At 39.2% G+C, this 56094-nt stretch overlaps 3 protein-coding genes across 3 annotated transcripts; all 3 read left to right on the top strand.

Moving 5' to 3' along the window:
- Positions 1–3722: 3722 nt before the first annotated feature.
- Positions 3723–5579, top strand: LOC143614833 (uncharacterized). The gene is made up of 2 exons (XM_077088152.1): positions 3723–4495; positions 4631–5579. Exons 1-2 carry the CDS (start codon positions 3723–3725, stop codon positions 5577–5579), a joined length of 1722 nt encoding a protein of 573 aa, XP_076944267.1.
- Positions 5580–13416: 7837 nt separating this feature from the next.
- Positions 13417–29763, top strand: LOC143614836 (uncharacterized). Its single transcript, XM_077088156.1, has 5 exons — positions 13417–13607; positions 13685–13766; positions 14429–14495; positions 14590–14751; positions 28810–29763. The coding sequence occupies exons 1-5, from the start codon at positions 13466–13468 to the stop codon at positions 29044–29046; spliced, it is 690 nt and encodes a 229-aa protein (XP_076944271.1). The 5' UTR covers positions 13417–13465; the 3' UTR covers positions 29047–29763.
- Positions 29764–30837: 1074 nt separating this feature from the next.
- Positions 30838–33325, top strand: LOC143614831 (uncharacterized). The gene is made up of 6 exons (XM_077088151.1): positions 30838–31101; positions 31428–31509; positions 32023–32089; positions 32189–32371; positions 32980–33040; positions 33111–33325. Exons 1-6 carry the CDS (start codon positions 30888–30890, stop codon positions 33323–33325), a joined length of 822 nt encoding a protein of 273 aa, XP_076944266.1. The 5' UTR covers positions 30838–30887.
- The last annotated feature ends 22769 nt before the right edge of the window (positions 33326–56094 follow it).

Here is a 56094-nt window from a genome sequence, read left to right as displayed (position 1 = left end):
ATAACTACTATCGAGCCGGGGGTCTCACCGGAAGCAGCCTCTCTATCCCTATGGGGTAGAGGTAAGGCTGCCTACATCTTACCCTCCTCAGACCCTACCATAGCTTTGCTATTGGTGGGATATACTGAGTACGATGATGATGATGATGATGATGATGATGATGATGATGATGAAAGATTCAAACTTTAAGGGTAACCGGGTTAAGTTTCGAGCCGGGGACGGTTAAGGAAAGTTATACGGGTTGTTACCGAACTATAGTGAGGTGTAAAGATAGAGAACGAGTAAATAGCGAAGTAACAAGCTAAACTCGTAACCCACGGGCTGCCCGAAGACCATCAGCTCCTCGTTTACACCGTAACTCGCATACAATAATGTAGAGGTAGGGTATTAAACCCACCATTTAACAAGTATAAATACCCAAACCAAGCGCAACCAAGGCGCTGGGTGGAACAAATGGCGAGAGTAAGCGCCACGCGCCAGACAAATAAATGGCGCTAAAGTAGTTCCTTAAAATAATATACATTCCTTGACGCTTAGGGAATGGTACCGCAAAGGTCTCACAAGCATGGGACAAAAATGTACAATCTACATGGGAATAAACACCCAACCAATGGGGACCGTACAACACACGAAGGATGGTACAAAATAGTACGAAACGTCCTTGTCAAAAGGCCATGATGCCCACCAACTTCCACCAACCTCTACAATCACACGAATGAAGAATATTATTGATGGAAAGATATGATAACGTGGTTGACCATCCTCTCTCTCTCCTCCGGCTATAAATACCAGGTGATCTCCAAATGGTAAAGGATATACACTCTCCCATATTTACTAAATATATTCCATACGATCAAATACTGATTCTCACGCCGGAGGGTGGTTACGAGAGAATACTCCCCATTCCTCGTAACGAGCTCACGGTGTTCTGTTTTGCAGGATATACTCATCTGCGCCAGGAAGGTTTATAACCCATCGTGGGAATACCTATCTTAATCCCTCGGACTAACGTGTTAGACCTTGAGGGGTGGATTCGTGTTTCTTCATTGGCGCCATCCGTGCATATAGCTAGAAGAGTTACTAAACAATCACTCCGTTCTTGACTCAGATGAGTGGCAAGACCACACCAAAAGAGGTTGGCCAAAACTCAAAGGCCAACCAAGAAGGTAACGTAGAACCCTTGGACATCACCGGTACTGGTGAAGGTTTCGTTATTACGTCCACCATTCACCCTACCGTCACAGACAAGGAAAAAACCAAAACACGTCCCAAGACAACCATGCCGCCAGACATCATGGCATGGTTGGAGGCAGAACAACAAAAACTAAAGGACAAACTCCAAGAAAAAATGGCGTCCGTTGTGCAACCTAGAGCACTGTTCGATACAACCTGTAGTAGCAACGAAGAAGAAGAATATGAAGAACGTTCAACGCCAATTCATACAAAGACGCCGACCAACAAGTCACTGCTTGGTCAACAAAATAGCAAGGCGGGTGAAAAGTCACATCGGTTGCGTCTTGAAAAAGACTCACGCTTGGACGATCCAGACTACGAAGAAAGTTGGAAAGGTCCAGACACTAAAAAACTGGTGAAATATCATCCAGATGCGGCGAAAGATTTTTCCAAACCATACCGACCAACAACATCGGCTGGAAAATCAAAGTTTGGGACAAGAATCGCTGAGGCGGCGTTGCCAGAAAATCCAAAAATACCGCCAACAGTCGGACAATATGATGACATCTCAGATCCAGATGATCATTTGCAAACCTTCACGGCCGCTGGACTAGTGTCAGGGTGGACCATGCCACTATGGTGTCACATTTTTACACTGACGCTAGTCGGGGCCGCCAGAGCATGGTACGAAAGGCTACCAGATGGGCAGATTGCAAGTTGGGAAGACTTAGCCAAGAAATTCACCCAGCAATTCAGCCAACAGCGACGTCACATCAGCGACCCGGCAGACATTCTAAATATCGTCAGGAAAGATAATGAAACGTTGAAAGATTTCATTACCAGATTTAACCAAGAAGGTTTGAACACAGGCGTCGTGAGTGAAGAATTGCTGCGGGCAGCCTTCCGCCAAAATGTAAAGTGTGACGACCTCATTCGGAACCTTACGGGCAGAGATGGAATGCCACAGCGATGGGATGATGTCATGACCGTGACCAAAAGGTACGCGCGAATGGAAAAAAGTCTGGGGAAAGAATTGGCGAAGAACGACGCTAGAAATGATATCAACAGAGCCCTCAAGGGCAAGAGAATATCCTCCGTGTGGTCAAGACTGAATAATGAAAAGGAACCCGCGACATATGAACCTTTCAAAGCCAAACAGAAGGGTCAGACGAATGCATCCAGGTGGACCCCACTGACAAAAAGCGCAACACACATCATGTATACAGAAGGGATCCAACTAAAGAAACCGACACCGATCAAGCAGGGTCCGAAACACAGACATGAAAAGCTATTGTGATTATCATGAACAACATGGACACACAACAAATCAGTGTTCTAATCTAAAAGATGCCATTGAGGAATATGTCAAAAATGGAAAGTTGGATCACCTTGCAAAAAGCATCAAAGGAAAATACAGGCGCCCACCTCCAAGAGATGGCGGAAGGCCAGAAAAGAAAATCAAAGACCTTCACGCCAACATGATTTCAGGCAGCACACATCCCAAGAAGCGGAGGCAAACATAATATGCGGCCTGGAAAGAAGAACAAGTCATCTTCCCAAAAGTAAAAGGAGGTCCGAACAAAAAAGCGCCTCTAGTAATCACAGCTGTGTTCGGTAACTACCGAACACCGCGTTTTTTTATTGATGCGGGGGCAACGTCCAACATCATGTATCGTCAATGTTTTGACCTACTGGAAGATAAAGATAGAAAGCAGCTAACGCCAGTAAACGCTCCAATCGCGGGCTTCAATCAAAGTATCGAACACCCGCTGGGAAAGCTGACATTCCAGGTGGAACTGAGTGACGGAGTTCATTCACGAACGGAAGACGTAGACTTCCTAGTGATGGAAACACCTCACTCACAGTATGACATAATTTTGGGAAGAGAAGCAATTGGAGATTTCAAAGCTAGTCCCTCAACAGCCCATGGGATATTGGGAGTACCAACTCCAACGGGGATAGCAATGATGTACGCTAACAAAGAATGCAATATGGTGGAAAGGAAGACACCGCCCCAAAAGATACTAAAGACCAAAAAAAGTCGGGAAGTGGAAAAATGGGTGCTCAATAAAAAGTTCCCCGAGCAAAGCATAACCATTGGACCGACCATCTCCGAAGAAACACGGGCAGCACTCAAGAGACTGTTAATCAAAATTATTGATGTCTTCGCCTGGACTCTAGCAGACATGACAGGAGTCCCGCGAAACAAGGCGGAACATGAATTAAAAGTTAATCCAGCCTTTGTCCCAGTAGTGCAGAAAAAGAGGAGAATGGGGCCAGATCAAGCGAAAGCCTACGATGAACAAGTCTAGCATCTGGTAAAGGCGGGCATAATCCGTGAAATTCAATACCAAACATGGGTAGCCAACCCAGTGATGGTACCTAAAGCAAACGGTCAATGGCGCATGTGCATCGAATTTAAAGATCTCAACAAAGCGTGCCCAAAAGACTGTTATCCGCTGCCAGAAATCGATCTTAAAGTAGACGCGCTGGTACCCTTTCAGTTCAAATGTTTTTTAGACGCATACCAAGGGTACCACCAAATCCACATGGCGGTAAAAGACCAAGACAAGACGACGTTCAGAACAAACAGCGGAACGTATTGTTATAAAATGATGCCATTTGGCCTTAAGAACGACAGATCTACTTACCAGCGGTTGATGAATAAAGAATTTAAGCCTCAAATCGGAAAAAAATTGGAAGTCTACATGGATGATTTGGTTATTAAAAGCAAGACGGAGGCAACCATGTTAAATGATATCGAAGAGACCTTCAAAACCTTAAAGTCAATTAGCATGAAGCTCAACCCAGGAAAATGTTCTTTCGGCATGGAAGAAGGGAAATTCTTGGGGGTAATCGTAACGAATGGTGGCTTCAAAGCCAACCCAGAAAAACTGGAAGCCGTGCGAAACATGCCTTCGCCAAAATCTGTCAAGAAAGTACAAACACTGAACGGCAGATTAGTCGCGCTGAACAGATTTTTGTCTAGTCATGCTGAAAGATCGTTTCCATTCGTCTCAACCTTGAGAAACTGCAAGAAGTCTCAGTTCCGATGGACGGAAGAAGCAGAAACAGCGTTCCAAGAAATCAAGTCGCTCCTGGCAGAACTACCAACGCTAACAGCCCCTAAAGCTGGAGAACCGTTAGTAGTATACTTAGCAGCATCAGAAAGAACAATCAGCGCAGTCTTGATGGTGGAAAGAAATGGCATTCAAACGCCCATTTATTACATAAGCCGCACCTTAGCAGACGCGGAAACAAGATACTCCTCCTTGGAAAAGCTGGTCTTATCCCCGGTTCAGACGGCGCGACGTTTGAGAAGGTATTTTCAAGGTCATCCAATACATGTTCTCACCAACTTTCGCTTACAAAATGTACTGAGGAAACCAGAATTCTCTGGGAGGCTTGCAAAATGGGCGATAGAATTGGGATAACATGCCATCGAATATAAACCAAGGCCAGCGATCAAAGGCCAGGTTTTGGCTGATTTCATTGCGGAAATTCCTCAAGAAAAAGAGGAAGAGTGCAAAAGAGAGATCGAACCCCCTGTTGATCAAAGAAAAGATGAAGTCTGGAAGTTGTTCACAGACGGAGCTTCTAATGATGAGGGTGCAGGCGCGGACCTAAGAATAACCAACCCGGAGGGACAACATTTCACGTACGCGATTCGCCTAGAATTCAAAAGTACGAACATTGAGGCGGAATACGAGGCGTTGTTGGCAGGGTTAAGAATCGTGAAAAAATTAGGAGCCCAACACCTAGAAGCGCATGTAGATTCAATGCTGGTGGCAAACCAGATTGAAGGATCCTACGATGCGAAAGTCGACAAGATGGCGTCGTACTTAGCACAAGTCAAAATGATAATGTCGACCTTTATCACATGTAAGGTAAAGCAAATCAGACGAAGCGAGAACAGGCAGGCAGATGCCTTAAGCAAATTGGCATCGGTTGGGTTCGAACACCTTGCAAAAGACGTTCGCATAGAAGTTCTGAAAACACCTTCAACAATGAACAGAGAAGTTTTTGTGTGTTCAGTGGCTGAAACAAGTTGGATGACGCCAATCATCCATTACCTCAAGAGGGGTATTTTGCCAGAAAAGAAAGCGGTGGCTCGAACGACCCGCCACAAAGCCCTGAATTACACAATCCAAGATGGCATCCTGTACAGGCGATCGTACTTAGGACAACTTCTCAGATGCGTGGATCCGCAAGACGCAAATTATCTGTTGAGGGAAATTCATGTAGGAATATGTGGTGTACATGCGGGTCCAAGAATGGTGGTCGCCAAAGTAATGAATGCGGGATACTATTGGCTGGGCATGCATGTAGATGCCGAAAAAGAACTAAGGAAATGTAGCGCCTGTCAACGTCATGCACCAAATATCCTGCGCCCGAAAACGCCATGATCCCTGTAACAGCCTCTTGGACATTCCAGAAATGGTCAATTGACATAACGGGACCATCCCCGGAAGCGCCAGGGCGGGTGAAGTTTCTTATTGTGGCAATCGATTACTTCACAAAATGGGTTGAAGCAAAGCCGGTAGGAACAATCAACGCAGCCAACGTTAAAAAGTTTATATGGGAGTTCATCATCTGTCGTTTCAGACTACCTATGAATCTGGTAAGCGATAACGGAACACAATTTGTGGATCAACACATCCAACGATGGCTAAAAGAGCTCAATATTACGCAAACGTTTACTTCCGTCGCACACCCACAAGGAAATGGTGAAGTAGAACGCGCCAACAAAACTATTGTAGGCGGAATCAAGAAAAGGTTGGCAAACCACAAGTCAGGATGGGTTGATCAATTACCCCATGTCCTATGGGCCATACGAACCCAAAGAAATACAAGCAACGCAGAAACGCCGTTCAGCCTAACATATGGTATTGAGGCAATGATTCCAGCCGAAATCGGCGTTCCATCACCAAGGGTAACAATGCAAAAAGACAATGAAGCGGAAATGCGCCTAGAACCAATGCTCCTGGAAGAGCGTCGAGAGTTGGCCGCAATTTGAGAGCAAAACTACAAACGCCAACTGCAGAAATACTTCGATGCAAAAGTCAAAGTTTGCGAGTTCAATGCTGGAGATTACGTCCTCCGCGGCAACGAGGCATCAAGAGCGCATGCGCAAGGCAAGTTAGCGCCTTCCTGGGAAGGCCCTTATCAAGTTAAGGAAGTATTAGGAAAGGGTGCCTATAGCCTGATGCAAGTCGATGGCTCGCCAATTCCCAGAACATGGAATGCAGCGCAACTGTGAAGATGTTATATGTAAATCGATTCCAAAGTTGTAAACACAGGCCAATGGTCAAACAAGTTTAAATGGAAATGATACTCCGCACTTTCACAAAACATAAATTTCATTGAATTTATAAACAAATAATTACAAGCGGGTACCAACACCCGCAGAACAAAAAAAAAGTTACAACTATACAAAGATAGCCTAGTCAACATCGTTGACGCTGTTTCCAGACAGATCAACAGCAGCCGAGCTATCTCCAGGGTCACCACCAGATGTGGCGGACGGACCAGCCAACTAAGGCTCCAGCAGCTCCCTTAACAGCTGCACGCCATTTTCTTCCTTAGAATACCCAGCAACCGCCGAAAGAATGGGAAACGTAAGAGCATCATATTCCGCCTCAGCAGCGGCATACTCCGCTTCCACATCAATAGCTTGAAGAATATAGGCTTCAGGAGGGAGATTATCACGCAGATGCGTCACGGCATCCTGAAAGCCGATCTTATGACCAAGTTGCCGAGAAGCAGTAACAAGAGTGCCAACGCACCGTGTCAAGTCATCATCGGTGATGATGCGCTGGGCAACCTACATAATTAAGACGTCAATAAAACGCAAGTCAAAGTATAAAAACATTTACAACATACCTTGCATATGTCGTGCTTCAACAACCAGTCGCAGTCGGCAGCGGCAGCGGAACACTCAGTAGATAAAGCTTTAATGGTCTCCTCATTAGAGACCAATGTGTCAGCCAGCTTGCCCGCATCCTCCTTCCGTGAAGCAGCTTCCGCCTCTAACTCTTCAATACGCTTGCGAAAAGCAGCGTTTTCACTATCGAGTCTGGCGGAAGCCTCCTTGGAAGCAAGAGCGCGACTGCGTGCATCCACAAGATCAGCGTTAGACTTCTTGCAGGTAGTCTCAAACTCCTTATAGCGAACAAATCGCTCGCGGACAGATTCTGCCAAATCTGCCTCAACTTTCGCCAATTTCGCTTCAACATCGTTCAGAGCTTGGCGTTGCTCCAACGATTCCTTACCCGCCTTCCAGGCGGCATCCTCGGCGTCCTTTACTAACTGCTCAATCTCTCTAGTCCTAGCACTTGCATCAATCTTCTCCTCAGGAAGAGCGCGGTTCTCGCGCAGCAATTCACCGAAGGTAGATAAAGCTTGGACTTGGTGAAAAGCAGCATCGGAATACAAACTTTGCCGAGGTTGGATTTTGCGAGCAATTCGCTCGCCAGGAGGAACATATTCCAAAAACTCTGTACAAGTGGCCAGGTGTTCAAAATTGGCGCCGCAAGTAACCTTCCATTGAGGACGAAAAGCTTGATTCGCCTCCACAGAATCGCGGGGATCAATATCTACATTCAACAACCCGCCACTACTACCGCCGCAGAATTCAAAAATTCTACCTTGGACTGTCGCACCAAGAGTGAAAGGCGGCGGCACGACCTCATCACCATTAAGAATGTTTTCTGGTGAGGACTGCCTTAACTTTATGAGGTCAGCAAAAGAAATACCCCCCGAGTCAAGACCAACCTTAGGCGATTCGTCCACAATCGCCTTCATCGGTCCAGCAGACGACGTTGGCTGGGACACGATCGGAATAGAAGATTCCGTCGATGAGTGTACAGTCGTCACAATGGTTTCGGCCTTAGACGGGCCAACAATTCCCACCATCATTGGAAAACTCAGCATCTGTACAAAAGGTATCGCCTCCGAAAAGCCGCCAACACTTGCCATCATCGGCAAACTAGTGAACACTGTCGCCAGGGAAGATGCAGCGACATAAGCAGAAGTCGATGAAGAAATCGCCAAAGTACCTGAGACACAAGTTAAAGACAAATTAAAGGGGAGCCACATAGAAATAATTTTAAAATCAGTTGTAAAACTCATACCTGGCAACTTCACAAGACTGCTTCCCTTCACAAAACTGCTAAACCGAGGCTTTTTGAAGAGGCGGTGTACCTCTCCATCATCTTCATTAATCACAGGGGTGGGTCTCGTATGGTGTGGAACAGTGAACGCCCACCCACTACAGAAGAAGAAGATGATGAACTGGTAGATACGAACTTCGTATCCACAACAGTTCCAAGAGCTGCGGCTGCAGAAGACACAAGATCTGTCACCACCAAAATTGGAGTAGCAACAGACTGACTTGTGTCCAAGACAGACACAGCAGTCACAGGCTGCAGGACTGAATGCAAAGAGAAGCCAACAGAAACCTGTGCGGAGGTGGTTGCGGAAGACACCACAACATCACTTGAACCGAGTGCTTAAAGCAATGATGCAGGCGACAATACCGGATTCCCAAATGGGACCGCGGAGATGAGCACGGCATCGTCGTCATCATCCACGACATCCTCCGCGGCGGTATCTATCGGAGACGCAACCATCTCCCCACCACTGCGTTGGGTGTTCCTACTACTGCACTTAGGAACACGCACAACGTTAAGTCGTCTACCTGAAAACCAAGGGGGAAAGTTAGCAAAAGAAGTAAATAACGAACTATGTTCAATAAGCGGCATAAAAAAGCTTACCACCCTGATGGGTAACAAAGTTAGGAGGCGGCAGCGGTCGCGGAGCAAGTGATTTTCCCATAGGAAGAGGAAACACAAAGTTCCGGGCGGTCCTGGTAAGGATCGGTTCCTCGCGAGGACCTAAATCCCTCTGCCTCAACAATTTCACGCCTTCTTCCACGGGCTGCAAAAGGAGCAGGCGGTCGTCCACCTCTGAGAAAAGAAATAAGGGTTATTATTATATATAAATACTCAAAAGAAGAAAAGAAAGACGATACTAACCCTGACCGCCATTATAAATGACCGACACCTTATGGGCATCCTCCCAGATGCGACTCATCCCAAACAACACCAGCGCGTGTTCAGAATAGTGACGGAGCGGAGAAAGGCTGGCTTGTAACGTGGTGAACCAGTCCGAACCGGAATAAGGAGCCACGTTAGGCTCAGCAAGATCCTTTGCATCCGAAAAATGCATAGAGTGAGGCACCACGCGCGCAGAAACGTAGAAGAACAAACTCTTCCACTCGTGCAAACTCTGGGGTGCATCCAAAGCAATCGCTTTGGCACTCCCGCGAGTAAATAGGTTATACCACCCCTGGGAGAAACGCCACCGATAAAATGTTGTTCTTCTTGGCCTTAGATGATTGAGAAGATTCAGCCATAAAGGAGAAAGGATTCAACAAAAGAAGGAAGAGAAAAATATGCAGAAAAAGGTGGAAAAGTGATTTCAAAATGGAGTAATCCCGCCTTTTATACTAGTCGAAATTATTAACGGGGAGGGGTGCAAAAAGGATAAGACGACACGCGGCCCAATAATAAACTGCCACGGTAATAAAACGCCAGTAGAAATGTGTTACAGCTGGGCGCGTCACCGGGATTCTCGCCCACTCGCCTGACACAGGCGAAAAAGCTGAACTGCAGAGCAACCGTCGCCAAACTGTCACATCCAACTGTCGTTTCACTGACTCGCATTTAATTCACCCCTCCACGCCAAATACACGTCATCAACACATGAGAAAATAACAAGTGTTGATAAAAAATATGGCTCCGCCAAGGGATGATTTTCAAAAATCACCCGCCAAAATATGGCTCCGCCAAGAGATGATTTTCAAAAATCACCCGCCAAAATATGGCTCCGCTAAGGGATGATTTTCAAAAATCACCCACAAAAATAAGGCTCCGCCAAGGGATGATTTTCAAAAATCACCCGCCAAAATAAGGCTCCGACAAGGGATGATTTTCAGAAACCACCCGCCAAAATATGGCTCCGCCAACGGATGATTTTCTAAAATCACCTGCCAAAATATGGCTCCGCCAAGGGATGATTTTCAAAAATCATCCGCCAAAATATGGCTCCGCCAACGGATGATTTTCTAAAATCACCTGCCAAAATATGGCTCCGCCAAGAAATGATTCTCAAAAATCACCCACAAAAATAAGGCTCCGTCAAGGGATGATTTTCAAAAATCACCCACCAAATTATGGCTCCGCTAAGGGATGATTTCCTAAAATTACCCACCAAAACGCGAAACCATGGCATTCAGAATATCGACTGATGCTTGTTAAGTACCTGCTTGTCGGGAAGAATGGTTTTCATTATCCAAATACCCAAACAGACAACATTGATATAAAACGAGCGGAACACAAACGGTTGAAAAAATACAATAGAAGACAAAAGCCCATTATAAGTCCACAGCTCCCCTTTTTGGAGAAGGACATCTATAGACTATGGGGACTTGTAGAGGTAGGGTATTAAACCCACCATTTAACAAGTATAAATACCCAAACCAAGCGCAACCAAGGCGTTGGGAGGAACAAATGGCGAGAGTAACCGCCACGCGCCAGACAAATAAATGGCGCTAAAGTAGTTCCTTAAAATAATATGCATTCCCTGACGCCTAGGGAATGGTACCGCAAAGGTCTCACAAACATGGGACAAAAAGGTACAATCTACATGGGAATAAACACCCAACCAATGGGGACCGTACAACACACGAAGGATGGTAAAAAATAGTACGAAACGTCCTTGTCAAAAGGCCACGATGCCCACCAACTTCCACCAACCTCCACAATCACACGAAAGGAGAATATTATTGATGGAAAGATATGATAACGTGGTTGACCATCCTCTCTCTCTCCTCCGGCTATAAATACCAGGTGATCTCCAAATAGTAAAGGATATACCCTTTCCCATATTTACTAAATATATTCCATACGATCAAATACTGATTCTCACGCCGGAGGGTGGCTACAAAAAAATACCCCCCATTCCTCGTAACGAGCTCATCGTGTTCTGTTTTGCAGGATATACTCATCTGCGCCAGGAAGGTTTATAACCCATCGTGGGAAATACCTATCTTAATCCCTCGGACTAACGTGTTAGACCTTGAGGGGTGGATTCGTGTTTCTTCAAATAAATATATACAAACTCGCATACATTGTATGCGAGTTCAGCAACAATTGGATGAACAATGGAAGTCGCATACAAGCTGAACTCGTTTACTTTATGTCCAATCGCATACAATTACACATATCTCATACAAATACTTAGTGTATATAAACATACACATGCTCGCATACACTGAACTTAAACCAGCAGCTCGCATACAAACCTGAAAATCGATTACAGTTGAACTCGCTTATAATCTAAACATCGCTTACATTGATATCACATACATTGTGATTTGATTACATGGGTGACTGATTATAAGGGAGACTCGATCACACTCCTTAGCCGATTACACCATAGTACCAATACCAAATCGATTACAGTGAGCCGATCATCCTATATCGCTTACATGCAAGATCGATTACATCAAACCTAGGTCGGTTACAATAGAACTCGCTTACAATTGCTTCAAATCGATTACATTGGACCATCGATTACAGTTAACCTGATCACCCTACTTTGCTTACATTGAGCTTCGATTACAATGGAACCAGATTCTACCTTGGATCTGTTTATTGGACTCGTATAGTCGTATAGATACACACATGACTCGCATACAATACTTGATGGTATTGGGCTTGACAGAATTTGGCCAGAAGGAGTACAAGGTGGGTTGGATCAGTTGGGCTGGGAAGTGGAGTGCAAGATGAATCATCGGGCTTTACAAGATGGGCTTGGGAAGTGAGCTGGGTAATATAAATTAGGTTATAATAAACGGACTAGCCGACCAATGAAAACAAATATATGATGATTGAAACAAATATAATAATCAAAGAGTGTGAACGTTAAACATAAGAAATGCAAGGAACTAAATAACGACTTTCGTTAAATGATGTAACCCCGATGGATCCGTTTAACTAAACAAGCGAGCCTAACCTAACAAATACGTTAGCTAGCTAAATTACCAACTTAACTAGTTACACGGTTACTTAACATATATATATGATCAACAGTTAGCCGTGCACAACTACGGAAAGGGATAACAATTAACGGAGAAAGAAATAGGATCCAGGTGAGTTTCTAGCCCCCATTTCTTGTTATATTTTTGGGGTTGTGTGCATACTCGATGTGACAGTTAATACTCTTACCTTAAATGGTAAGTGTCTGCCATGTATGATATATGTGATAGATACGAATGATTGCTTGTCGGTACGCGAACGATCTTCGAATATTGCACATACTGTCAGGTATAAATAAAGATATGAATAATGTATGTAATGTAAGGATGATGTATGAACGTTATGAAAGAAAGCTTATCGGTACGTGAACGATCTTCGGATATTGCACGTGTCGACAAAGGAAATGATCTCTAAGTGATTATATGCGTGTGAATGTTATGGCGTGACTTGCTTATTATGTAAATGTTAAACTGATATGTAAATGTTAAACTGATAGGAAGTGTGTTATAGACACGTAGATGAAAGTGTGATAGAAGTGGTAAGGGGTCTATCAAGGGTGTTAGTGGCGTAACGATAGTGCGTGATAGGGTAAGCCTATACGTGCCTCCATTATTAAAGTGGCATAATGAGATAACGTGGGAGGACAAGCCTCTACGTACTCCCGCAAACAAGTGGCTAAGACGTAAGTGACAGGTAAGTGATTAAGTGGTAAGGTAAGCAGTATAGATAGTTGACTATGTGTCTTCGGACACGTATATAATTGCATGTAATGGTTGTATGTAAGTTGCTTGATTAACTAGAACTCACTCAGCGTAGCTGACTTTTAGTATACACACAGGTTATTGTGTTTAATGAGCTAGCATGAGGAGGACACATGACATGGATTGAAAGACTGACATCTGAAGATAGAAGAGAAATGATGTTTTGATTATGATGTTGTATTTTATGTTTTAAAGAAAAGATCGAATGTTTTTGTATCGAATGATTAACGTTGACGTTTTCGCGAAAGTTTTAATAAATTCTGATTTGTAGACTCGTGTTTATGAGTAAATCTAACATCCAATGTAGGGCACCGCGATCGGGGCCTTACAATCAATGATGAAGAAGATGGTTGTTGTTTCTGATAAAGATAACACTGATCGTGTTAGCCAAGATGATAAAAAGAAATAGGAATCGGTTTAAGTGTATCCATGGATAACCTTAATCTTGGTCCTAAAAAGAAACTTCTTGTGCTTCCTATCGGTGGGTTTCTCGTTAACCGAGCTCATCGTCATAGGCCAAACGCCATTCTTATAATCCGCCATCCGGATTTCATAACTGGGAATTTTAACAGTGAGTGAACAATATTATATATTATTCACTTTTTAATTTTGTTTAGTAACGTGATTATATGTTATGTGTATGTACAGTTTACAAGAGGCCGTTTTGTCGAGAGTTTTTGAAGTTTTGTTTTGAGAGTTTTGAAGTGGGAATTTGGTCATCTGCTATGGAGTTGGTATCACAAATTATTTAAAATGTTCTTTTATTCACCCGTTATTTTGTTAGTCTTTGTTAGTTTTAAGTTAACTTAAGAAATAAACAAACGGATGCTTGATATAACGGATTTTTGTGTTGTTTATTTATTAATAAATATACATTTTTTTAAAACTGCTAACTCTCATAATCTTTATCGATATGTTTCTAAATCTAGGACCATGTTTCAATGTTTTTATAAGGCTATAACTTTAGATTGATATGTATTTGTTTCTGTCTGTTGAAAGATAATGTGAACAAAGATTAATGAAAAGATATATATTAGTGAAAGAAGTATCTTACCTTAAAGAACCTATTAACTAAAAGAAAATGAAAACATATATGAAAATAATTGATTGATTATACTTTTCTCAGTTTTCTTGTAACCTTGTGGTTTTCTCCTTGACTCTCTTCAAAAGATATACATGAACGAATAATTCATAGAACACAAATGATTAAACGATTTTTTTTGGTTCTTTTATAAATAAATAACATAAAATATTGTTCATATTTATATTATTTAACAAATAAAAATAAATGATCTTTCCTGTCAAAAGGTGCATGAACGATTTGTTGGATCTTTGGTTCGTTTACTCGTTATAATTTTTATATATTATTTAATTTACGTCTTTTTCTTTCAGGCAAAACATAGATGAAGTTCTGACCAATTTAGTGGGAGAACTCAAAAACAAGCTTTTGTTTACTTGGGCAACTTTGACAAGTTTTCTAGTTTATTAGTCTACCATCACTACCACTATCACGACCACAAGGGTAACTTTGATGTTTTAACGACACTTGTTAGGATCAAGGCCAATGCACGGAGACGGGTTTCATGTGTCCGGACAACAAAAAGAAGCCGCTATTCTTGAAAGAACTCAGGCATATATGGAAGAAAAAGTATATATCTGGTGCATGGCGTGATGGAAATTACTCCGCGTGTAACACGTTGTTGATCTCTGATCATGTGACGGCCCTTCTGAATATGAAGAAACACGGATCTACTCCCCACTAATGGGTCCTAGATCCAGTAAGTCAACAGGGTAGGATACGATTAACTGCCTATACGATATGAACACAATTCCCCAAAGTCTAATGACGTGAACCTGCAAAACAAACACCGTGAGCTCGTTACGGGAAGGACAAGAGGGGGGTTTTCCCGTAACCACCATCCGGCGTGAGAATAAGTAAAGTTCTGACGAGAGTAAAGTACTTTAGTAAATTGAAAGAGTCCAGTGGAAGTGAATGAATACCTCATGATGATTGAGAGGGTATTTATAGCCGAAGGGTGTGTAGAAGTGATTGGGCCAGCTGTCTCTTTAGAAGATGCTCTCATAACCGTCTGGACACGTGCCTTCATATGATAGGTTCAGACTATACGTTGCATGTGCATGTATAACAACCCGGACACGTGTCTCTTTATCATTGGTTAACGGAGCAATATTGGCCATGTGCATGGTTATGGCAACCTTGCCAGGTGTCACTGGCTGATTGGCCGAAGGATCACGTAATGCCCAAGAAAGCATCTTGGAAAATCTTCTAGAAGGTAATTGGTTATTGACAGATGGCCCGGGACATTACCTCGTGGTCATTTACGCGGAAGGATGTTCCTTCTTGCAGATGACTTTTGAGGGTGCCAGAATGCTTCCGCATGTGCCATGAGGGTGTTTCTTCCTCAGATGATCTATGCGGATGGTTCATATGCCCTGCGGGTGACTTGTGACATGCTTTTGGTTGACCCGCGGGTGTTACTTAAGGGTATTTGGGTCTTTTTAGTACCCTACCTCTTTAAGTCCCCCCAGTCCAGTGTTTCTTCCGTGTGAAGTATTTTATGCAAGTGAAATTCTGGACTTAATGTGGATTTGGGGATTTTTGACTTTGCAAGTTGGTGAGAAATATCTTTTGTTGCTGTGGATAATCATGAAAAAGGACAAGTTGACCACTCGCACGCGCGTGTGCAGGTGACAGGACGTTTTTAACGGCTGTTACTGTACCCGACTGTACAACTTTTTCCCTTTTTCGAATTGTCCGCGTGACGTGGCGATCCGTTACTGGACGGTTTTTTCTCTTTCTACTGTTAGCATCCCATCGCATTAATTGCGGTGGGTATAAATAGAGGGAGTTAACTTCTTTTTGAAGTTTTATCGTCTTTGAATTCTAAATACGAACTTGCTTTCTTTCTTCAATCTATCATTTAATCTTTGTTGAAATAACCTGATATTTTACCAAGTGTTTGTAATGGCGTCTGCTCAATCTGAGATTGATGAGATAGAAGTCCACTGGGACCAAGAGGAATACCATAAACTTATTACGACTTATGGCATTCTACCGGAATGGGGACCGGAGTTCCCTTCTGCCGGCTCTATAGCCAGCTTTCCAGCTCCTGGGAAGATGGCTCTATACGTCGACTATTTTGACGGTGGGAACTTTCACCTTCCAATCACAAAGTTCTTTATGCGGTTGGTTATGGCGTTTGGGATTCACTTATCTCAATTTCACCCTCGTGCCGTCATGCGAATTCGACACTTCGAGTTCGTGTGTATGGCACATGATCTAGTACCCCGGCTAGACCGATTCGTTATTTTTTACAAAATGGCTAACCGGAATGGATGGTTCACTTGCCATAGTTTGACTGATAGGGTTATCGGCAATGTTATTGAAGAAATTTCCAAGGATTGGATGAAAAAAATTTTCTGGATTTCTGAGGATGTGGTGCCTGAGACCATGATCCGTCGCGCTCCTAACGGTGCTCTTACTGACATCACTCCGGCAACCCATGAGAAGCGCGACTGGTTTCGCACGCTTACTACTTTGCCGACGCCGATGCGAGCACTTCCTGAGGAAGCCCTTGTGTGGGCGGGCATGAGCCGCTTGTGGCCTTCTCCTTTCATGGAGCCTGTTTTTATTGAGTTAGATGGCCGTGAATTTTGCTACTTTATTCCTTTGCCTTTCCGTTTTTGAGTTTTTATTGTTAACGTTTTTTGTTTGTTTCCAGGTTTTGGATCGATGCTGAACGCCCTAGATGATGGCAAGGGCTGCATGGGTAGGAATATCCGTAATGCGAAGGATACACCTGTTCTTGAAAGGACTGCTAAATACTTCCTTTTTCCGGTCAAAGTACGTGCTGAGCCGATTGTCTCGGAGGCTATCTTCGAATCAGGTGCGTATATCTTGAACCCTCCGCCTCTTAATGCGCTGACCTCCGAAGGGACGGTCGTCATTCTAAGTGACGATTCCGCCCTCCTTGAGGAGGAAAGCTCGGATGATGCTCCTGAGATTTCATCTGTCTTTCATTTGCTGGCAGAACTTTACCGGAAGAGATCCCTCCGTGTATCCCAAGCAAGTGACGCAGGTACTAGTGCTGCGGATGCCGGGAAGGAGCCTAAAACGAAGAAACGCCGGACACATCGTCCGAGGAAACCACTACCGCCCAACCTTGCGGAGCGTCTAGGGACAGCATCTGGTGAGTTCTTATTTGTTAACTTTTATTATTCTTTGAAAATGGGCTATGACTATAATTTTCTTATGCAGATCCGTCCATTGCTGAGTGTCCTACTGTTGGGAAGCTGTCGACGCCAACACCAAATGTTGAAAAACGAACTTCGCCTCCTCCGGAGAAGGAAGCGGATAAGCCTGTTACCCCTCCTGTCGAAACGACTGTGGAGGGGGCTAACGTTCAATCGGTGACTGCCGGATCCCTGGATTATCTTTTCCAGGGTGGGGATGTCACCGATTCTCAACACGATAATCCTGAAGTCACTTCTAAAGGTTTCAGGGTTAACGAATCTCCCATGCGACCTTCTTCTCAGTTCAACCCTACCTCTTCGCCTTTTACAACCGGGTGGAGAGGATGATTTCTTATTTGGAGCCTCTGCTTATGAAGCTGGAGGGGGTTCCTCACAAGGTAGTCCACAACAGTCTTCCTCCACTCCTGTTCGTCTCGGAACCTCGAGTTCTCAATATTTTGGAGACGTACAGTTGGGGGGAGACTATGACTTATTTGTCCCGTCTTGGGACATTGTCAATGGGTCGCGGGTTTCAGATCCCAAGACCTGCATGAACTTTGTTGAGCATTGTATGCCGCCTGCCGAAGTGGCATACCAACGGACCCGCTCCCGTCAAGAACTTCATACTGACTTATCTATTTCCTTGACTAACTGCTTAGCCTGTAGTCAGGAAATCTTGCGGGAGTGGCGAACACTGGGCGGGAAGCTTGGTGTGGCTTCCGAGGCCGTGAAGGTTGCGGATAAGGAAGCCGAGGAGCACCGTAAAGCAGCGAGTGCAGCTAGGTAGAAACAGACTGATGCCGAAGCTGCACTCAAAAAGGAAAAAGAGCGAAATGCTGATGCTGCTAAACGGTGGAAAGAGGCCTGCGAGAAACAAAACCATGTTCTGGAAGGCGCTCGAGCTGAGACTCAAAAGAAGAAGGACGAGTTGACGAAGGCACAGGACGAGATGTCTCGTCAGAATGCCCGGATCCAAAGAGCTCGAGGAAGCTTTAAAGTTGTAAGGGGAGCAATATGAATTGAAAGATAAGACTGCTGCTGAGATGCAGTCTGCATATGACTCCCTTTTGCAATCTCAAACTGAAGCGAGCAACCGTACTTCCGTCGAGTTGCGAGAACTTCGTGGTAGGGCGGAGCGCGCTGAGAAGTAAAGGCAGTACTTCCTCAATCATGGCCTTGAATCTGTAAGTTTTCTCATATACTGTTTATTTGTTGTGTTTTTAATTCCATGATGTTGACGAATCTTGTTCATAGGTCATCTGTCATATCAAGAGGAGCACGGAGCTTACTGATTACTTCGTTAACTTGACAACGGCTTCGGAAGGCGTTGGCCGGGTGAAGGGCTTCAATGAAGGGTTGGCGTTTGCCCAATCCGGACAGTCTATTGAGAGCTACCCGCTTCATGGCCTTGACGCGAAGCAAGAGTTAGACATGCGGGTCCAAGAGTATGATGACCTTGTTTTTCCGCTGCATAATATGCTTCCGGAGTTCGCCTCTTCCGAAGATGGCGTGAAACAGTTGCGGGTCTACATAGATGATGAATCAGAGGATGATGAATCTGATGATGATGAATCTGAGGATGCTTCCCCAAATGCTCCGGAAGGCACTTCGGCCCCTAACCCATAGGATAGATGTAGGAATTAAAACCGAACTTGTAATTTCTTTTCATGTTTTTGTAATTACTCTTTTTGAATATTAACGAAAAGAACTTGATGTTGATAATATCTTTGTGAGATATCTTTTCTTTGAATTTTGTACTTGTGTAAGTTGGATAGTATCGGTGACGTGGCGGAGAGATAATTTTTAAACGGTGGCTGACAAGACGTGTAGAACGCCTGTTTGACAGCCTGTAAGCACTTTTTCGAATCTCCCGCCTGACATGTCGGTCATCCTGTGGCCCGCATTTTCTCTTTCCTCTGTCAGTCAGACGGTCGCATTAATTGCGATGAGTATAAATAGGCCTTGATGTCTTCAATCCATTCTTATCGCTTACATATTTTCTCCTTTGCTTATATCAGAGAACTTTTGCTTTCTTGCTTTCGTCTTTATATTCTACACAAAATGGCTGCCCAGAAGAAAAATCCTCCTGCTATTAATGAAGTTGGGTGTGAAATCAAGGAGAAGGACTTTGACGATATAAAAAACGTATACGGCTTCCCTTCGGAATGGGAGGCCGAACGTCCGTCGAAAGGAGCCATCGCAACGGCGCCTCCGCCGAAGAAGATGGCCGTTTATTTGGACCATTTCACCACCGGGAACTTTCGATTGTCGTAAACAAATTCGTACAATCGGTCTTGACGGCGTATTTTCATTTATCCCAGATTCATCCTTTTGGGATGCTAAGAATCCGGCATTTCGAGTTTTGTTGCCAAGCGCATGATTACGATCCCTCCGTTGGTATGTTTGTCGTGCTGTACAAGATGACTTATCGTGAAGGCTGGTACAGTTTTGCCACCACCGGTAAAGGATCTATTGGTTTTGAATGGCTTCGCAGTATCCACGGGTGGAAGACAAAATTTTTCTGGATCCGGGAAGATGTTATCCCGTTTACAATGACTCATCGGAGACCGACGGACAAATTACCGGAAGTCACTACTTCCGAATACGAAGGTCGTGCCTGGTTTCTTACTTTAACAAAGACTCCGACACCCATGCGTCCCATTCATGAGGGAGCGATGGTGCATGCCCGGATGAGTCATTTGTGCCGTTCCCCACTTTGGAACCTTATTATGAGAATTTTGATGGAAGTAAGTTTTTACTTGTAACGTTCTGGGTTCTTAGTTTACTTTCTTTAAAATTCTTCGCTTGCAGGTAAAGGTACGATCCTCTCTACTCTTGTGGATAAGATAGGTGGCATGATGGTACGCCGCCCCATTACAAAACATAACGTTCCGTTCCTGGATCGTACGCTGAATAACTTTCTGTTTTCCACTACCCTCACGCCGGAGCCTGTTGTCTCCGAGGCGATGTACGCACAAGGTAAGGAGTTTGTCATGAAGTGTGAAGGTATTCTTCAACCTCGACCTATAACCGCCGCTACTTCGAGCGGGGTGGTAGTACTTCTTTCATCTAGTGAAGAATCATCACTTTGTGAAGGAGAATTGTCAGTTGGTGCCACTAACCTTTCACCTTCGGCTGTAGGTTTGACCCGCAAGCAAGATTCGAAGGCCACCACCGATCCATCAACAGGTGAGGAAGGTGGTCCTCAATCCGTTGAGGGCGAACCTCTGGTTACAAAAGCGGGTGCTTCAAAGGCTGCTGGAAAGCGGAAAACACAGCCTTCCGATGTCGCGCCCAAGAAGAAGAAAAAGAAGAAGGAGGAGGTTGAAATCCCGGACTTGGGAGCTCGTCTTCGAGAGCTTTCTACCCAGGACGTTTCTAAAGGTAAGATTTGAACCTTTACGATTATATTTGAATATTCCGCTCCTTGGTGACTTAAGGAATTTTAATTTGGAAATGTTTCAGGTTTGATGGATTCACGTCTTCCGACTCCCCCCTCCTCACGGTTAAACACTGTTCCAGATCCGATCGATTTGTTGGATAATTCTCCTAACAAGGAAAAAGAGGTTGGTGAATCCGATCGTCTTCCCACGTCCCCACCTCATCAAGAGAATTTCTTCCGGAATCAAGGTGGGGTTAGTGTTTTTCGCTATGGGGGGCAGGCTTCCTCATCTCAAGTGGAGGAGGATACTGCTCCACATAGACCTCGCTGGTCATTGCGTCGGAATTCCGTTTTAAATGATGCGGACGTTTGCCAAGAATATCTCCATGAAAGTCTCCCTCCTGCAGAGAGGGAGCGACAACGTCGTCGCATCCGCCAGGACCTTCTAGATTCCAACTCCTATCACATGGCGAACACTGTTTCCACCAATCAGGAGATACGTCGTGATTGGTTGGCCATGAACGACGAGCTAGAAGAGACTGAGCGCAACTTGTTAGACGCTAAGAAAGAAACTCTTAAGGCGTTAACTAACGCCTAAGATAGTCATCGAGCCTTGGAAGAAGCTAAGGTTGCTTTTCAGAAACAGCTGGATGAACAAGCTGAGCTGATAAGGACCCTTCAGGCTGACTCGGCGGCAAGGACAAGCGCTTGTCCGACCTGAATGCCAAGAATCGGGGCCAAGCCTTGGAGTGTGCCGGTCATAAGATGGATCTTATCCGGGCTCAGGCGGACAGGAAATGGCTTCTATCGATAGCGATTCCCAAGGTATCAAGTCTTTGTGTTAACTTAATTTATTCGGATGTGTATGTGCTCACACATGTTTGTTTGACTTAATAGGTTATTACTGACATTCGAAACAGCGACGATCTTGGGAATTGCGTTGCGGTGCTCCTCCGTGCTTCCGAGAAAGCAGGCCGACATATGGGCTTTGAAGAGGTATATAAGTTTTGTTCCGAAGGCCGGGTTCCGGAGGAATACGTCTTGTTCGGCAAGAACACTACTGCTATCCTTCTTGAAAAAACCAAGGATTTCGATATTCTGAAGTTTTCTCTCTCCGATCATATATCAGAGCTCGCAGATAAAGAGGATGCCATAGAACAATTAAAGGAGCTACTGGAACTTGATGAGGAGGCTGATAATACCACAGAAGATGAGGATGTCGCCCCGTAAATACATATGTCTTTGTTGTAAATATTTCTTTTGTTTGTAATCTCATTTGACCTTTAATAAGAAGTCTTGTTTTCTTCCGGCGCACTTTGTCTTATGTACCATAATATAAGTTTCTGTCCGGAACTTCGTTTTCGTCAATAAAAGATTAAAACTTATCAAAATAACATGGAATTAACTGGACGTTCTTCATACATTGGGCACAAGCCTTCTTACAACAAAAGAAATTGCATAACTTAATAGTCTATGTGGGCGCGCAGGCCGAAAATAAAAAAAGCAAATAAAATTACAACATATAGCATTTCTTTAACTGTGCTGCGTTCCAAGTTCGAGGGATTTCTGTCCGATCTAACTTCTCCAACTTGTAGGCACCTTTGGATAGTACTTGTTTGATTTTATAAGGTCCCTCCCAAGTTGGGGCTAACTTTCCCGAAAGTTCCTGACCGGAGGCCTCGTTATTGCGGAAGACAAAGTCTCCCACATCGAATTCACATGTCTGGACCCGCGAGTTGTAATACTTCTAAAGTTGTCGCTTGTAATTGTGTTCGCGGATCGATGCTAATTCTCTTCTTTCGTCATGTAAATCGAGATTCATCCTCAGTTCGCGATCATTATCATTAATTAGAAGAACCCTTGCGGATGGAATCCCAATCTCTGCGGGGATCATAGCTTCAGTACCATAAGTTAGGCTAAAGGGTGTCTCCAAATTACTGGAGTTCTTTTGGGTGCGGAAGGCCCAGAGTACATGAGGCAGTTCGTCCACCCAACCCGTTCGTTTTGTTCCTAGCCTTGCTTTGATCCCCTCCTTGATAGTTCGGTTGGTCCTTTCGACCTGACCATTTGCTTGAGGATGAGCTACGGATGTAAAGGTTTGAATGACTTGAAGTTCTTTCAACCATCCTTGCAATCCGCTATCAGCAAATTGGGTGCCATTGTCACTTACCAATTCCCGCGGGAGACCAAACCGGCAAATGATGAATTCCCAAATGAATTTTTTCACGCTTGAAGCCATGATTGATGCCACTGATTTGGCTTCCACCCACTTGGTGAAGTAATCAATGGCTACTATCAGGATCTTGACTCGTCCCGGGGCTTCTGGGAAAGGTCCCATAATATCAATAGCCCATATTTGGAATGGCCAGGCAGATGTTATTGGAAGCAGTTCGTTCTTTGGATGCAGAATGTTGGGGGCATGTTCTGCATGGGGGCATGACGCTGGCATAAATCACACTTTCTGAATTCTTGCTCAGCGTCTAAGTGCATGCCGGGCCAATAATACCCTGCGTTCATAATCTTTACAACTGTTATTCTTGGTCCCACGTGTAACCCGCAAATGCCTTCGTGAATTTCTCGGATTAAGTAATTTGCATCTTCTGCGTCTACACAACGTAATAACGGACCAAGAAATGATCTCCGGTATAAGATACCGTCAGTCAATTGGTAATTTAGGGCTTTGTGCTTAATCTTCCGAGCCTCAGCCTTTCCTGTTGGAAGTGCTCCAGAAGATAAGTATGCTTTGATGGGCGTCATCCATGATTCAACGCCAGTTTGAATTACCAGGACTTGATTTTGTGGAACGGATGGATGATCTAGAACTTCAACACGAATATCTTTGGCAAAATGTTCAAAATTCGTTGAAGCTAGCTTGCTAAGAGCGTCCACCGATTTGTTCTCACTCCTCTTAATGTGAACAACATTGAAAGAAGAAAATTGGCGTATCAAGACCCTTGCTTGTGACAAATAAGAAGCTATGACATCATTTTTGGCTTCAAATGTTCCGTTTATTTGTCCCGCAATTAGCATAAAATCCACCCGTGCTTCCAAATGTTTCACCCCAAGCTTTTTGGCTATCCGCAGACCTGCCAGGAAGGCTTCATATTCCGCCTCATTGTTGGTACTTTTGAAGTCCAATTTGATGGCGCATGTGAACTCGTGCCCCTCAAGGTTAACTAGCCTTAAACCTACACCTGCCCCTTCGCTGCTTGAAGCTCCGTCCGTGAACAATGACCAAACTTGCCCTTGTTCCGGAGATGCTTGGGGTTGTTGTTCAATTAAAAATTCTTGTTCTTTGTGTTGAGGGACTTCCGTGACAAAGTCCGCCAGTACTTGTCCTTTAATTGCCGGTCTTGGTTTATATTCTATCGAATGTTCGCCCAATTCGATAGCCCACTTTGCGAGTCGCCCAGACAACTCGGGTTTACTCAACACGTTCTTGAGTTTGTATCCGGTTATTACATTGACGGGGTGACCCTAGAAATATCTACGAAGCTGTCTGGCGGCATAAACCAATGCCAAAACCAACTTTTCCAACATAGAATATCTTGTTTCTGGGTCCGATAGTGTTCTACTGACGTAATAGATTGGAGTTTGAACATTCTTCCTATCCGTCAATAGGACAGCCCCCACGGAAATGTCGGACGCCGACAAATACAGTGTTAATGGTTCACCCGTGTGAGGAGCAGTTAACGTGGGTAGTTCCATTAAACACTTCTTGACTTCCTAGAATGCTTGTTCGTCTTCCGGAGTCCATCTGAATTGTGCCTTTTTGAGGCAGTTCCTCAATGTTGAAATAATGGGTAAGATTTAGCAGCGTGGTTTGCCAGAAACCTGTTTAACGCTACCAATCTCCCATTAAGTGTTTGAACCTCTTTGAGGGATGCGGGAGATGGCATGCGGGCCACTTCTTGTATCTTGTCCAGATTAGCCTTAAAACCCGTGCCTGTAACGATTACCCCGAGGAACTTTCCTTCCTCCATCCAAAAGGAACACTTTGCTGGATTCAGCTTCATATTGATGCTTCTTAAAGTTTCAAAAGTTTCCTCTATGTCTCTTAACATTTGGTCTTCTTCGATGCTTTTTATCACTAAATCATCCATATAAACTTCGATATTTCGACTTATCTGACTCTTGAAGGCCTGATCCATCAATCGTTGGTATGTGGCACCCGCATTCTTTAACCTGAAAGGCATCATTCTGTAATAGAATGTTCCTTGGTCAGTGCGGAACGCTGTCTTGTCCTCATCACCAGCTGCCATATGAATCTGGTGATACCCTTTGTAAGCATCGAGGAAGCACTTGAATTTGAAAGGGGCCACAATTTCTACCTTTAAGTCGATCTTCGAAAGTGGGTAACAATCTTTCGGACATGATTTGTTTAGATCTTTATAATCTATGCACATTATCCACGTTCCGTTGCTTTTCGGAACGATCACTGGGTTTGCCACCCACGTTTGGTACTTAATTTCTCGTATAATCCCAGCATGAAGAAGATCTTGCACTTGCTCATTCATGGCCTTCGTTTTTTCTGGGCCCATCTTTCGTTTCTTTTGCACAATCGGGGTGATCAACGGATTTACCTTTAACTTGTGTTCCGAAATGCTCCGCGGGACACCAGTCATGTCCGCGGGCTGCCACGCGAAAATGTCAATGTTCTTGGTCAATAATTGCTTTAAAAAAGTTCGGATGATTTCAGAAATGGCTGGGCCAATTACTATGGTTTGATCGAGGAATTTCTTGTTAAGAATCCATTTCTCTGGTTCAGTTCTTTGATTCTTCTTTGAAACTTTGCTTGGCCTTGAACTTTCAGTTGTGAAGCAATGTCGGTTAACGTAAATTATTGCTACTCCAGTGATGGTCGGGACCCCTACTGCTCCGTGAGCTGTGGACGGATGGGCATTGAAGTCACCAATTGCCTCTCGTCCGAGAATAATATCGTGTTTATATGTTGCCGGTAGAACCAAAAATTCGACCTCTTCAACTCTTGAGTGAACCCCGTCACTAAGTGTGACCGGGAATGTAATGACACCGCGCGGGTGCATTATTTCCCCACCAAACCCAGAAACGGGTGCATGGATAGGTTGTAATCGTTCTTTATCATCTTCCTCAAGCTGTTCAAAGCACTATTCGTACATAATATCGGATGTACTACCAGTGTCGAAGAACACATATTGTGACCGATAATGCCCAAATAGAGCAGTACTTATCAAAGGATTATTGTTGCACGGTCCTCCTTTGATACGCGGAGAAATGACGGGCTCGTTTTTCCACTCTTCGTCCTCCAATTCTTTCCTCTTACCCTTGATCTGCTGACCACCCTGAATCATGTGGACGTTGAGATCCTTTATTTGCCTTTTGGTCGGGCCCTGGTGATCCTTTGCGGGAGGTTTACCAGCCCCTGGTCTTACACTTTTGACCAAATGATCTAGCCTCCCGTTCTTTACTGTTGCTTCTATTTCATTTCTTAGGGCCACACACTCGTTTGTGTTGTGCCCTATATCATTGTGATACGTGCAATGTTTCTTGTTGTCGAGGAATGATTTCCTGGGTAACGGTTGAGGTTTGCGAAAGGTCAAATTTTCCATTGTGAGGATTTCTGAAGGAGATTTTGATAACTGAGTCCAGCTGCTATTGGAAGGCCATGCTGGAAAATTGCGCTTGTTTTTATTGCTAATCAACGATCTTGCATCGAATGGTTTGGACGTTTCTGAACTTAGCTGAAGTCTTGACCATATTGGCCCTTTGGCTTGTCTGTTTGGTCTTGGGGTCTGGAATTCGACTTTTGGCAACTGTTTCTGGCTGCTAGACCCCAATTTTTTCGGTTCTTGCAAACAACTTAGCTGCCGTCATGATTTCGTCCCAAGACTCGGGCATTCCGTCTTTTTCAGTTAGCGTGCGAATTAAGGCGTCACTATGGACATTTTTACGGAACGCTCCTCTCAGCATGTCTTCACTAACTCCCCCGATGTTAAGGCTCTAGTTATTAAAACAAGTAATGAAGTCCTCAATGGATCCATTATTTCGCCTTTCAATATCTAATATTTTTGAAGGATCACGCGTATGCTTTCTCTGTTGGCTGAAGTGTTGAGAAATTTTTGCCACAAAATCTTTCCAACTTTTGATCTGTCCGCATGGTAATTTCTCAAACCACTCCTGTGCCGCCCCGGTGAATGTAAGTGCAAACATGTGGCACCAATATGGGAGGGTCCAACCGCTGACTCCTCCAACTGCTTCAAATCTTAACAAATGATCACTAGGATCAGTCATTCCATTATATGTTCCAACAGATGTTAGAATTTTTGCATTAATCGGGAACGGAGCTGTCGCAATGCTTGAAATAAATTTTGACTTTTCTGCAAAAGATTCCAGGCGATATGGTTTGGAAAAATCATACTCAGCATTACTGTGATATTCTGCATGGCGGACAGCTGGCCGCGGATAGCTAGTTTTTCCGTACGAAGGGAAGCGACTATCTCCGTTGTAGTAACTACCTTCCGGATGATACGTTGAGTCATATCCGTCCAACTCATCCTCATAAGATGGTACCCGCATATCTATGCGAGGACGAGGGCGTAACCTCCGGATCTCACATACGTTCTGTTCTGGTGGCTGACTATATTGGATGTGGCTTCCCCTTATGGGAGGAGAGATAGATCTCTTGGGAGGCTCATCATACGTCAGGGTACGGCCATGGAAATGTTCATTCCGGACCCGACGTTCATATTCTGCTTTCAAACTGTCTTGTTGAACACGAAGCCATTCGTCCGGAGGCAAAAGTCCTTCGGTTCTGGAGCTATGACGGTGAGCTCTTCTTGGGTTAGAATCACCAGAATCTTCTTCCAAACCTAACTCCGACTGAGTTCGGTGGATTTCTCTTGTAACTCGTTCTAGATTCTTCAAGTTAGAACCTCCTGGGGCTGTGACATGCCCCAGGTCAGTAGTTGGTGTAACAACATTCCCAGCATCAACCGGAGTAGTATCTGCTATAGGAGTAAAATGTCCCCGAGCCGCTGAACCACCTAAGGTAAAACCTCCAGGGTTAACGACATTAGTTTGTGGAGCAGAATTTGTGATTCTAGCAAAAATGGATGTTGCTCCTTCACGTGATTCAATATTGAGATCTCGTGGAGGTTGCGATTGATTCTCCGTCGGCCCTTTAGGTAATTGATTCATATCGTAAAGAGGACGGAAATTTTTTTTTGCTGTTCTAACAAAGACACGGATGGCGCCAATGAAGAAACACGGATCTACTCCCCACTAATGGGTCCTAGATCCAGTAAGTCAACAGGGTAGGATACGATTAACTGCCTATACGATATGAACACAATTCCCCAAAGTCTAATGACGTGAACCTGCAAAACAAACACCGTGAGCTCGTTACGGGAAGGACAAGAGGGGGGGTCTTCCCGTAACCACCCTCCGGTGTGAGAATAAGTAAAGTTCTGACGAGAGTAAAGTACTTTAGTAAATTGAAAGAGTCCAGTGGAAGTGAATGAATACCTCATGATGATTGAGAGGGTATTTATAGCCGAAGGGTGTGGGGAAGTGATTGGGCCAGCTGTCTCTTTAGAAGATGCTCTCATAACCGTCTGGACACGTGCCTTCATATGATAGGTTCAGACTATACGTTGCATGTGCATGTATAACAACCCGGACACGTGTCTCTTTATCATTGGTTAACGGAGCAATATTGGCCATGTGCACGGTTATAGCAACCTTGCCAAGTGTCACTGGCTGATTGGCCGAAGGATCACGTAATGCCCAAGAAAGCATCTTGGCAAATCTTCTAGAAGGTAATTGGTCATTTACGCGGAAGGATGTTCCTTCTTGCGGATGACTTTTGAGGGTGCCAGGATGCTTCCGCATGTTCCATGAGGGTGTTTCTTCCTCAGATGATCTATGCGGATGGTTCATATGCCCCGCGGGTGACTTGTGACATGCTTTTGGTTGACCCGCGGGTGTTACTTAAGGGTATTTGGGTCTTTTTAGTACCCTACCTCTAAAGAATCCTGTATTACTCTATATCTACTATACTTCTTATTATATACTTTAAATATAAGTTGCATCTTTATATATATATGTGCCCGTGCGCGAGTTTTTCCTAGTTGGTACCTTTATTGATGTTTTGTTGCAGCCAAACACTTTGATTTCTCTTGCGAATTATGATCCCGAAAACAAGGAAGATGATCTTTTAGGTTCGAATGTGGAGATGCGTGTGTTTTTGGACGGGCTTGCGGATGCTAAAGATGCTCAAAGTTATGTGAAAGATCACCCGATAGGGGATCCGGCTATAACATCTTCTCATGCTGATTGGTACTATTATTCCGACGTAGTTCATTCTTTTGGCAAGAAAGAATCAAGTGATCACTAAAACCCATCTAAATCACTATTCCGACCAAGAAGGGTCTAGTCCGTATTCGATTACCAGTTGTTTGTCTGTTTATTGTTTGTTTGTTTGTTTGTTTCGTGGTTCACATTTTCAAACGTGGTACGGTGCTACAAGTTCATGTTATGAAACTTTTGGTTTTCGTATTATCCCTGTAACTTCTTAAGAAGCATGAGACTCTTGACCTTCTAAAGTTAATTGTATGGTTTACAAGCATCATATTTTACTTGTAAAAGATTGTGATTAGGTTCTTATCTCGTAACATATAGTTAATCACATTATCACATTATATGACTTAATTCATTTGTGAGATTAGTGTTATCTTGACAAAACGTCGTTCCGGGTATCAAAAAGAGGTAACATATTTTGACCATAAAGAATAATGTTCATTTTCTTAACAATAGTAATAATCATGTGTGTAAATGTAGGCATGTTTTTAAAGCATATAGCTTAACCCAACTACACACAATTAACAAGTGTACATATCGTATAATGATACAGTATTGGCGAGAACCTGTATAGAACCAATGGACATGGTATCTCCTAATACTCAACTTTTGGTTTTGTTAGTCGGATTTAAAAAAGTAAATGATGAAGTGATAAAATAACAATGCATAAAAATAAATAAAGTAAGAAGTCGAGAGGAGTCCTTTCAAGATGAACAATATCATGGCTTCAAATCTCTTGGATAACTTAATTACACATTAAAGTGTATCAGTAGATTGTGTTATCATAAAAGTGCATACGGAAAACGTCTCCCATTAGGGTTAAGAGTCATACGACTATTTTGGAAAGCTAGAATAATAATACATGCCAGCCACCTTGAGTCTTGTAATGATAATCAATTGACTAATTAAGTTTTACCTCCGCTATTGCTATCAAATCCCACAACTTATTGGAAATCATAAGACACACTAGCCACCTCAAAGTCGAAATTATTCAATAGTATAGAATGCTATAATCAAAAACATCAAAATTTTGAAACTCTACCCACCATCTCTAGTGCGATAACCACATTTTGTATAAAGACCATACAAACACGAAATGAATGTTTTAACAATGATTATCAATGTGTTGCAAAAGCATACAAGTTCAAAAGTCTAGTAATTAAAGGTCAAACACCGATCATATTCATATACAACAATCAAGCTAAGAATTTCAAAAGCATAAACACGCAATTTGACCAGACCCTCAGTTATGCAAACCACACCGATAAGTTTAGAATGGCAAACTTATGTTTATTGGAAACTTGTCTTATAACTTAATCTGGTGCCAATATTGGACAAACGTATTTTAAAAACTATTTGCTAGGGCCTAGAGGTGTGAATGGGTCGGTTTGGATTTGAGCTAAAACTGATCCAAAAGTTGAAATTTCTGTTTTTTATGTTTCTGAAAACCGTTCGGTTTCAGTCAATAATTACGATCGAATTGATTATTATACAGTTGAGCTAAAATATTTGAATTAAACTATTCTAAATTACTTAAAATAAAAATTAATAAATAAAAATCTATCAGTTCGGTTCGATTATTTTGGTTTTAATTACACGTAAAACCGAAGTCGAACCAAAACTTGGGTTTGATTTCTTCATTTTCAGATCGGTTTAACAGTTTCATGCACACCCCCACAAGTTGCAACGGAAGCTAGAAAACTAGAGGGATCGTATACGACCTATCAATAGTGAGAGGGTTAAAGTTGAAAAAAGTGCTAACAAAAACACAAACACATCGAAGATTTTGTTGCTAATCTGTACTTTCAGTATAAACCAAAGTTTATCATAAGTCGTTTATCAAATTATTGTTACCAAATAATATTATTATTAATATTAATGATGAAGAAGAAGAGTGTTGGTTCTGATAATGAAAAAGAAACAGGAATGGATTTAATAAGTATAATATCCATGGATAAGCTTAACCTTGGTCCCAGAAAGAAGCTTCTTGTGCTTCCGATGGGCGGGTTTCTTGTTCACCGAGCTCATCGTCGCCGCCCACACACCATTCCTAAAAACCGCCTGCCGGATTTCTCTTCTGGCAATTTTATGAGTAAGCAAACCCAGCAATATTATATTATTATTTGCTTTTCGATGTGGTCGGGTTATTAGGAATGAAGAATTGTTAAGAACTAATAATCAAAATATTAACTTTTTAAAAAACTTTTAAATGGGTTAACGGGTCAACCAACCTTTTTTCATTGTCGTGTTCGGGTTGACCCACTTTTTAAACGTGTCATGTTCGGGTTGACCTGTTTAAGAAAAAAGGTCGTGTCAGCCCAACCAAAACCTGGTTTTTTTCCGTTTCGTGACAGGAATTGCCTGTCCTATTTTTATATTTATGTTCACTAACGCGTTATAATATATGTGTATTTACAGTTTACAAGAGACCATTCTGTGAAGAGTTTTTGAAGTTTTGTTTTGAGAGATTTCAAGTTGGGATTTGGTCATCTGCTATGGAGTTAGTATCACAAAATATCTGAATTTTAATTTTATTTACTTGTCATTTTGTTAGTATTTGTTCGTTTAAGTTCAACTGATAAAAATAAATAAACGGGTAATAGAAACAAACTGCTTTTTGTGTTGTTTGTTAAGAAAATAAACGAGCAAAGGAATGAATATTATTTTCATAAAATAGCTTATTATAAAGCTAAAATAAACATAATATTCTTTTTTCTTATATAATTGTTTATGTTGTTTTTTTTAGTTATTTAATGTACTTTAAAAATATTTATATACGTAAACAAGCAAACATGAACGGATATTTTAGGAACACGAATGATTAAACAATAACTTTTTTTATGTTCGTTTATTTAACTAAATAACATTGTTTATGTTTATTTGTTTGACAAATAAAAAATAAAGAATTTGTCCGCCAATGGTTCACAGGCGGTTTGCTGGATGTTTGGTTCGTTTATATATAATCATAATTATTTTTATCTGTTATTAATATTAGTTTATGTGTTTTTTTCAGGCATAACATAGGTGAGGTTCTCACCAATGTAATGGGAGAACTTAAAAGCAAGCTTTTGTTTACATGGGTGAGTTTAAATCACTTGGATTACAAATCGGACCAATTTTCTTGTTTACTGTCTTTTATTATCTTTTACGACGATTTTGATGTTTTAACGACTTGTTAGGATCAAGGCCAATGCACGGAGACAGGCTTCATGTGTCCGGACAACAACAAGAAGCCGGTGTTCTTGAAAGAACTTAAGCATATATGGCAGAAAAAGTATATATACAGTCCATGGTCTGAAGGCGAATACTCTGCATCCAACACTTTGTTGATCACATATCCCGTGAAGGCCCTTTTGAATCCTGTATCACTCTTTATATACATCTCACATACACTTAGGCGGTTAGGCCTGTAAACGAACCGACCGTTCCTGAACAGTTCGTGATTTGTTCGGCGGGAAGTTCGTTTATTTAACAAACGAACGAACATGAACATGATTTTTTGTTCATATAATTAATTGAACAAACATGTGTCCATTCATTTATGTTCGTGAACGTCCGTTTATGTTCCTTTATTTATCTTTGTTCGTTTATGTTCCTTTAGATTTTAAACTATAGATAATTTAATTAGATTTATATAAATATGAACATAAAAGGGGCTCGTTTAAATTAAATATATATATTTACTTGGTTATATTTATTGGAAAAAATCGTGATCATCCACTAAAGTTTGCATTCGTGATCATCAGTTATGTTTGTTTAAGTTCGTTTACGTTCATGAACTATTCGTGCAGGTTTTAAACAGACGAACATGAACAAAAAAAATTGTTTGATTTATATGTTCGTGTTCATTCGATTCATTCATAACATACACTTAAACGATTAGTTATATCTATATATATTTGTGTCTGCGTGCACGAGTGTGTAATGTTAACACCCTTAATGATGATGATACATGTGTGTTTTGTTGCAGCCAAACACTTCGATTTATCCTGGGAATTATGATCCTGAAAACGAGAAAGATGATGTTCTAGGTAAATTTATAGATTCATTAGCTTGTTTTTGGAAAATGTTCATATTCTAAATATGTGAAATTTTGATTAGGCCCAAATGGCGAGTTAAGGGCGTTTTTGGATGGTCTTGCGGAAGCTGAAGATGTTCAGAGTTATGTGAAAGCCCACCTGATTGGGGATCCAGCTATAACATCTTCTCATCCTGAATGGGACTATTATTCCAAGATAATTCGTGCTTTTGGTAAGAAAGTATCCGGTGATCACTCAAACTTGTCGGAATCATTTAGATCAAGAGGGCAGTCCTAAAATCATACTCTTAAAATCATGTAACTCTGAACATGACCCGTGTAGCCCATTTATCAAAATAGGTTAAACGGGTTGTCATGTTTAACAAGTTGACATATAGTAAATGCGTTGTAATCAAGTTGTAAACATATGATGGTTTGAACTTCAGGTGTTCAAAAAAACCGGTTCGGGACCAGTAAACTGGTTTACAAACTGACCTGATAACAACCCAAAACTAGCTTGGGCGTAAGTGGACTAATATTGGTTCAGAATATCGGTGCCGATAATATCAACGATATTGACCGATATATCACCGATATTGCCGAATCCCGATATTAGTGTTTTAAGTCTTAATGATCAACTTTTAGTGTTCAATGCTAGTGTTTTAAGTCTTAATTATCAACTTTTAGTGTTCAATGTTAGTGTTTTAAGTCTTAATCTATTCTTACTTGCTACGATTGTTAGTGTTTTGCAATTTGCAAATGGTTAATTTGTTAATGGTGGGAGACTATACTGAATTAGTAGTGTTAAATTGCTATATATATGAATTTTACATGATATTAAAATTACCGATATCCCACCGATATCTCACTAGATATCGGTCCTTAACCGATATCCGATATTTTTTCGCATTAACTGCTTAGGTTATGCGTATATCATTCTAACGTGAAGCCGTTAACGACTTGTCACTTGGCGTGGATCTGCCAATGATGTTTCCATCCGTAATACCTTGGTAAGGCGATGCTGGTATTTGGTCGGTGAAGAATCCAAAGGAAGCGAATTCGAAGCAATAAACGAGGAGGATGTAGTTTTCTGGCATCCCAACTGCATACTACAAATGTACTTTGACACAGTAACTCTCGTGAATTGTTTGGTGCCACATTAAAACCAGTAATCTTAATCTTAAATACAACACTCCGGGCACATAAAGCATCAAGCAAAAAATTATGAACCCAAAAACTATCATCCCCAACATACAAAAGTACATAGTAAATCTATATTTCAGTATACAAACAAATAATAAATATACATAGAAGATACACAAATGTATACACACACATATAGTTAAACATAATAAGGCAGCATAAAAACAAAAATATATTTGCTTAAACATCAATAACGAACCTCTGCTATACTCTTAGCAACCAAGTCATCTGCACTTATGACAAGAAGTACCAACGCAACTTCATGGAACATGACACACGAAATATCATCATATGCATCAAGCAAACGAACAACCAACCTGTAACTGTTGAAGCGTAATGTGAAATAAAAAAAGGTTCATGCACAATAATTGTGTATATAAAACTTACCCATGACGTGGAGTAGACGCATTGTTTTTACAGTTCACAATAGTACGCAACGTTAACAAAATGAACTTTCTTACGACATATAGAACATTGAACATACTTCCAATCGTTAAAACAAATCTACGTCAACTATCGTCGCACCAACATTGTATGCTGTGCCCATAATCTAAATTTTATGTGAAAAAAAAAATTGAATCAAGGCATTATAGAAACTTTATCTTTTTTACTCATAAAAATAAAAGGTACCTCAGACACATTTCCTTGTAAATATCTGTTAAGATCAGCAACACTATTTACAACAGAGTCTTTAGTTGCTTGCACATATGACTTAAACAAAACAGGAACTGGTAACCTAAAAAAAATATTAAAAATCTTAAATTTGATAACAAAAAAAAAGTGTTTTAGTTAAGAAGGATTAACAAAGGTAACAATGTACATAGCCTTGAAGACATCACAATATTAACATAAAACTGAGATGAGGCCGTTGAGACCAAGCATGGACCACCTACAAGAAGGTAAAAATTGTTCAATTACCATGTCTAAAACAGATAGATTCATATATCAAACGGATTATATAAACATAAGTTTAAAGGTCACCTTGCAACACGTCAAACGATAACCACCGTAGTTGCTGCATAACTCCTCATTTCATCATCATCGTACTTGCGCGCAAGCGGGCCCCACAAAGTAACATTGATGTCCACAAAACTACATATTTAACGTTAAAAAATAAAATATACACAAGTAGTATCCACAAAGAAGGCAAGTAAACAAACTTACGCTTCATTAGCCAGAACAATCCTTCTAAATTGTGTATTACGTGATTTTGATGACTGCAATTCAGTCTCAACACAACCCCATTCACGCATAACACAAATAACATCTACATGTAAACAAAAGTTACTCATGAAAGAAAAACAGCCAATTATAATTTATAAAGATACAACGTAAAAAACCAGTTAAATAGATGGTCTCATTAACACATGACGGTGAATGGTGTAATTAATAACCACTGACCACTCAACTTAACTACTACATATAAAATAGGAGGCGAACACTTATGATGACATAAGAGCATGATGACCACGCATCAAGGATAACTGTTCGAAGATATTGTCTATATATCAATTTTATATCCAATAACATTCTTGAATATTTTTGGTTAATAATCATAAGTTTAATATTATATACTTTTTGGTTCTGTGCATATTTGCTCGAGAGTCTTGCTGGGTTTTTTGGGCTTCAATGGGCTTGTAGCTGCTGCAAGGAGCTTGGTTCTGGTTAGGGCTCGTATGTCTGTCTATATATTAAGAAGTGTAGGGTTTGAGAAGAAAAGAGGCAGCACATTATTTTCTCTCACACTATTAGTTTGTTATTCTGTTAGGCTGAGGGGTGTGGAGCGCGAGAAAGGGCGCGTGAGGCCATCCGCTCGCGCCCCGGGGCGCGAGCACCACACCACCGAGGCGCGAGAGGGGCGCGAGCGCGGATTTCCAGGCGGGCGCAAGGGTGATCGCGGGAGAAGAGAGAGGAAAAGCTGGTGGGCCCACCCAAAAGAGCCGTTGAGCTCGGGTTTTTTTTTAAAAAAACCTTTACAAAATCCTATATAATACCCCTAAATCAACTCATTTTAACCATATCAAACACAACTTCAATCTCCAAACTCATATATAATATCCCAAACTCCTTTATAAAACCCAAAATTTTTTTCCTATATATAACCCATTTCATATAAATCAATTACCACAACTTCAAAAAAAAATCCAAAAACAACCCATCGTCCCAATTTTTTTTTTAAAAATAATGTCGTCGTACTCGTCTGATTCCGACTCCTCCGAAGAGGATGATTTGCTTCTTCATGTAGGGGGAGTTTTGACCGCAACCGTGGTCAATCTCTTGCAAAATCAAGCCCATCAACCCCGACTCCCGAGGGTTAGAGCACCACCTCGTGATCGTGATCGATCGGGTGCTAACGATACTTTGATGAGGCATTATTTTAGCCCTCAACCGGTATACGCGGAGTCGGATTTTCGAACTCGTTTTCGAATGAGCAGGCAATTGTTCACGCGTATAGCGAGTGATTTAGAGGCACGGTATCCCTTTTTTCAACAAAGGGAGGATGCTAGGGGTCTTCCCGGTTTTACCCCTCTTCAAAAATGCACGGCTGCTATCCGTCAATTAGCGTACGGCATCTCGTCGGACGCTTTGGATGAGTATTTACAGATGTCGAAAAGGGTTGCACGTGAATCCCTTCATTTTTTCTGCCAAGGTAAAAAACATTAATTTTACTTTTTATTAAATATTTATTACATTTTGTAATATATATTGTACGTAGGAGTCATATCGACTTACGCTCGGAGATATCTGCGTAAACCTATAACGTATGACATCCAACGCATATATGAGGTGCACGCAGAAAAACATGGTTTTCCTGGGATGCTAGGTAGCATCGATTGTACGCATGTTGGATGGGCTATGTGTCCAACGGCCTGGCGAGGTCAGTTCCACCGTGGTGATCATGAAGGGCCGACCCTCATACTTGAGGCGGCGGTGTCACAGGATCTTTGGTTTTGGCATGCTTTTTTTGGTGTTGCTGGGTCAAATAACGACCTTAATGTTATCGATCAGTCACATTTGATCAACGACCTTATCGACGGGGTTGAACCACCTCAATCTTTTGTTGCAAATGGAGAACTCTTCAAGTACGGGTACTATCTGGTCGATGGTATTTACAATGAATGGGTTGTGTTAGTTCAAGCTTTTACAGATCCAATCGCCGACAAACGGAAGTATTTTACGAAGAAGCAAGAGTCTGCTAGAAAAGATATTGAAAGAGCTTTTGGAGCTATAAAAAAACAATATTATGTTCTGGCGAACCCGATACGTTATTGGACTCGGGAGAGGATAATGGACGTCGTCTACACGTGTCTTATCCTACACAACATGACGTTAGAAGACGAGGGCAAAGCTATATGCCAAAACTACCAAGGTGACATTCCGCCACAACCGTCCACAATCAGTGATCAACAAAAACTTCATAACATAGCAAATATCAAGAGCCGTGAGATACACGGGGAGCTTCGACATGAGTTGGTTGAACATTTGTGGGCGAGGCGACCAGATGATCTTGTATTAGATTAGTTTTATTATTAAATATTATTGTTTGTTTAATTTTTAGTATGTTTTTTTTTATTATGAATTTTCAAAAAAATGTGTGTTTTTTTAAATAATTTCTTGTTTTTTTAATAATACGTTTTTTTAATACATTTATAAAAAAATAAAAAAATAAACCGCTTGCGCCCCCTCTCGCGCCCCTCCACACCAGGGCCAGGGGCGCGAGCACCACAACCAACACCCATCTTATCAAGTTTCTCTCTCTGCCACACGTCACAATATTATTGGCTGGAGCCCCCACTCGCGCCCCCTCTCGCGCCCCCCACACCCCTCAGCCTTAGATTGAGCTCTTGTAAAATTCTCAATCATACTTTAGTTCTTATTTAGTTCTTCAATCCTTGTAAAAGAACAATTGATCTCGGTTTGTAATCCTAGTATTTGAAGTGTTACCAGATAGATTTAGAGTTCTTGACATGGTATTAGAGCTCTAAGGGGCTCTGGTTGATTGTTTCGTGATCTGATTATGGTTCTTCCGCTGTTGTATTACGGATCTAAGTGAAGGTTATTGTTTCAAACTCTCTCGTGAATATAGTCTGGTGGCTTCCCTTATCTCGGTCAGATCCTTCCTTGCTTTTTATATTTGCTGTTATAAACATATATTTTTTTTGTTGGCATTAGGCCGTTGATGCTACTGGGCTAGTCGGACCAGGTTATTGACAGGGAGAGACATCCCCTGCTTTTATTTTTTTTTTTTTGTGTTCTTTGTGTGCATCATTCTGTGTGATTACATTTTATTGTCTGCAAGGCTTTCTTAATTACTTGATTTTTTTGTGTATTGATTAAATGGGAGATTCTGATAGTTCTATTGTTGTTACTGAGGTGAGTAAACTGGATGCGAGTAATCCCTTGTATCTTCATGCAAGCGATACTAGCACTCTAACTATTGTGAACATTAAATTGAAAGGAACAGAGAATACACTGTCTAGGCTAACTCCATGCTTCTAGCTTTACAAGTTAAAAATAAAACAGGTTTTATCGATGGCTCGTGTTTAAAATCAACCGAAAATGAAGTTCTTAGTAAACAATGAAGTTCTTAGTAAACAATGGGACAGGTGTAATTCTGTGGTCCTTTCTTGGATTCTTAATTCTATTTCTGAAGAGTTATATCTAAGGCAAGTGTTTTCCAAGTTGGCTTTAGATGTTTGGAAAGATTTAAAAGAAACCTATGATAAAGCCGATGGGTCAGTTGTGTTTGGTTTGTATCAAAAAATTAACTCTGTGAGTCAAAATGGAAGTTCCGTGTCTGAATATTTTCATAAACTTAACACGATGTGGAAACAGTTTGATGCCATGGTTCAACTACCTTCTTGTAATTGCCAAGCATCTACAAAGTTTAATGATTTTAATCATTTAATAAAACTGATGCAATTTTTAATGGGTCTTGATAGTATTTGAAAGTGTTACCAGATAGATTTAGAGTTCTTGACAATAACATGGGATTAGTTGATTACTTTAAAATTAAAAAAACTTAACCCCACAACAGTGTTAGACTGTTAGTTAACAGGATTAATAGGACAATCGACTTAATTGACGTTTCATATGTTGCTAACCAAATTCCTGACAAGCTGGAAGTTTTATCAACTTGTATTTAAGTAAACAAAAAACTAATTTTTTATAATTCATTTTCAGACTTGGTTATTTGATAACTTAGTTTTCTAATAAAAACATATACGAAAATGGGCTACAAACACTGAAGACCAAAAAGATAACTTAGACCAAATAAATTGTGATAAGTAAAATATAACTTATACCAAGAATATCAGTTTATCATGTTCACAAATAAAAAACTAAATTCATAAAGTTTGTATGAAGCAACATATAATTAATAACATTCTAAACAACCAAAACAAAACTATTTTTAGAAAAAGCCTAAGAAACATCAAAAGAAACATCTAACCTATCATAAACAAACATAATAAACATCAAAACAAACCATTCACAAGCATGATGATCCAAAAAAAACCCTTAAAAAAACTACTCCAACGAATTTAGAAATTTGATCTTCAGCTCTATCGAAGCACAAACTTGAGAATAAATCAATCAATCAATCATACCCAGTGAAGTCCCACTAATAGCATAGCTATAAGTAGGGTCTAGGAAGGGTGGGATGTAGGCACACCATACCTCTATCCACATGGATAAAAAGGTGGCTTCCAGAGAAACCCTCAGCTCTAAAGTACACATGTATGAAGCACAAACTTGAGAATGAAGATCATTAATTAGAGCCATAATTTCCGCATCCTGCTTCCCCGAATCTTGGTTGTATATATACCACCATCATATCACTTAGTAGGGTCTAGGAAGGGTGGGATGTAGGCACACCATACCTCTATCCACATGGATAAAAAGGTGGCTTCCAGAGAAACCCTCAGCTCTAAAGTACACATGTATGAAGCACAAACTTGAGAATGAAGATCATTAATTAGAGCCATAATTTCCGCATCCTGCTTCCCCGAATCTTGGTTGTATATATACCACCATCATATCACTTTGAAGTCATTGCCATTGTTGGGAATTTCGGTTCAAGGGCGTTACTTTGCGTGCAAGGTTAAGTAACAAGATTTAAGGAGTGGATAATTATAGACAATTAAATGTGCTTAGATTTAATTGTTAGTATAATTATTATGTCCTATTATTTAGCAATCCTAGTTGTAGTCTAAACTTGATATGTTATATTATAAATACCCGTGCTTTGGGGTTAGAGATTGTAACGTGTTCGTGTTCCATACCTGGTACCAATTCCATTAGCCATCAAATTCCTTGTCACTTGATCTCGGTCTAAGCTTCCTATTTGCAAACCATCAAAACACCTTTTCAGTTCCAGTGCAAGAGCTTTTTCTTCGTAATACTGATCTATGATTTGTTTCTTGAGGCTCTTCTTCATCTGTTGTGTTGGAATCGACGATGATGATGCCGTTCTTAAAGAAAATACAAAATAAATATGTAAATAAATGGCTTCAAAACAATAACCAACAAAATATGCTCAACTTCGATAATAAATAATAAAAACTCCCCACTAACAAACCTATTCAATTCGGTTCCATTTTGCTAACTGATGACGGGGGTAGCCCAAGGAAATAATAAAATGGCTGGAACACACTAACGCTAAAAAGGTTAAAAGGTTAAAGGCTTCATTTCCCGCCTAAACTTATGTAAACAAGTACTCACGTGCCAAGACTCACATCACTATTCCCTCTGAGCAATTGCTCAGATAAAGTATTATTATTTTAATCACGGACCAACGGTCCAAAGCTTCCCGCCCATAACGGTCAACCCTCTAAGCGAACTGGAGGTCAATTAGTTTGTACACTGGATAAAGGGTTTGGTCTCTCCTTCTATAAAAGGAGGACTTAAGCCATAAACATGGGATCATCAGATCTGGAGATAACACCTTCTCCCTGATATTCTCTTCTTCCTTGAGAAATATGCTCTTAGCTTATTTCTTTCTTACTTCAATAGCTTCAAAGCTTCACCAAGAACATCATTCAAGAACCGATCCCAAACATCACGGTTCTTGATCCTTGGTGAACTATAACAATCAACAACAAACTAATGAACCTCCTACGTTTTGCAAACGTAGAGGGACACCACGACCTGCGTTAGGTTAACCTGAACCCTTGAAGCTTGTTAGCTTAACCAGTCCATTCACTATCATTGGTCTTATCTTTGTTGTAGCAACACTAACCAAAACGTGTGATTATCTACATTGCTTAAAAACAATAACCAACAAAATATGGTCAACATAAATAACAAATAACAAAAACCTGAATTATTTAATAACTCCCCACTAACACAACCATTACTCAATTCAATTCGGTTACATTAGCAAGTAACCAAAACATGTGATTACACGTACTTGGATCTTACATATATAAAACATTTATACAATACTAATCCACTAACACACACACAACACACAATTTTATCTTCTTCTCTTTCACGCACCATTGCAACTCATAATGGAGGCAAGATGGTACTATTATTGGGCAAGTGATGAAAACAAAGAAATGAAGAAAACTTTCGTCGGATGGAGGGTCAAAGAGAAAAGGCAAGAAGTGAAAACGAAGATGAACATGGAGAAGGTGGAAGAAACAAGCAAATAGCACATCATAAAGAATGACTACATGCTAGATAGGATTCTTCTCTTCGAAACATATGAAGATCGTGAAAAGGCAATGAATTATCTAGCGCAACAATTGAGATGAACAACAACATGACCGAATCGTTGCTTAAATTGAAAAACATGCTTGGAAAGCAGACAAAAACAAACAATGATAGGGTTATTCACATTTTAGTTTGTTAGATGTAATGTTTTGTTGTCTTTTGGTTGTCTTGTTTCTAGTCTAATATTTTCCTAGTTTTTGAAAGGTAGTAAATGGATATATGGTTGTAAAACAAAAGCTTATTAATGTATCAGAAATGTTTTTAGCAGCAAATGAAAGGCCACGTTTGTGAACACAGTTGAACGATTGAGATGTTACCGGCACGAATCAAACTCAGCAATTGATTAGGATAAACAAATAAAATATAAAACTAATGTTAAGATTATCACCTGCGATATTCAGCCTGCAAAATTAAGAGTGTAATTTTGGAAGAAGCTTGATTTAGGGTTGTTCGCTGTAGATCAAGAGCGAGATAAGGGAATTGAGATTATAAGGCTCGAGTTTAAGATATGTATAGGATCACGTTTTAAAATTGAATAATTATAATCCACCCCTTTTGGTTAATTTGTCCTTATGCAACATTGGGTTTATGGGTTTGTAGTTAATAAATTGGGATTAAGCTGTATGATTGTAATACATGATTGTAATACATGACCTAAACATTTGCTGAGTACTGGATATGTTATAAAATAGGCTGATAAAGTAAAGCTTGTAACATAAACATAATACAGCTTAAGAAGCCAACACAAAGATACAAAACAACATAAAAAATCTATAAATCAACAACTTTAAGCTTGAGAACATGATAGTGACAGTTAATGAAAACTTTTGGAATGTTTAGTCCTTTGTAGAAACTCTCTAACGAGTCAGCCGTATCAGCAGTTGCATCTTTGGAGGGTGCCGCATTAAAATCAGACGGGATGGTAGCATCAACAGTCATATCAACAAACTCAATGGATTCCTTAGAACTGCTGATTTCGACAATTTCATTCCATTTCCATTCTAGCAAGGCCCTGGTTCTTTTTCTTTTCTTCTTTATAGGACGGATCTACAAAACATAAATAACTTGTATGTTGGAAGTTCATAAACTCAATAAGCCATAATACATTAAAAGTCGAATAGAAGAACTTCATGAAAACTGCTAATGTGGTCTAAAATATACATAAATTATATTAATATGCGCTACACTTTTGAGTTGTTTTGAGTTGGTTTTTATTAAATATATATATATTTTGCTCATATTTGGATTTTTAAGGTTTCAACAGATAATGAGCTAAAATGATCAAACTAGTCTTTAAAACTAAAATAAGATAAATGAAGATATATTTTATGATCGTTGATATTTTTGTTCCTAATATAATCATATATATACATGGTGTTAATTACTATAAGAATAAGAATGTGATTGATGTGATTTAACCAGGTTCCCACCAAAAACGTTTGTTATATATATATTTTAATTTTATATTGGTTAATTTTAATGTATGAGTAAAACTATGAAGACTTTACATAAGTTTCAATGGGCTAGGTAGGTTGGGCCGCAAGAAGGGTTTAAAGGAAAGAATTGACGAGGGGGATAATGAAAAAGGGTCCATAAATTGTAAAGTGGAGGATTGTGAAGGAAGTCAGAGGGGGGAGCCGTCAACAGCAAGGGGTTACCCCCTGGTCAATTTGATTCAGACGTCAAGGAGGCAGACGAACAGAAGGACACCACCCCTATTGGTGGTGGTTAGGAGCTTGGAAGCAGATAACAAGAATTAAAGAAACAAGCATCAAGATAGTAGGTTTCATATATTATATTATTTAATGAACCACAATATATATTTTATCTTTGATTCATCATTTATTATGATTGGCTAAATTGTTATACTGCCTGAGTTTGGATGAATACTTGTTTGAATCGTTTTATTTTCGATTTTGGATTATTTATTGATTGGTTCAGGCTTTGGTAAAGTTTTTATTGTATTTGGTTGTGATGCATATGCGTATTTGGTATTAATTTATTATCAATTTATTGTTCCATATGCGTCTTTGTGAATGTCTTTCATGTATGGATGCATATTAGGTTGTTTACTGTGTGTTTACAACTAGTTTATGGTTTATAGTTAACGTATCCCATAGGAACGGTAATTGAGAGTTTAGAGATTCCTTATATTCTGTCACTTGTGAGACCGGGAGGTAATTAAGTGTCGTCTGTTTTGGTTTTTTATGGGTTTGGGTAGTGATTGCACGGGAGTAAGTTACCCTAGATTCCTTTAGATTCTTACAGATCCGAGTTGTAACCGAATTAAATAGAATACCTCTTTACGCCTTAGGGTGTTTTGTGATTAGAGATACCGGGAGGTAATTTAGTCTTTGGGTACCTTAGCATAGTTAGGTAAGGTGAGACTGGGAGGTGATCCAAACCATTTAACCGTTGAGCTTTACATGATATTTAGGGTTCTCAGGTATTGTTGGTGAGATAGGGAGGTGATCTAGCATACTTTAGTTATTCCTTAAGTTTCATATTTTTAGAATACGGTACCAATTATAAATCCAATTCCAAGAGTTTACGAGTTGACTAGCAGGATTCCTTACCTAGGTAGTTGTTTCCCCTATTTGAGTTCTAAACCGATTTGGCGGTGTATAGTTTTAGAGTAAGTATTATTTATTTTATATTTAATAATTAAAAAAAGATAAAAATCAATAAAATCAATTTATTTAAGTTATTAGTCAGAGTCTAATTTAGGTGTCGCTAGTGTCCTGTGGGTTCGATATCCGGACTTCGTTAGGCTTTACTACAATTGATAGGTACACTTGCCTGTCTAGTGGTCTAGTATTAGGAGATCTAGATTTATAAATTTAAAACTAGAGTGTCTAGGTTAGGTTATATTTTATTAGACCGTTTTGCACATCACTACCTTGTAGCTGAACTCACGAGATAGCTGTGATTTAAACGGACTGTAAGGTTTGGATGATGCAACCTCAACACTCTCACAGAATGTCTGAAAATAAGCAAGACCACAGAGCAACCAAAAAAAATATGTAAAGTGTACATTATCATTGCAACTAAAAATACAACATAATCATCTTTCAAATACATGATTAAATGATGACAGTAAGACAAAAGTGCAACAACTCGGAGTTTTCACTTATTATATTTTATCGGTTACCCGACCTGTTTTTATATTCGGGAAATTTTATCAATAAAAAAACATCGCGTTATTCAAGTTAATATTATATTAATATTATTCATTTATTATATATTTAATATATATATATATATATTTATATATATAATAAATTTGAAACATATTCAAATTTAACCCTAACCTAAACTTTAACCTCATTTCTTACGCTCTTCCATATTGCAAAACTGGTATAATATAATATCCAATAATATCCAAACCCATTATACCAAACCCATAGACCCTTTTTCAACCAACCCGAAGACACGTTTATTAACTCGTACCATAATCTATGAATTATAAACAAAACTGATTTTGTAAGATAGTCTACATGTAGATTTCGAGTTATACCGACTTAATTTATTTAGAAAACAATATCAAACTGATACACATTACCAAAATAATCAAACCGTCTATACCATCTTAGGGATATACTATCAAGAGATGATAAAAACTCAATTAAACGTGTCTGCTTCATCCCTGTGATCTCGTGAACAAACGCCCCTTAATCAATTATTATATCAGCCTGATAGTACAAATCCGTATTCATGCTAGAGCCGTCTGAGTTGGGTTCTAATTGAGCATCTGTGCGTCATTAATTCAGGTAATTAGTTCATGTAATATGATCTCTGTTCATTTCTTAGCAATAACCCTAACTAAAAATTAGAAAAATCCCCATTTTAAATAACCAAACTATAAACTTTTGTCTATCTAAAAGACGACTCACTTATAACTCCATTCCCTAAACGATTTATATTCTTAAAATTATATTTTTCAAACGTTTTGTAAATCCACACGATGGGACAAATCATGTGGATCATCCGACGATGAAAATAATTATGGTCCGAAACATTTTTATCGAAGTCCTCGCATGGAAATCATGATGCGTAAGATTGTGTGTCATAATATAGAATTGAAAATAGTTGGGTAACGTTACAAATGTAAAGATGATAAGGACACGGTGGATACGCCGCTGATACATCCGATATATAAGTTCCCTTTTCGGATTTTCATTTGAAGCGTTGTTTTTAACTATTTAAAGTATTGTGTCATGATAAAATATTATTTTAAAATTTTCCTTTTAGTGCATGAAATGTGGCTGATGATTTGCAGTTAAGTATTCGATAGTTACGGAAAAGGGGGAGTCTGTTTGTGCATTATTTGGTGTCCTTAGCCTATCGAATAAGTTATAGATACACTAGTCTGTATATTTAATGTAAAATGGCTATTCGCTATGGATTATATAGCGAATGGGTTCATTCGTTAGTTAACTAGGTTATTCGTTAAGTTATGAGCCCATTCTTTATGAATATTAAACGAATGATGGCTTATTCGTTAAGGTATTACCATCGTTATTAAGGTATAACAAATGGTGTCTCATTCGTTACTACAGTATAATGAATGAGACCAACTTAACGAATGTGAGCTGATGGCCTATTTATAGGCAGTTCCTATTCATAATTTGGTAGAGATCCGAGCCTAAGTTATTTTCATGTTGTTACCATGCCGGATTCCCTCTAGACATAAGTTATTCACCATAATGTATGTATTCCACCATTAACGTAATGAATAGTATTTAACGTATTTGTATTGTATTGATGTATCGTGTTAGCAGCTAGATCTTGGCTCGTAAACGTTTTCTCAATTGGTATTAGAGTAGACAATTGCTCTCGATGCATCAATTTAAGGTATGATTTAGATATGAGATGGTGTTCTTCGTGTTCATCGGGTTTTGGCATAATTTGGTCAGATCTGGATCAAAGGAAAAGTGTTATTGATGGTAGATTCGTGTTTGTTAAGGTAATATGAAGCTTTCTATTGATTTTGGTGTTTAATTATGGTGAATTGAAGGTTTCACCATTGAAGAGCAAGTTACTGTTTGATTTAATTGGTGTTGAATCAGTGGTTGTTAAGTTAAATTGATGATATATTCGGGATCGTGATGAAATTCCGAGTACGGTGTGAACTTCATGGTTAATTATGATGGTATGATGAATCTGCCATGGATGAAGCTTGAATGTGCAGTTTCTGTCGATGTAACTGAATTTTCCGGCGGTCTAACTGTTTTTTCCGGCGAAAAATGTTTTTCTGGTGAACAGTTCAAATCCAACAACCCATTTGTTATGTTATTATTGCCATTCGTTAAGGGTTTCTTAACGAATGAGACCATTCGTTATTGTTTTAAGGCCATTCGTTAATGGGTATAACGAATGTGGTTTCTTAACGTATGAGTTCATTCGTATAAATGTTCTAACGAATGTGGACGGTTATAATGAATGAGAATGGTTATTTCTAACGAATGTGGGTTCATTCGTTATTGGATCAGAAGAATGTGATCTTTAACGTATGGGACCTCATTCATTCAAATGTTACAACGAATGAAGGTGTTAATTTAAACGAATGTGTTTTATTCGTTTAAGTGTAACGAATGAGACACATTGTTAACGTATGTGGATACTGTTCTAATGAATGAGTAGACTGATTAACAAATGTGATTAGGATAACGTATGGAATGACGAATGAAACCTCATTCGTTCTTTGAACTCATTCGTCATTGGGTTAACGTAAAAAATATATTTTAGTAAAATTTTCTTAAAAAAGTTTTTTCTGGGATATTCCTAATGTTTAGGTACTCTTCTCTCAAATTTTGGTGATATATTTTCCGGCCAACTTTTTATCCGTTTCGACTGGCCAAGGGGGAGAGCACGAGTAATCTAAGGAGGAGTTTGTTTGTGCGCTTTGAAGATTGATCAAAACCTTGCTGAATTTTTCAAGAAAAAGGAGGAGATAAAACTTTCATTTGAGTTTATTTGGCTTGTATATTCCTACCTTTGCAATGGTTTCTTAAATAAAATTACTGCAATTCGGGTGGTAATTCACGATTGCAAAGCTACGTTTGACTGAGTTCAAGACTGCAATTGTTCTTTGATTGCTGATTAGTTTGTTCGAGATTGCAACCTGACTATGTGGAACGAGTGTCTATCAGTTTACTTCTTTCTGAGGGACTTTGATCCTGACTATGTTGGCTACGAGTTTACGACGGATTAATCTGTTGAGGGGGAAGATTTTTCGAACGGGTTGATCTTACTAAAGAATATATGATCTTGTCATTATATTGAAGAATTTGATCATTCAGGGTTTAAAAATAGAGGTTGGAACTCTGAATCATATGCCCAAACATTAGTGCAACTTTGAGAATGGGATGTAGAAGAGCTTCAAAGAGTATATTTGGGATATATGTTATCAAGGGAGGGAAAACCGAAGTGAAAGATGTTGAATGATTGGGTAGTTCATGAAGATGTGTGACGAGGTTAAACGTAAAGATATGTTTTTCTTTACCGGTGTTGACAGATAGGTGATGACTTGCTGTTGAATGTTGACATGTACCATATCATACGCCAGTGGATGATCGGGATGATCTCCAACTGTTGCTCACTTTGAGGGAGTCTGTTAGTGCATTATTTGGTGTCCGTAGCCTATCGAATAAGTTATAGATAGACTAGTATGTAAATTTAATGTAAAATGGCTATTCGCTATGGATTGTTTAGCGAATGGGTCCATTTGTTAGTTAACTAGGCAAATCGTTAAGTTATGAGCCCATTCATTATGAAGATATAATGAATGATGGCTTATTCGTGAAGGTATTACCATTCGTTATCAAGGTATAATGAATGGTGCCTCATCCGTTACTACAGTATAACAAATGAGACCAACTTAACGAATGGGAGCTGATGGTCAATTTATAGGCAGTTACTATTCATAATTTGGTAGAGATCCGAGCCTAAGTTATTTTCATGTTATTACCATGCCAGATTCTCTCTAGATATAAGTTATTCACCATAATGTATGTATTCCACCAATAACGTAATGAATGGTATTTAACGTATTTGTATTGTATTGATGTATCGTGTTAGCGGCTAGATCTTGGCTCGTAAACGTTTTCTCATTTCCTTTCCTCAAAATTTAGTGGTTTGTTATAGTATCCTTTAATTTCGGGATGAAATTCCTAAAGTAGGGGAGACTGCAACAACTCGGAGTTTTCACTTATTATATTTTGTCGATTACCCGACCCGTTTTTATATTCGGAAAATTTTATCAATAAAAAAATATCACGTTATTCGAGTTAATATTTTATTAATATTATCTGTTTATTATATTTATATAATATATATATATATATATAATAAATTTGAAACATATTCAAATTTAACCCTTACCTAAACTTTAACCTCATTTCTTACCCTCTTCCATATTGCAAAATTGGTATAATTTAATATCCAAGCCCATTTTACCAAACTAGTAGACCCATTTTCAACCAACCTGATGACCCGTTTGTTAACTTGTACCATAATTTACGCATTATAAACAAAATTGATTTTGTAAGATCGTTTACATGTAGATTTCGAGCTATACCGACTTAATTTATTTAGAAAACAATATCAAAATGATACATATTACCAAAATAATCAAACCGTCTATACCATCTTAGGGATATACTATCTAGAGATGATAAAAACTCAATTAAACGTGTCTGCTTCATCCCTGTGATCTCATGAACAGAAGCCCCTTAATCAGTTTCGTTATATCAGCCTGATAGTACAAATTCGTATTCATGTTAGAGCCGTCTGAGTTGGGTTCTAATTGAGCATCTGTGCGTCATTAATTCAGTTACTCGGTTCATGTAATATGATCATTGTTCATCGCTTAGCAATAACCCTAACTTAATTTGATCGATCTTTGAACGGTTTGATCGATTTGTCATCTAGGGTTTATGATCAAATTTGGGTTAATCTGTTTTTGTATTTAAATTTCTATTTATAGTTCTTAACCAAGAAACACACCGGCGCAGGTGGCTGGTGTGTGTATGTGTTCCTTCTGAGCTGGCCAATGGCGCGGGTCCGAGTCCCCGCCATGGCAGATTTTTTTTATTATTTTTGTTCTAATTGTTTTATGGTCCAAAAGGTTTAATTTATTTAATATAGTTAATATTAAATACTAATAAACGTTATACTATTAAAACCCACATAGAAATCGATCATTTTTTTTAACTTTGGTTACACACCATATATATGGGTATCTAGTATATATAAATATATGTAATAGATTATTAAAAAATTATAAAGGTTTTAATATTTAAAAACAGTTTTAGTATAAGATATATATATATATATATATATATATATATATAGGGTTTGGATCAAATACAAATGAAATTAACGTGCTAAACGTGAGAATCAAGTAGAGTAATTATATATACAAGTGGAGTAATTATGTAATTACTATATGATAATTACTCTACTTGTATATATAATTACTCTACTTGATTATCACGTTTAGCACGTTAATTTTATTTGTATGTTAACCTTCCCTTATATATATATATATATATGTGTGTGTGTGTGTGTGTATGTATGTAGGGATGGGATCTAGAGAGAACTTGTTTTAATGAAAGAACTAGAGAACTCCAATAAAACCATTGATTTCATTGATCAATGGAAGAAAATAAGGGAAAGGGGAAAAGAAAAAAAAACATGGGTTTTAATGTAGATGGGTAAAATCGTCTCATAAATTTCTCTCTGTTCCCTCTCTCAATTGTGTCTGTTCACGTCGTTTGTCTTCAAATCGGTGATCAAGGGTTTCGATTCATCCAGATCTGTTGCAAAATCTAGCACAAATCAGAAGAACAATAACAGATAAACGATAGTAATCTTCAGCAATCCAATTGTCGCTCCCGTTCGTTCTCCTCGTTACTCAGGTTAGGGTTTTCACTTCGTATAGAGAAATCATGCAAATCGTCTGATATAAAAGCGAATAATCTGAGAAATCAAGTGAATCGATCTCCAACTCCACTAGGTAAACCTAATTTCACATATTTCAATCTTATTACACATAAATCTGCAGTAAACTCAATTTGTCTCTGTTCCTTTTGTGTTCGTTTTTTCAATCGGGAACAATATATCTTAACGATCACAAACGGAAGTCACAGACAACACATATGCTTACATGAGTTCATTTTTTTGTTGATTATTGCACATGTGCATTCCACGAATCATGTTTTTTACTGTACATTTTTAAGATATGTTAGTCGAACACAACAATTTTACAGTATGTGTGAATATCCGGTTATAATGCATATGTGTATTACATTATATCCAACCTATGTTGATGCATCTAATTGTATTTGTTGATTATTGCACATATGCAGTAAATTAATAGTGTGTTTAACTGCACCAGGGAAGGTCAAAAGGTCTAGAAAACTGAAAAATGTGACATTGTTGGGCAAGTAATACGAGCATGACGAAGAAAATGAGGTGGAGATGACGGTATGATCTATAGAATGCATAATTGCATGACATATCATCAATATTACATATATGAAATACTTATAATTACATGCATATATACAATATTGCCGCATTACATATGTGCAGTAATAATATAATAAATAATTATACGCGGTCTTGATGTATTGCATACATGCATTACTGGTAATGATGTATTGCATACATGCATTACTGGTAATGATGTATTACATACATGCATTGCTGCTGTATTGCTACCGTATTGCGTTTAGATATTAACTGTCGACTTTAATTTACATACAGGTGTTGACGAGTATGAAGAAGAAAAGGTATCAAAAAAGGAAAATGAAAAGAATTATAAAATTAGAGAAAGCAATTGTTGGAAGATGCAAGAAAGACATAAATGAAAGAGGCACCGACAAGATTAATTGAAAAGTGTCAACTGTTTGGTAGAATTGAGTATAAAATAAATGACAATTTTTTTGGTAGAATCAGATCAATTCGTGTATGAGTTTTCAAATTGGTTACGTTAGAATATTATGAATATGTATATTATGGTATGTGTATGTGGCGTTGTTGAAGACTATGTGAAATTTGTAGCCAATTGTTACAATTAAAACTTGCATTCATATATGCATAAATGCATGTAGTACAAATTGAAGCAAAACATATCATGTATGTATATGACATGATCTTGTAAGGCTAGAAGGACGCCATATACCATGGAGTACAAAGACATAACACTGAAAATGTAGTGTTAGCATATCTAAAAAACGTTTGTTTATATCGCGTATCTTTTAGTTGCAGTGCATGTATGTACTGTATCTTTTTTAGTTGCAGTGCGTATATGTACTACAGCTGAAAGAATGTTATTGCCCAATTTGTTACAAAATTTTAGCTATTATGCATATATGTAGTATATAAATACTGTTTTTGAAGGCATCATGTAGTATTATTGAATGTGTGTTTATGTTTTAGGCATGCATATTTAGACATATTGCATATACGTTGTGCACATTGTTGTATTACATATATACAACACTAGTATATTACATATAGGCCACACTACTGTGTTACATATATGTAATACCACTGCATTACATGAAAATATTAACCCCTGACTTTAGTTTATAACCAAATGATGAAGATCTGAAACAAAAGAATGTATCAACAAAAAATAAAACGATTTGTTGGAAAAGAAGCTATAAAATGTCAAAAGGCCATGAAAATTGAAAAAGACAACATTGTTGGACGAGGAAGATGAGTCGTATGTATAATAATGTTTAACAACTATTGGAGTCTAACAATTGGTGTATAATATGGAGTTCACACATACAATTCTTAACATGTAAGTAAAAAATATATTACGCGCATGTAATACAAATAGCAGGTGCAGCAGCTTTCGAGGCAAATGCCTGACAGGATAGTTAACAGATGCAGTAATAGTAGATGCAATTTCTTTAGTAGCTTGAACCTTTTTACAGTTGTGTAAGTCATGGTAAAAACGGAAGTTTTACACACGACATAACGTTGGATCATCATACATATTGACAACATCTTCCAATTTAATTTTTATAATCGTGTCAACAATAGGTATATACTCTTCTGGTTTCTGCGTTTGGTAAACGATGGACCATATATTTCCTACATCCATAAATAAGGCCTTAATAAATAAATAAGTAAATAAATAAAACAATTAAGTATAACACAATCAATAGGACTATGTAACGGGTATGGCCCTAACCGAAACCGCTTTGCAAGATATCTCAAACCTAGAACCGAACCTATTGCAAACGGGTCGGTCTAGGTATTTAAACCGGTTATACGGGAATGGTTATGGGTCTTTTTGGCAAAAACCGTATGCGTTTTTTCTGCAATAATACCACGAGCCGCTGCACAATATTAATGGATCATAATCAAATCTTAATGTTAATTATTCATATTTTTGTTCACTTATCCATGAGATCTTCATAACAAGCATGCATTATAAAGTTTTTTTTTCAAAATAACTTAAATCATATTAGTAATATTATCCGTCATAAAAAAACTTAAACTTTGATATCTTCACAAACATTTTATATCTTCACAAACATTTCTAAATCCATAACAAATGTTTTAAAAATAACATAAATCAAAGTAGGGATAAGTTCGGTACAGTACCAGTACCGATACCAAAAACACCGATCCCGAAATTCGCAAATTATTGGTTCTGCTATCGATACCGAAATATTCGGTTCGGTACAGGTATGGTACCAGGATAGTACCGGTACTGAAGGTAAAAATTCAGGAAATACCGGTACCGTACCGTACCGATCCCGAAACTCAAAACTTTGGTACCGATTCGATACCGACGGTACCAAATCGGTACCGATACCGAATTTTCTCATCCCTAAATCAAATTAGTTATGTTGAGTTCAATATATAACCTGATGCATACTCCAACAACCACACTTGCTGTTGCACATTCCAAAACCGTAACCTATTGAATCAGAACATAACATAAATCGTAACATGTTGCTGCATACTAAGCTTCATGTTGTTTTATTAACACCAACAGTTTGACATGGAACTTTAAAAAAGTGAACTTGTATGGGAAAAACACATATAACAAAATATATATAACGGTTATAAAAAAGATATGATAGTGATATTACATATGTGTAATATATAGACAACATCATACATACAATATATCAGGTTTACACATGTGTAATACATGATTTATTTGTTGGATTGTTGTTAAACACTAAGTAATTGCAAAATATTATCTGTAAATAGTATATAATAATCGTATGTAATTTTATATTACATATATGTATTGCGTAACTTTAGATTACGTATATGTCGTATATAAATAAGATGTTACCTTATTGATCAACACCAACAGACTATAATACAAAATATTGATTACTGGATTTTTACCTAGAATCGACTAACTCAACAGTCACAACATCATTCGTTTCAACATTGTTTGTAAAATGTCCAAAATAAGTGATATCTTGTTACATAACAAACAAATAGATTAAAATTAAGAACCATAAAATTACAATAGAATACCATCAGAATTGCCAAAATTTTAACAATCAACATATGAACTCGGCTTGGCACACCAATCAAACAAATTAGGGCTATTTCATTGAGCAGTGAATTTTTTGACCTAGAATCGCCTAATTCGAAATTACAGTGTTAATTTTGATTGTAGAGCTTTCAGAAGAACCAACAATTAATCAATTTAACAGTGAAATCATTGTAAATCATATAATAAAAACACTAATAAGCAAGGAAGATAACAGTAATATAAAAAAAATACCTTCAATTGACATATTAAACATTGAAATCCTTCAAAATCGTTCTTTAGTGGAAATCGAGATGTAACAACGCAAGAGTAGGTAAATGATCTTCAATAATTAGGTTTCGAAATCGTCGAATTGTATGGATTGGAGATTTATATGTGGTTTATGTCACACAGTTGAAGCAAGGTTCTATTGAGCAGGTGCAACAGGAGTTTCATCGCACAGGGGAAGCTTCGGCGTGTTTTATGACCTATTGAAAGCAGTTTTACAATTATAACCCTCTAGTTAAGAATTCCTTAGTTCTCTCCCTAAATACGAGTTCTCTCTTAATCCTTCCCCTATGTGTGTGTGTATATATATATATATATATATATATATATATATATATATGAGATGGTTCAAGAGAGAAGTCAATTTATTGCAAGAAATGTGATAAATTAATATGAGCCATTGATTTGTCTAATAAATTGTAGATATTGATAATGGCAATCTTGTAATAACTAAGCAAATCATGTAGATAGTTATTAATATAAAAAGGGTATTTTAGTCCTTTATGTGGGGACATTAAATGATCAGATATGCATATTCAGATGTATCATCAATATTAAATCATGTAAGAGCATTCACATTCCGTTCTCCATCCTCATCTCTATAATTACACTACAAAACACTACATTTCTCTTTCCTGTTTAATTAAATAGTACTTTTATCATTACAGTTTTCTCTCTCCCCTACTCACAACCAATCCAACAAATATTAAAAAATAAATAGGGGCAAACAATGTTCCCTAAATGTTTCCCCAAATTTACAAAAAGTCACCACATTTCTCTCTTCACCCTATAATTTACACTCACAATCATTCAAAACTCATCCCTATAATTTACCAATCCCCTCACATAATTATGGGGGATGGGATGGGAATGCTCTAATATCACCTGCATTTACTCTCTCATTAAAACCGCCCCTAAAATTGCATTTTACGAAAATCTTGCAACTAAAAATTTATTTATTTTATTTTCAATGATTTATGAAGACAAATTATTTAGTGATGTGTCAACTCTGAATGTTACATTGTTGCTACTTGGTGTAGGTTTGCATTGTTTTTTTAATTGAAACACTTATAACATTAATGATTTCTTCCTCTAGATCTTTACACTTTTAATTTGTCTATATATTCTAATTTTTTATATTTAACAATTTTGGAGTAAAAATAACGTTTTTTAAATAAACCCGATAGTGTTGCCATTTTGTTTCTCTTTAAGGATTGCCTACACTATTTGGTGTGCTGATTTATATTTCGTAGGACCATTTTATTTCTTATTTGTATATGGTACTTGAAAATTGTATTTTGATGGAGTTTATGGATGCATTACATTACGTGTAA

The sequence above is a fragment of the Bidens hawaiensis genome, unplaced genomic scaffold, assembly GCF_021521415.1.
Source record: "Bidens hawaiensis isolate Kalapana, Puna unplaced genomic scaffold, B.hawaiensis_p1.1 tig00041188_1, whole genome shotgun sequence".
NCBI classification, from domain to species: domain Eukaryota; kingdom Viridiplantae; phylum Streptophyta; class Magnoliopsida; order Asterales; family Asteraceae; genus Bidens; species Bidens hawaiensis.
This window is presented reverse-complemented; position numbering and strand designations above follow the sequence as displayed.

Coding starts and splice junctions, on each gene's coding strand:
- LOC143614833 (XM_077088152.1), top strand. CDS start 3,723: ATGGCGGTAAAAGACCAAGACAAGACGACGTTCAGAACAAACAGCGGA. Junction 4,496..4,630: donor ACGGCGCGACGTTTGAGAAG/GTATTTTCAAGG, acceptor ATATAAACCAAG/GCCAGCGATCAAAGGCCAGG.
- LOC143614836 (XM_077088156.1), top strand. CDS start 13,466: ATGGATAACCTTAATCTTGGTCCTAAAAAGAAACTTCTTGTGCTTCCT. Junction 13,608..13,684: donor CATAACTGGGAATTTTAACA/GTGAGTGAACAA, acceptor GTGTATGTACAG/TTTACAAGAGGCCGTTTTGT. Junction 14,496..14,589: donor ACAAGCTTTTGTTTACTTGG/GCAACTTTGACA, acceptor GACACTTGTTAG/GATCAAGGCCAATGCACGGA.
- LOC143614831 (XM_077088151.1), top strand. CDS start 30,888: ATGATGAAGAAGAAGAGTGTTGGTTCTGATAATGAAAAAGAAACAGGA. Junction 32,090..32,188: donor GCAAGCTTTTGTTTACATGG/GTGAGTTTAAAT, acceptor ACGACTTGTTAG/GATCAAGGCCAATGCACGGA. Junction 32,372..32,979: donor TGAAGGCCCTTTTGAATCCT/GTATCACTCTTT, acceptor GTTTTGTTGCAG/CCAAACACTTCGATTTATCC.